The sequence below is a fragment of the Aythya ferina genome, assembly GCF_964211825.1.
Source record: "Aythya ferina genome assembly, chromosome: 13".
Taxonomy (NCBI): domain Eukaryota; kingdom Metazoa; phylum Chordata; class Aves; order Anseriformes; family Anatidae; genus Aythya; species Aythya ferina.
The window spans coordinates 8,844,510-8,916,598 of NC_140311.1; the positions used below are offsets into that span (position 1 = coordinate 8,844,510).

The window sequence follows — 72,089 nt, forward strand, 5'->3', positions numbered from 1 at the left end:
CTAAAAATAAATATTTTTTCCCAAAAAAGCAAAGACTCACAAACAGGGAAACGTTTATCTTTGTTGGTTTGTAGTAAAGTTGCACAGCCCCCTTCATAACATAATAGGTGAGGCAGACTGATGACTCCAGAGCTCCTTGCTGTTTATAACAGACAGCTCTCAAATTTCCAAACTAGGTAAGGAAATTTCATAGCCTTTGCAGAAGACACATTTGGTGCCTGGGAGGAGCAAGGAAAAGCAGCCCCTGGGACATGGCCAGACACACAACTGCAGGGTCCCATAGCCCCCACTCTCCCCAGATCCTGGCATCAGTGAGTAGCCAGTCCAGTTACAGCCTCTCACTGCACCAGGGACTGCCAGCCCAGAGACTGGGTTTGGGCTGCTCCTGCATGGCCTGGAGCATGGGCAAAACCAAACCCAAGCCAGCACTCCAGCAAACATACAACCCACCCAAAGGCAGGAGATGAGTGCTCTGCATCTGCCCAAAAGCCTCCTAGGCTGCCTTGTTCCAGCCACATGGCAGACACCAGGTCCTGCATGGGACCTTGGCCAACCTCTAAGGGCATCTCCAATTGCAAACATGAACCAGCTCTGCTGTTCACCTCCCATGATGATGGGCTTTCTGGCAGGGGAAAATCCACAATGGTTGTGATTAAGAAGCATCTTTTAAAGGCTTTATAAGTTAGCTGCAGATTTAGGTATTTGCAATTGGCAACTATGCTCTGGAGGCAGCACAGCCTTGGCTGAAGCTTTGAGGTTGCAGAGACATGGATTTTTCAGCTCCTATGTCACTTCACTGATACTTGGGCAAACATAGGGACAAGCAGTCATTTGAGCCTTTCTCTGATCAGCAGGCTTTGGGGATCTTCTTGCTGCAGAGGGACCCTTTCTGTCCACACACCATCAGTGCTCTAGGGCCCTTGGCACCAGCAGGAAGAAAGTTCTGCAAAGTAGACTTCAGGAAAACAGCTTCTTCCCTATGAAAACAATGGTTTTGACATGTAGGCATTTCTAACAGAACTTTGAGAAGTTTCTGAACATCTTTCATCTATGAGTATTCCTTTAAAAGTTTCCCCCCCGATTCCCATCCCTACAGGCATGGAGTAGAGGAGGCAAGCAGGGGGGCTGGATTACATCCAGGGTATGGTGCCTGACTGCACCACAGATCAGCAAAATATGTCCCTGAGCCAAAAAGAGAAATTCTGATGCTCTTGGGAGGTTTTATGTTTATTTTGTTTTAAATCAAGTAGCTGAAAGTTCCACTCATGAGAGCTCCAGGGTGCATAATAAAGATTACAAAACTGCTGTCATCTGAAGTTAACCACAAACTTAACAAATGCTCCCTCTTATTGCAGGAGTGGAGGGGCTTTTTACATAGGATGTTTCCCTTTTTTTCTTTTAAATTTGTTTTGCATGACTTGATAAATCCAAACAGCCTTCACTGGACAGAAATGCCAAGAATCTCATCTCTTCTAACTATAGGGCATTTACTTCTCTAGTAACACAAATTAGGTTTTTTTTGAGACTGTAATTAGGAGAGATAATATTGCACCAAATAGACTTCTGGTGGTGATCCAGAGTGAAAAGGAGAGGTCATGACCCACAAACCAAACAACAAACACCCTGTGATTAAGTGCCAAACTACTGATGTGCAGTTGCACAATTAAGGTTATATATATACACACGCACAGAAGCTCCCTGTTTAAGAAAGCTCTATGGCTGTAGGAATTTTTGAGCTAAATTACACTCATAGCAAAGTGTTCAAAAAGCATCTATACATTCAGTAACATGGCAGCATATCATAGGAACAGATGTGGCTTTGTCTCACCTATAATGATCTCATGTATAAAAAGCAATCATGATAGACTAGTTAATTACAGCTTTCCTATTCAGTAACAAAAATGATCCTACTCTGCTTTAATTTTAGTGTCAAAAAGAAGAAGCAGAGAATAAAAAGAAAACCAGGTAAGAAGTGTACAATTTTGCTAGAGTTTAATCAGTGGCTTTGCTAACCCCTGACTGGCATTCATAGGAATGAGGACATTTCATGCAAATGGGAAACCCAGCAATTATTTCCTTTCAGTAGTCAATACCCAGTTCATTCCACAGGGCCATTACCTGTCTTTCCATACACAATTGTGCAAATGTTATGTTTCATCTCCTCCTACACACAGCTAAATGATTGCAATCCTGTCTGCTCCCTTTGGCAGTGAAATGGATTTTGCTCCAAGCTGTTCAAGGGTACTTTGTGCCCTGTGTCTACAGCTACACATCTAAATAAGCAGATATTCAGAAGACATAGAAGTGGAATTAAATTTTTGCCTACCCTCCTGTCATCATGGGGGAGACTTAAAAGCTTCATAGCTTTTGCCCAAAACACTAGCTTGTGTGTTGATATTTATGAGAGCAACATAATGGTGAGATGCTTGTACCCCACAGCAGTGGGGAACACAGCTCAACCCAGACCGAAGCACAACTCAGCTGCCTTTTTGCCTGCAGTAGCCTTACCCACCTCTCCTTGTTTTAACTTTCAGCTGAGCTAACTCAGCACAGTTTTCAACTTGTGCTTACACTGTAATTGTCAGTGCAATTCAGGATACCATTATCTAGGGATATAGGAGACACTGCCCTCAAGCCTTAGGAGCATCACCTCAATATTTCACGCAAATATTTTGTTTGCCTCTACTCCATGTACATTTTATCTTTTGGGCTTCTTTTCAGTGAGTTGAAAGCAGAAGGGAGCAGTCCTGAATTTCATTTTTACTTCAAAAGAATGAGAGATTTCTGCAGCTCTGCATCAAGCAAGAGAGGCAGACCTTGTTGCAGTCAGAGCACAGCCCCAGACAGGTGGAACCTCAGCTGGATCTCAGCTCTGCTGCAGACACCCAGGGTATGCAGCAGCCCAGGCACAGGCAGCACCTACAGCCTGGCAGGGAGAGAGCAGCCTTGCACCGAGAACACTTATTTACTGCCTGTTACCATGGAGCCTGGGTGCAAGAGAAGCCCTTGGTACACTAGGGTGAAGGATGCCTGCTCTGACAAGGAGTGGTAATGATCATGATCTGTGCTAAGGGGATCTGGATGTCTCTGTGAGATCATACGGTGCTCTTTTTCAGCTGATTGACTGAAGGCTCAAAAGCATTTGGTTGTGGCATGAGTTGCCCCAGGAGTTCTGCCCTTAACTGCATTCTATCAGCAGCCACCAACACTGCCTAGAAATGGTTCTCTATAGGTGGGAGCATCAGGGTTTCATATTCTATCAACACATCAGTAACATTGTCTGAGATGAGCAGCAAATCTCTTGCAGATGATCATTACACAGAACCCTACAAAGAGGAAAGCTCACTTTTTGAAAGAAAGGGATGCTTTCTGGGAATGGTAGGACCACTACTGGGTCACCACCTGATGTTGAAAACCCTGCTGTATGTAAGACATAATTGCTTATTAATTAACTAAATTGTAGATAGATTTATAACAACTTTTATCAGGACTCTGAATTGCTATGTCCATTACTGGGTCACAATATAGGACCTAGATTTCTATGCTGGCTGCCATGAAGCAGATTTATTTCCATTAGAAATGCTACAGCTGTGAAACCAAGAAAGATTAGCCTGTACATGCTAGGGAGAGGAAAAACAGCCAAATGGATGTCTCTGGGTAATGCCAAGAATTCTCAGTTTGGCATGCACCAACTGAGGCTGCAAATCCAGAGCCAGATAAAATGTCATCTGTATTACTCAGCTTCTTACCATGGAATCATTTAACATATAAATTGTATTATATGCATAGCAAAGGGTTTCTCCTGATTGATCCAGTTTCACTCATGGCAAATAATTAACGAATGATAAATTCCCAGTTTGCAAAGTCAAACAGTTCCCAGAAGCAGCAGAAGAGGAGGGATGCCTCAGAGCAGACTGGTAATCCAGCAGATTATCTCCTAGAAGGAACTGAAAGCACTCCGTGGCTTTGGGGATGGAGCTGCATAGCTTTAACCATACTAGGTCTTGATTCTGCATAGCTAGAACAAGATTTACAGCAAATGGGGATCCCTGCTGAATTCATAACAAATGAGCATCTAGCTGTGAAGCAAACAAAGCAAGGACCCATGGCAGATGAGCAGAGGGAACACACAGCATTCCACTGTACCAAGAGCCAGAACACTCACAGCTAACACCCTTTTAGTTCCTATGAAGGAGTTGAACTAGCTTCTCCCAGCTGAGTCTCTCTCAAAGCATCAAGAACCTTCCTGACAAATCATCCTTTTCATCATAAAATTGCTTAATCAAAGTTTCCCATGCAGCTGGCTTGAGTGCATCTTTCCTATTGCATTAATGTATGCAAACGGATGGTGTTACTGATGCAAGTATGGGAACAAAAGGTCACAGAAGCAAGTTTAATTAGAGAGAAAGTCTGAACTTGAGCAAGAGTTAGCTAAACTGAGACATATTGATTAATAGATCTGCTTTTAATTATTACAAAACAACCACAAGTTTACTTTGATATTAAACAGAGTGTGATCTGAAGGACTGTCTATCTTATTCATCTCATATTTCTAACTGCTCAGGAGAATGGTTAAGTTAAAAACAACATATGAATAGCTATGAGTGAGCAGAGGTCTCAAACCTGACACAGGCAGAGTTCCCATCCTTGAGAGACCAAAGCAGATGTTGTTACACAGCATCATCCCATGGGCCACAGAGGCCACAGCCACCTGTGTAACAACTGGCCACTCAAAGAAGGTCAGAAATGGCAGAGTGTCTTAAATAATGCAACTCTAAGCACATGGGTGTTAGAAAAGCATATCACATGTCAACCTAGGAATTGAAAGGAAAAAGAAAAGAAGGAATACAAAAGAGCCATACAGACATCTCAAAGCAGTAGACATTCTGGGAAGGGAAACAAGATATACATTTTTTATTTTAACCTTAGTACCCATAACAGGATGCTCCCCGGGAGGCAGAGTCAGTTCTCCCATCCTTGAATAGAGAAGAGGTTCACAGGGCAGCTCTGGGATGGTGACCTGTCCAAGAGCAGGCTGCTTCTCTCTTCAACTGCACAGGGCATCCCTCAACTAAAGCAAAGATTTTTCAGGTAACTTTTTTAAATGTGTCTTACCCCAGGGTAAAATATCTCTTCCATGAAGGCTCACAAAACCCATTTTCCTCTATTTAAACCTTCTTTCTTTTCAAAGTACACTTTTTCTACCAAACGAAGAGAGATTGTCTGAATGTTAGCTCCATCACACATGTGACATGACAGGGATGCAGTTGCTAAGCAACTACCTTGGGGGTGGGGGATATTTTATAAAAATATTTGTAATCATCCAAGAAGATGCACCGGGGTGAGAGTCAATTCTGGTGCAATAAGAGAGGCAAAGAAATAAGTCCTACTTCCACACTTCAGTTGAGGTTTAATCAGAAAGAAACTGCTCCCAATAAGTTGTTTCAATATCCTAAACAATCTGATAAACAATAAAACAGAGTATAAATACAGAGTACCTAGAAAAGAGGTAAGACATTTAACCATCTAACTCCTGGACAAGAACAAAATAATCAGGGCAAATGCATGCAACGCAAAACAGGGGAGATAGTATCAGATGTGAAAAGCTAATTGAAATTATCCCAGTGTAGCTAAAATAATTAAGCTGAATCTTAGTTCTAATAGGAACTAATTCTCCTCTGAAGAAGCTTGCCCTCCAGCACCAGCTGGGCAGCATCTCTGTCACCCTGCCAGCCTCCACCACTGCATCAGGCCCACTCACTTCACTGGGAAAGGTCTTTATTGCTATGAGAATGGATACTGCCTTTCTGAGAGGGACTTTATGCCCCTGCTCACCTCTGCTACACACCACTGAAATTCCAAGGCTCTGGGTTTCTACAAATCATCTGGAGAAATAGTGCCCCCAGAAGCAGAGGCTAGCCCCCTTCAGGGTGGGTGCCAGGATGCAACAGGGAACAGCTGTGCTTTTAGGGGAGTTTTGCTTCAACAACTGCCTCAAGGGAAGGTTGTCCCCCCTCGCCAAAACCAGGGCACTTCAGGCTGACCCTGAAACTAATGGTATGGAACAAATACTGCAACACCACAGGTAGCAGCTCCTTCATACTGACCAAATAACCTCAAAGAGAGCTAGGACACTTCAAACCCCCCTCTGCACCCCCGAAGGAAAGGAGTTGCTGTTGTATCCCTCTCTTTTGACCCTTGTATTTCACTTACCTTTACATCTTCAGTCCCCTCTTACTTGCTCCTTCCCATCAGCAATAAGCATCCTTTCTCTCTGTGCCTCAGGCTCATATTTATTTGTTCCTTCCAGCAATTCTGAGTCCATCAGCTGCAGCATGTATTTTCCAGCTAATCTTCCTGAGCTGGAGGGGCAAACCCACCTGGTGCTCATCTCCTTGAGGCCCTTCCACTGTGCCTTGTTGTCACTTTTGGCCATGGCTTCTAGAAGTGCCAGAAGTCAATTGCCTGTAAGTTGCAATGTTTAAAAGTGATTGCACTTCAATCAGCAGCTAGCCCTGCAGACTTCAGGAGTTTTGATTTTGCCTTATAGGAAAAAGAAATGTTAAAAACATTCTAGGCATAATCTTGGCCAGTCAGGTACATTAGATTTTGTTATTAGTAGAAGAGATTATTTATTTATTTATTTATTTTAACAAGACTGAACAGAGTACTCAGCAATGTTGCAAGTAACATGTTGAAAGTACCCACTCCAGGGTTCACAAGAGTAATAGGAAGAAGCCTGACTGATGCATTGAGCTGGTACAGCAGAACAGAAAACTCTTCCCAGTCAAGGAGCTTTTGCAAGGAGAAATCACAATTTAAAGGACACTGTCAGAGCCACTGCACAGAGAGGAGAAGCTAGATCCATATTTAGTTATGTCCCTAAGCAACAGCTAACAAAGCACTTCCAGGTGAGTGAAACCAGAGATGAAGTGAGAGTGAGGGTAAAACTGGTATCCTCAATATGAGTGAGGAGAGGTGTTCTGGACAAGGAGGTGAGGGAGAAATCATGGGCTTCCTGTGCTGTTCCATCAAATACCAGTCATCTCCAGTGAAACTTCCTGATCACTGTTGCTCACTTTTCATGCTGTGGTAATTAAAATGCAGTCTGAATCCTTGTTAGCTTCCCTTGGCTAAGACATGAGAGCTAAAACCCACTCACAAGAACTCTTAAAGTTCAGTCACTGCTGTTTGTACAGCACTGTGTTGCAGAGCCAAGAACAAAGCATCTTGGTGTCAAGAAATCAAGGAGCCTGTCCAAAATCCCCCACGGTGGTAATCAGCCTGATCTCTAACTGAAAGGTATATAAAAATATGTGCAAATGGTATTTCTGCCCTCCCCCTTCAAATCAACAATTTTAAAAATAAAAAGTATGGCTTTTTTCTTTCTTGCATGTGACTTCAGCTTTTTGAGTTATCTCCATAACTACCAGGCAGAGCTGAGCTTTCTGCAAGGCTGAGCTTTCCCCCAGTTTCCAGCACCTATGCTGCCCTGTCCTAGGAAAAGCTAACTGGTTTACTTGCTATAATCTAGCCATTAAAGACATCCCAATATAAATATGTACAATACAGGGAACATTTCTGTTACACAAAGTTAACGTGGACAGAGAGATTTTCTGTCTTATTGTTAGATGTATGGATACAGGAGAACAGACAACTGCTGAAATTAATGATACCCAGCCCCTTACTTCCAGACTTTGGACTTTTTACAAATCAAAGATCTTCCATTAAAAATTTGAGATTACCTAAACTCGCAACTTCTCATCTTATATATCTTCTGTCTCTTCAGGTGTATTGTTACTGTATCCTGACTTGTTCTGGTTATGGACTCCTTCTGTCATGCCATGCTCCATGTCAAATCCCTCTCTGAAAACATGATACACCAAATGGCACAGTACTACACAGAACATCTGCCTAATAGACTCTCATTCCTTTCATCTTCTTTCACATCAAAACACAAAACATTACCAGACACTCTGGAAAGCCAGCATGGTCTCCACAGTGCCCCAAGATCAATCTACAGTTTTAATGTGCTTTTGTCAAAAAATGTTAATGCACATAATGGTAACATAATGAGGCAAGGCTTAACCCAGCTGCATGACAATTAAAGCAGATGATTATTATTTCACAGGATCTAGTCCTTTTGCAAAGAACTCACTTGTCTGTCTGTGTGCCAGATTTGATGTTACAGTTTTCTGTGATATGAAGTCTACCTTTCAATCAAAATATCTGTATCTTATATTAGAACTTGAGCCAACTTAATTTGCACTGATAATCGGCAGTTTTGAGAAAGTTTTAATGTGAACCAACTATTAGAAAGATCAGAAGATCCTGGAACAGCAACTGGAAGTGAAAAGCACTAGTGATGGACTGAGACAGTGCAGCAGATTGAGTGCTTGACAGACAGGGGATGCCACAGCACAGGGAGGTCAGTGTACAGAAGCTGGCTGGCACGTGCTCATCGGGTCTTTGTTCTGGCTGTGAAAAACTGTACTTGCCAGAACAGCAAAACTGGCCTAAGAAGACATCCCTTACGTGTCTGCCTGGGTATCCCCAAGGAGGCCACGTGTATTTCTGCTCTATCTACCACAGCCCCTCTTCAAATGGACCAGAGCTCACCAGTGCTTCCAGCCATCATGTCAGACACATTTCACTGGATATCCAACCAGCCATGAGAATGTCACTTACAGATAACCCATCAATTACTCATTTGCTAAAAAAATCAGTCAATTAAATGCATCCTGGGCTCCCTGGGTCAGTGAAGCACTCCTGGGTGGGTGGGAGCAGCAGACAGTTCTTCACATCTCTCATCTTTGTGCCCATGGGATCAGAAGCCTCATACTAGAATAGTTTTTATTCTCATCTGTTTGCTCTTCATATTTTATTTCAGATCTGGGACCAATTTAGTCTGTAAATGCATACTGTATGTTGATAAATTATTAGCCTTCTTACATTGCATGCCATTTGGTAAACCCATAGAGAGCTACTTACCATTCCCCACTGTGAATCAAAGGGCATTTGCTTAATAACTCCATATCCAGATGTGTTCAGTGAAGCACAGGGAAAGTGTCATTGTTTACCAGTCTGAGAGAATGTCCTAGATCCAAGAAGACACAAATCCTACCCAGAGCAGCTGCCAACTATGTGTGTTGCTCTTTGGAAAATTTAGTTTAATGAGTGCAACACAAACATCTCCCCCATGAGCCACGGCAGCAAGCACCAGTTGTACCCACTGCCTCACTCTGAGCGTTACACAAAGAGAGGCACCAGCTACCAATACAATGGGTGTATGGATTTTCCCCTAGGGAAGATTAGCAATAAATGTCTAGGACACAAACTCTCAGCTGGATTAACTCTCAGTAATTTCATTTTTGTAAGATCATTCCTCACAAAAGCTATGAGCAGTCTAAACACCTTCAGGTGTTTCTTCTGACTTTCTTACTTGGTTGAGTCTCCTTTAGGAGCTAGCCTGAACTCTTGTGCTGTCTATTCTTAAGTCCTTTTGTTCCTTATAAGGAACCTATTCTGCACTGAAATCTCTTTATTTATTTACCTCCTTACTTATTTAAAGCAAGAACAAAAAGCAAGAAGTAACATGGAAATGCGAAAACTTTCAGCTGTTTAAGATGGCCACAAATGGAAGTTCTGTCTAATTCAATAAAATGTACTTTAGGTTTGTCTTTTATGAGAGGCCCTGCATTTTCTCATAGCCTCAAAACTTAGATGTAAAATCTGAAAAGTGCAGCTTCTAAAATGGTTGAGTTATTAACTGCTGCGCTAAGAATATTTGCTAAATTACAGCATGGAAGTATTCTCCAGCTTATTATTTCCAACGACAGGCATCTTTTATTAAGAAACTTGACTTGGATAATCAAGAACCACCCACTGTGAAATGAATGAATTGTGTTTTCCAGAGAGTACAATGGCTTTCTTTACCAGTGCTATGCCTCAACAGAATGGTAATACTTCCTTGACTTGGCACATGTGGCTTTGGAAAAGACGTGTTTTTTTTTTTTTTTTTTTTTTTTTTTTTTTTTTTGGCAGATTAAATTGTTAAATTAAAGCAAAGTCTTAAGGAGTAATAAATAGCGAACAAACAGCAGACCTAATGGACCAACACTAAAAGCAGAGTCCCTCCTTACTGTTTCTTTAAAACACCAGCTGGAAGTTTTAACATTTCATTCAGAAGAAAATAAGTGAGCAAAAAAACATGAAAGAAGGGTGAACTCTTCTTTCTTTTAAAACATTATTTAACTCTAAAAAAGTAAAAGTTAGAAGCCAGTGAAAGGATTTACTGACAGCATCTCTGTCTCACCGTTGATAGGAATGAGCATGCTTTGCTGACACTTCTTCACAGTGAAGCTTTTGGGATCTGCCAGACAGATCTGCAGGATGAATTTGCTTCTTTGTACAGAATTTATCAGCACAGTGTTGGTCAGGTTAGGTAGCCCTGAGGTGTGCGAGGCTATGCACAGCTAAGCTTTATTTTAGGTTTCCTTCTAAGCTTGGATACACCTTCTTACAAAACACCATTAAGGAGTGCATCAATCAAGACCTAAAGGCCAGGAGGCCCTGTGCTAGTGGGGGGCTACTGTGCTCAAGACTGAGAGGGAGACTTCAACAAGGAAACCTGTCCAGAAAACTTAACTGCAAGACAATGAACAGCACATGAGCTCAAAAAAATCACCTCCTATGCAAAGGAAGAGGTCTGAGGAAGTTCTCAGGTTCCCCTGAAAGTGCTAGGAGGATGAACCTCCAAATCAGACAGTTTTACAAATGCAGTGGGGAAAAAGAAAAAAGAAAAAAAAAAGTAATTTTTTTCTTGCTAGCCACAGAAAGAAATAGATGCACAGATTTTCCAGGAAGCTTGAATCTCTTTGTGTCAGGATGGCTCTTGCACAATACCAAAGATCTGCACATATGTCAGCTCTTAACACTTCAGGGACTCCCAGTATATCTTGATTTTACCCTATTTGGTGAAAATTTATATCTTACAAGCTTTGGTTATAGAACAGCAGCAAGAAGGATGAAATTTTTAGAGGCTGCATGATGTAGAATCTTCAAGCCAGGCATCAAGAAACTTCTAAATAAAATATTTTTCCTTGCCATCTGTAAAAATGAGGCTGCTATGTCCATTCCCAGTGGGCTTTGCCACCTCCTGCAGCAGCAGGACATGCTCTGCCCTTCTGCAGCCTGTTCTGGCAGCAAAGTTTCCCCAGTACTGGCAGCTGTGCTGGGGCAGCACGGTCCTTGAGCTTCACAAGTCACACCAGTGGGTTCAGATTTGCATTTGGACTCAGAACAAAGAGAAATCTATTTTAAAGGGGTTTCTTGGCCAAACTACAAAGCTATTTCTTTTCTTCTTTTGTAAGAATGTGTCGTTCTTACAAAGAATAGTCAAAAAAAATATGAAGTTTACTTTGTTTGAATATCTAAGTTATTCACAAAGACACACCACCCTCTATAACAATACAATGAGCTACTCCAGAGAATGCTGAAATCAGTCAGTATTTTCATCTATGAAGCAAAACATACCCTCTCTTTTACACTTGAGTCTTTTCTCTACTTCCTTGGAGATTATAGCTGGAGGGGTACTCTCTTTGAATTTTACTGGATGTGATGACGTTCTACTTTTTAACGATTGAACCATTAAGTTTTGAATGGCAGATTTTTTCTTCTTTTTTTTTTTTTTTTTTTTTGTTTTGCTACTGACATAACATCGTTATGTTGTTTGTAGGAATTATGGTTTTTATCTTCCTGTCAACAGAATATGCATGCAAATAGACTTAGATTATTTATAGAGCAACATGAAATTAAACTGCTTGTATAATGACTTAAAACCGGTTATCGCTATCCTGCATAATATCTGTTTAAACACACCACTTGCAACAAGCTTTCCTAATCAAAGGAGGAAACAAAAACACAATGTCACTAATTTTATGCATGCCGTAATGTGCTGTTCAGCTCTCAGCATTGCATCCCTGTGCAGTGCAGAAAAATGATGCTGTTTTTACTGATATGTGCTCTTCAATTTCTTCAGTGCTCTTTGGAGAGTACTGTCAAATTTCAGATTTTAAGGCTCAGACACATTTGAAAAGCTGAAGGAAACATTCAGACACATTTTCCTGCACTTGCTATGTATTAGAAGCATCTCAGGTCTTTCCTTGCACAGATGCCTTTCCCTAAGTTCAGTGTCTCACAGTGGTGTGTCCAGGACCCCCTGTCAATGCACACCTGTGAGCCACGAACACCATGGGAACACGTGGTACGGAGCTGCAGCTGGGAGCCCATGCAGCCCACACCCTCTGCAACAGCACTTTGTCCCAGGCCAGGAGTATCTCAGCGATGATACAATGTTAGGTCCTGGGCTAATAAATTCAGCATATCCATGTTCCCTTTCTCTTCCCAGTTTTCATGGTAGACCACTAATGAAATAGTCACACCACAGACTGAGGATTTTTTAAAATGCCCACAACTCCTGTGTGCATGGGAAGGTGTGTGGACAAGGCAACCCACCAGGCTCTGGTACAGGCACCTTCTGGCCCATTAGACTTGCTGGTCTGTGGGGTTGGGGTGTACTGAAGGTTGATTCCTTCTTCACACAGACAAACTGCTTCTGTCCCCAGCATCTGCCCCACGAGCCAGCATGGTGTCTCTGCATTGCATTTGGCAGAACTTGGTTGGTTTGCAGCAGTTCAAGTGCCTGCTGGAGCCTGGCACTGGGCTGCTTTCCCCAGGAATGCCTCACATTTAGAACTGCCTTTCCTGGCTTTGCCTCATCTGCTCACATCGACTGAAAGCTATTAAAATCATTAAGTGCTTCAGAAATGGCTTTTGTCAGAAATACAGCTGCCTTCTGGCTGCCTTTCCTCTGGTCAGAGCTAAGCCACAGACTGCAAGGAGTCTCGCCCCAGCACCACAAAAGCCACCTCTACCCCTTTCTACACTTCCCTTCTTGCCTCTTGTGTCCATATACCTGTGACAGAGACAAGACAGTGTCCTTGCACCAGTGACAGAGATGCACTGAATGTCTGAAAGAAAGGTTACCCTTAGTGACAGCTCATACTGCATTTCCTTTGCTAGAAGTGGTGGCAAGCCACAAAAAAGCTGCAAATACGTGAATTATTTCCAAAACATAACAAAAGAAAACCAAGAAAGAAAGAAAGAAAGAAAGAAAGAAAGAAAGAAAGAAAGAAAGAAAGAAAGAAAGAAAGAAAGAGAAAGAAAAACTGAACCTACAGTCTGACTAGTTGCAATCTCTAAAGCCTCTTCAATGTTCAAGGGGTGAGGTCAAGCAGCATGCTGGGTGAGCAGGGTTTTTGGATGTGGGTGAGGAGCTCACAGCCCAGTGCAGCTCACACCGGTGGTGTAGTGGTGTGAGGAGAGGTTGCTCAGCACTCTCAGGGCAGATCTCATCACAATGAAGCATGTGAGAGCGTGACAGGAAATAAATTGGACCTTCAGTCAACCATTTAGAAGTGCTAGAAACTCCCCAGTGTAAGTTATTCAATTTGGTAAGAAAAAAAAAATAGAAGTGGATTAATTTTTTCCTGCCTCTCTGTCTATTTTTTCCTCTTGGACTCACTCTGCTGGTGATGGAGGAGCTGGTGCCATAAAAAGAGTTATTTTGGTGGCTCTGGTCCACACAGAAGCAGGAATTGGCCTCCGTTTATATGAGCTGCCATTTTTCCTGAACACTTTAATGATGCTGGTTTGAAAAGTTGCCATTTACTCACAGAGGAAAGTGCAAAGGGTCAAATTCTTCCTTTTTATTTCTGCTGTTCATCATAACTGTAGCCCTGTTTTATGTCACTCTGGCACTCAACAAATTGTGTCTGTCAAGGGATGAGTATTCCCTTTCAAATCTGGTGCTCTTGGCCAGTACAAACTAGGCAGGGCAGGCAGATGAGGAGAAGGAGCAGAGTCCTCCTGTCCTCTCAAGATCTTCAGCTTTCACAGCCCCATGTTGCTGCTGGAGGGAGTAAGAAACCATCCCTCATTTCAAAAACTTTAACTGAAAGGTAAGAGCCGTGAAAAATCAAATGAATCATCTCCACTCAAAGGAAAAAAAAAAAAATCCAAGGAAAGAAAAAAATGATACACTTATGGCTCCTACATGAACTCAATTTTATATCAACAAAGATCTATTTAAAATGGGAGCAAGTCCTACCTTCAGAGCCCACTCACTGCCCTCTGTTCTGAATCTTGCAGAGCAAATTTTGCTTTTTCATCATTTACCAGGCAGATTACAGATCTCCTGAACTTTTAAAGTGATTAATCAGCACAATACTGGCCAGTACCAAAGGCAGAAACTGTTCCAATGGCATTGCCTAGGCTGTCAGCCTCCCTCTGAAAGCCACCTGATGGGCTGCTTCAGTTTGCAATCCTCACGGATGCCCCAAAGGCATTTGTAATATTACCTGCCTCTTCCATGGTTGCATAACAGATTAACTATCTGTAATGGTATAAGATTTCATAAACAAGTGTAAAAGAAACCAAGGTCAAAACCCAAACCAAGATGTATAGATTGATAGCCCAGATGTTAATAATAATAATAATAATAACACACATTTTGGGAAAATCTTCAGGCTCTGAGGATAGATTTCACACATCCTGGAGATACCTGTGGATAGAGGCCTGTCTGAGAGGGCTTTCTTAAACAAAAATGTTACGTTTTTCTGAAGCTGTAAGGTACCTGGCTTGTACCCAGTGTACTACAACTACATAGGGCTGCTCTGAAACAACTTTTACAGACAAGGAATGCTGTGAGGTCTGAGCAGAGAATGCTGCTCCCCATAGCTGGAGGTGTTCTGGGTAGCAACACTGGCACAGAAACCAGAACCAGAAACAGCCCCTTGGCATGGCCAAGGAGCTTCACTCTTCTCGTGCAGTTACCCGAGGCTCTCAGCAATGAGAGACCTCTGCTTCCCTGAAACCATGGTAACCATGGTGATTCACTTTAGAAATAAAATACTGCTGCATTTCTGGCAGAGGAGATAGCAGCTTCTGCAAGGTGTGAGCATGCTGTCTTCCCATATCCTCAGTCAAACAGGGGCCACTTTCATTCTCTGTCCAACTACATAACATAAATTTATTTTAAGAACACCACAGAATTCAGCAGGAGAAGAAATATCTGTGTATATTTGAGCAGAACAGGGCAGATTCAACTGGTCCTGGCTGGCCCCACACAATGCCACAGAGGGGACATGCATGGCGCAGGCTGCACAGCACAAGAACTGGCCCCATCTCCTTTCCGAGCCTGGGGACTACAACATGCCTCCTCAGTAGCCTCTGCCAAACACGTCCAGGGAAATCCTGTGCTGCCCAACACCAAAACCCCAGGCAAAGAGTGCAAAACTCCTGCTGCTGAGATGCAGATTCTGGCTAGAAATACTTGTGTTTTCTTTGGAGCCAGCAGCTCTGCTCAGCTTTGCTCTGCCAAATGGAGGCTATGAAAATACTTCATGTCTTTTTCCACACCCAGAAACCAGATATTGTGGCCCGATGCATGTTGCTGGTAAATCACAGAAGAGCCCAGAGAGATTTGTTGAGAGGTGTAGGTAATCTGAGCAAGGAGGGACACTGCTATTTGCTGTGGAGGGAGGTAGATAAACAGCTGTTTGGCTGGACCCTCAGCTTCCTAGCTGGAGAGGGGAAAGGGGAAAAAATTGAAGTTGAACAGGAACTGGAAGCCCAATGGGGTAGAAACTTAGACCCCACTTTCTCCTTCCCACTTGACAGCTCTCACATTCTGACTGAACCATAACGTTAGTAAACAATATATTTTGTGTTCTCACTTTCACAGGTTTTTCACTGACATGTTGACATGCAATTTCTCATCCTTTTCTATTATGCATCCTGAGTACAGCATCGGGAGTCTTCCTGCAGTTAGAACTGACAGCCTGGAGTTTTCACTCCTCATAGCTAAGGCATTAATAAAGCTATTTTGCTCATGTTCATGAAGTTGAATCTAGCCTTAATGGCTTTTTCTGCTACAAGAAAGAAAGAAAAAAAAAAAATAAAACAGTATTCTGGAACTGCTTGAATCTTAAACGAGTAACACCATAGTAAGCCAAAGGGAGGAGAAAGTTTTTGCTAAAATGTACCCAGGCTTCAGAGCAGAACTTTAGAAAGAGACATTTTCAAAATGAGGAAATGCCGGGAGGGAGTTTTCTCTGCAGCAGGCTATTGTTGTAGAACCTGAAAATTGTACTTAAACACTGAATTGCTTCATTGTTAGAAGCACTTTAAACATAAAACCTACCAGAAACACGTTTCCTTGTTCTGGCTGTGGGAGGTAGTGGAGCTTTTAGATCAATTGTTATGCAAATCTGCCTCTAGTTTCAAGCTAGGTTAAAATCTGTTCTCCAGACAATTAAAATTGGAGTCACTAAAGTGGTTCTTGCACCAAGGTCAACTTTCTAAGGATGTCAGGCTGTGGGTTTTGCATTTTAAAATGTATGTAGGAGCCCCATTCCTCTCTCACAAGGGATTGAGGGGGAGGAAGGGGGTGTTACTGAAAGAAGGTTGGTGCCTATGCAGGAGAGGAGTGGCTTTGACCAGAGCTCGCCACCACCCCAGCAAAGCCAACCAGAAAATCCCACCTTGGACCAGGGGCTGCCAGCCTGCATGGGTACACCACCACTGGGAGCAGGGAAAAGGGCTGTGGGGATTTACAGCAGCAGATCTGGTGGGTGCATGGTACTGTTAAGTGCACACATAAGTGCACCCAACTCTGCTGCAGGCACCGATTTCTCCATGGTGGCTTCAAGCTGCACAGCCCTACAGTTCCCATGCTTTGCTCCCTGCCTGCATTACAAATACCATTTGCAACATTAAGCCATTCACCACACTGTCCTTTTTTGAAAGACCGCAGTCTAGAAAATTAAGCACTAAACAACCCATAGTTCAAAAATGCAGATTTTTTCAAGAAGATTAAGACCATTTACACAGACTCCTGTTTCCTACTCCCTCATCTCAGACCACAAACTGTTACCTGCACCTCCACCTCTCCGGAGTGAGCCTGATATTTCTGGAGGACCAGTGCTGTAAAACTACTCCTGGCTTTATGGAGCCAGGTAAATAGCATGCAGTTGATTTATACACATCAATTCATGACAGGCAGACAGGTTTTCCCTTAAGAAATGTGCTTTGTTGGCTGGAATGTGACTTGTTCCGTAAAATGCATATGTCATCAGCAGAGGTGCACGGTGTGTGTGATGAGCAGTGCATATCAGTGCCAAGCCCCCGGCCCACCATCAGACCCCACTTTCCAGCTCCCTGCTGAGATCATTCCCGTCCCTAGGGAGCTTGCCAGGGGAGCCCAGGCTGCACATACAGCTCAACTCACGCCCAGCAAATCCTGAGTGAGTGACAGTGACACCTGGCCAAGCAGCACAAGCTGGCGAGGACCCACTGCCCCAGGGGCGTGCGGATGAGCACCAGGAGAGCTGCATTGTCTGCAGCTGGGTGATTTGGGGTTGGTTTTCCAATAAGCAGAGCACTGCTGCCTGCTCTCGTATGAGAGAACAGAGTGAGGCCCCAGCTTCAGCTGCTCAGCATCCAGTGCGGGGACTTGGGAATGCTAATGGTGGGCTAACTGCTAGCACAGGACACAGCACACATTGCAGCAAGCACAGCAAGGCAGCGGGGGGCTAATGGAGGGTAATGGCTCTACAGTCAGAAATCATATCAGTTCAGCCCACACAGAGGTCTAGTTTCCAAGAGAGCCGTTATCTCAGCTCTGATGCATAGATGTCAGAGCTCCTATGCCCATTTTATTGGTTAAGTACATGTTTTTATTGCTGTTTATAGAAGTATTCCTGCATGCTGAGAAGCAAGGGAGCCTGTTGACTAGGAAGCACTGAACTTGCACCGACAGCTGCGTAAGAGCATCCAGACCCTGGCCAAGCCTCTGTGAGAAGGCTGGTCAGTGCACGTGAAGGGCTGCCTTAATTTCCAGGTCATGACCCCCTTAAACACAACTCAAACCACTTTTGCTTGCTGATGAAAACATTAACAGGGAGGAGGGTGTCAGAGGAAGAGGATGGCTTGTAGCCAGCCAGATGCTTTTAATTACAACCCTTAAACTTGGCTTGTCCTGAGGCCTCATCTCTAAAAGCAAAACAGAAATGGGTGCAGCCCATGATAGTCCACACTTGCACTTGTCCCCTCTCAAAGTACCCCTGCTCCCTGGGGTGCATCAGGCTGGTGTCTGCATTGCAGACACGTTGCACATGCTACATCCCCCACACCTGGCACAGCAAGGAAAGAGGCTGTGGGGAACCCTTACAATTTCCTTGGCAAAGGTGGGGATAAAATGGCCCTGGCAGCACCCACACGTTTCTGCTGAGCCTAGCACGTTGCACTGAGTGCAGCACAAGGGTCTAACAGAACATGCCACCCTGAATGCAGTCCCCTCTGCTGGGACTGTGTTGTCTGGAGTGAAGCCAGGGGACCAAGGGAAGTGGCTGCAGTCCCAACTGGTGCCAAGTAAACCCAAACAAGCCACATCACTGATCTCCCTGCCTCTAGGATGTGTAAAGTGGCACCAGCATCCTTTGAGAGCCATTGAGGCATGCAGGGTTAGATGCCCCAGTTTTGCAGAGGTGGTAGAAAAGCAGAGCTTCAGCTGTCTCTTCTCAGCACAAAACTTTCAGCTTTTTTGCACAGGGCTGAAAGTGAAATTCTCATCATTCAGCCATCAGATGAGACAGCCACACTATTTCGCTGTCTCAAGGGAAACCTGCTTTTGAAATAAAGGTAGGCTGCAGAGATTTTACTTTCTTTTATGTAAATATATGTGTAAAAGAAAAAAAAAAAAAAAAAAAAAAAGAAAAAAACTGAGAGATATTGCAAATTATTTTCCAGTCTGGTGCATTTCTTTGTGCACATAAAGTGGCTCTGGAAATGGGTGACAGACTCATATTTAGACACACTTTTGCCAGGACTTTTTATTATTATTATTTCTGTCTAATTGAACCAAAATGAAATACTGGGAATTGGGCTGCTCTGCTGAACCCTTTGTCTTAGTTCTTCCCAAAAGGAAGTCTGACCTGCCAATGTACATTTTGAGCTTCTCAAAAAAAAAGGTCAAGCTTCCCACCCCACGAATATTGCAGAGTGCTTTGTGTTGTGGGAAGCCCGGATGAACAGCAGCAGCTGCCCATGCTGGCAGAATGGGCAGAGAAAGGACATGACAGCAGAAGGGATGCACCACTCTGCTCTCCCCTAGGCTGGGCACCCTGTTCCCAGCCCTGTCACCCTGAGGACAGGTGGAGGGCCCAGCTATGGGACTGCAGCTCACACTTCTGGGTGTAGAGATGAAGCTGCCCTGCGATGCCCATAGCAGCTGGGCTCTCATTCTGGCTTTGGGGAGGATGGCACCTTCTGCTGCAGAGCATCCAGGTGCCAGGTCAGAGTTTGGCCTGGGGTAAAGGACACTGGGAGGGAAGCAGTGACCTCTGGGGAGCTGCCCACACAGTGCTGTCTGGACAGCAGCTTTCTGCTCCTCATCCTGTTCAGTTTCCTTCCCAGAGCCCATCTTGGCAGGACACCTGCATGCTCCCAGCAGCAGGAGACACTTGCACATCCAGCTGTCACCCATGGAAGTCCAGAGGCACCTGGACTTCACCTGAAATGAGCTCAAAATGCCTCCCTGGTGCATTCAGCAAAGTCACTAAGCAGTAAGGAGATAAAAACTCCTCAAACACTAAATATTAGCAGCTACAGAGAGGCTGTGGGAGTTGGCACATCAAATACTGCAGCTGCACAGTCGGCTTTTTGCCCATTTCTGCAGAGTTTCACAGTGCAGCACTTGGCAACCCACAGCATTCCCCTGCCAGTGCGTGGGCTCGTGCTACAGCGGCAGGCACCCAGCAGTCCTCAGCTTACAGCATCCCCTGCACCGCCCGCACAACAGCCCGCACAACAGCTCTGGGAGAAGAAAAAAGGAAACGAGTGGGAGAGCACGACATGCAATAGTTATACTTTTGCTTAACATTAAGGTTTGTTTGTCAAGTAAAATTGCCTCTCATGGGGCTTAGTGCACTGAAATGCTGGGGTATTTAACTTCCTACCTTTCAAGGCTTACTCCAGCTCCTTGGTACAATCTGAAACTGTATTTTGGAGACTGTTTTATCTGCCCTGGAACAGCATTATTTTAATGACATCTTTATAGCTCTGGTGGATGCCCTTGGTAAAGATTTTAGCCCTGCTGTTAGAAATTTGTTGCAGACCAATGCTTAGACAATGATAAAATAGCTAACAGGGAGCTAGGAGTTGTGTGCAATTCACAGTGCACCACGTGAGTGAGGTTTGCATTAATACAGTCCGTGGAAACAGAAACATGAACCATTGGGAATGACTGTAATTAGCATATGACTAATTCATTGGGTTGTTTGGGTTTCCATTTCATTTATAAGAAGTCTCTGGACCATACCTCATCCGCATATTACAAACTGACATGCAGATCCCTTGATTTTCTGGTCTAGCCTCACTGGCAGTTTCTGATAACTGTTCACGCTGCAGAGCATACATAAGCCATGAGTGAGCTCAGCTATTTCCTGCAAAATCATGTTCCAGACTGACCTTCTCCCCCTGGCAAGCCCTCACACACCAACAAATAGCAGTCCCTGACCACATAGCTCAAGGTTTGGACCCCTTCACCAAGGAAATGCAACACTACAGAGGAAAAATCAGATCTGAGCTTCAAGTTTCCATGTAGAAGGCTGCCTCCAAGCTCAGCCAAGGTGTGGAACCAGCCCGACCAACACGGAGCTGAGGTCTGTGTCTGGATCCTGCACAGAGCAGGGAATTGAAATGCTCTGGTCCTTTTAGAGCACTAAACCTTTCAGGAGCTACCTGCTCATCATATGACAGGCACAGTGGTTTTGTAATAAATCATACAGCATTAATGATCATCAAATGACTTAACCATGGAAAATTGCTCTAATGCTACCTCAGTGCATTAATAAATGATCCATTAATTATTTCAAATTACTGAGCATTGGTCTTGCTTCCCTGCTACGCTAGAACAACTTCATGACAAATACAAACAGGAGAATGGTGTTTAAACTAGCTCTGAAATCATGATAGGTGTGTGGATCCCAGAGAGCAGCAGGGCTCTCCTGTGGGTCAGCAGCAGCCAGAGATCAATTGACCAGTGAGTGAGTGGTACCCACCAAGCAAATATCAGAAAGAACAGGTGTTTTGAAAATAGTAGGAATTCAACTCCAAAAGAAAGCTGATGGGTAACTACATACACACAGGAAGGAGTTGAGATGGAATATTTTTTACTCCATATTGAAGACAATGTCCAATGCCTGGAAGCTGAAGCCGGGTACACTCAACCTTAAAAATCAGCAGCAGTTTCCCAGCTTGGTGGAAGATTAAACACTGAAAAAATGGGAAATTCTTTAAAATGAGATTTTTCTGAATAGCAAGATTTCATTTGCATCCAGGCAAAACATCCTTCACAAGTGCAGTATTGTGTGGGTCCTGCTGCATACCAGGAGACAAGCTGATCAAAGCAGATGGATGGAAGGAAACGAAGTGTCACTAGAAACGCCCTGAGCAGGTCAAAGAGAGAGACAAAACAAACAAGAGAGAGACAGAGATCTTCCGAGCTCAGACTTTCCCATCTTACACCCTCTCTCCAAGGCACTGGGATGCTCATCATGCAGAGCCTTGCATACAAGCTTGATATCACCTCATTGGTAGAAGAAAGTTCAGGTGTATTTAACTCTGCCCCACAGCAACTGGGCTCCTTGGGGAAGCTGACCTTTTAGAAATCAGAGGGATTTCCAAAAGCAGTGGATGACAGCTTTTAAACACAGCCAGAAGGAAATACAGCATTGATTTTAATAGAAGCAGAATTAGATTAGCTCCAGCTACCAGGCAAAACATTCCCAATAATTATTATAACACAAGCCTCTATGGCACCAGCCAACAGCCTGTTGTTAACCATTTCCATGTAGGAGTTCATTAAAATGACAAAAAAAAAAAAAAAATCCTGCAAGATAGAAAGCTTTCTTTCCTCCCAGGGCAGAGTGATAAACGAGGAGATGGGAGTTGAAAGGACTCACCCCCAGTCTGCCTGAGCATCATGACAAACCAGCATGCCTTCAGCTCTATCCCCTGCCTTGAAGAGGACCCAGACCCTCCTGCTGTCCTCAGGGACAGGCTGGGTAGATACAGGGCATGCTATTAAAAAGGGAAGAATATCTCCTACCTAATAACAACTCCCATCCCTTTTTAAAATGACTGTGGGATCAGGTGTGACTCTGAAGCAATATAGATGGGAGAAGGAAAAAAAAATTAAAAAAAATAAAAAACACTACCCTAAGGTGGTGAGGTTCAGCCAATTATACATTCAGGAAGCTGTGTTAATTAGAAGCTTTTCAAGAGAAGAGTTAAAGGACTCTGCAAACACAGATGGAAACCGATTTTAACAAGCAGTGATAAGCCCCGGTGTCGGAGAGGCATCAGAGCAGTACAATGTCCTCTGCTGGCATCTCCAGTTACTACAGGGACGGCTTCAGCCGAGGCTGTGCTACACCAGCAGCGACTTGTCACTGAGTGCAAGCCACCCATTAGTCCAATTGATTCTGGGTGGAATATTACTATATTAAAATGACTAATTTTGTAGCTGGAGCTGGTAAAGGATTATCCCCTACATATTCTTCAGTGCTCTTCATGAGAGCCCAAAAGCACCTGGGTCATCTGATTGCTCAGAAGTGACCCATCATCATTGGCTCAGGGAGGAGGGATTGATTTTTCCTTCTTCTTAATGACAATGTGTAATGCAGCAGCTTTATACAGTAGTCAACAGAGATTAATGTTATTCAAAAGGGTTTGACGATTATTCATACCTGAAGCAGGTTTTGTTGTTTGTTTTTTTTTTCCAGGCATAGGAAGATGAAGAACAGAACGGAAAAAGTCATAATCAATTTGCTTGTTTTTTAAATATGGTTATGAGGTTCTCCTTTTTTTGTTTAAGTCAGGTAAGTTCAGAACACGGATATGATTTTGTTTATAAGCATCAAAATGGGCTCCTTTAAGCGTTACATGTGCTGCCTTAAAAAGGGTACATGAAGGCCATTTAAGAATTAAAAAAAATAAATAAACCTAAGCAACTGACCAGAGATGTTTTAGTTCATCCCCAAGTGAACACTAACTTTGAGGAAATTCTTCAGGTTTATTGCACTAACCAAGAAAACCAGGTCACATAAAACAAATGAGCACATATTACCTGTGCAGGCAAAAAGCACCATCTCAGCAGAGACTTGCTTACTTGGTACTTGTCCTAGACTGTTATTTTCACTTTTCTGAGATGTGCTTCACAGGGAATACTACAGGGAGCAGACATCGCTTTTTGCAAATTGTACTGTACGGGTCCGTGAGTTGGAAACAAGGACTGTGAACACCAGCTTGTGACAGATGTAACATCCCTTTCACACACGTTCCTCATCCCAAATGGGTGTGCAACATGGAGAAAAGTGGTCCTAAATGGCCTCAGAAGGGAAAAAAAAAAAAAAAAAAAAGCCACCAAATGACCACAGACACAGGAGACAAAGTGCCAGAGTTCAGCTGCTGACCACTAACTCCCAAGCCCTGGGGATGATCCCATCCTTGCCAGCAATTTGTTCATGTAGTGACATACCAGCAGTAAGTGGACATGATTTTTGGCACAATAAATCTGTGAGACCTGAGCGGGAGCTTCCAGACTCTGCTGGAGCCCAAGTGTTACTCACACAGGGTACAAACCAGCAGCAGCAAAGAAAAGCCTTGGTGTGATGCTCAAGACACAGAACAAAAGCTGAGCTTGGTTACAACATTTACCACCTCCTGTGGTGGCCAGGGTGAGACAGATGGGTTTTGTCACTCTGCATCCTTTGGTACCCCACGCAGTGCACCCAGCTCAGCTCCATGGGCTTGTTTACAGGTGTTAGGGATTTATGAATGATGCACAGGGGTTCAGACCACAAGTGTGAACTGAGGTTTGTGTTAAAGTTTAATCACTTTATGAAAATAGAACTTTCAATAATTTATTAGGATCTCTCCCATTTGTTAAACAACATCCAAGAGCGCTTGGTGACACTTTAGATGAAGCTGTAAAGAGAAGTGTTTGTTTTAGATGTAATTGGACAGCTGTTTTATTATAAGTTAATGAACTATGGTGATTAAAAAGAATTCTGTTTTAGCGAACCATGTTTTAACAATTAATCCTGACTAAAATCACAACTAAGCAAGAGCTAGGGAGCTTTCATGACAATGACTGGAAGCAGAAGATGGAAAAGCAGACCCAGTGAAGTGCAACAGGACTAATGGTGCCTCCAGATAGGCTCCCTGTGCAGGGTGTGGGTTCCCAGGAGGGCAGCTGCCCCACAACCACCAAACCACTCCATGAGCCCACACTACCACTCCACACCACCATCAGCTTCTCTGGCACAAAGCCCCTTTGGGCCCAAGTCAGTCACGAGGGCCTGTTCACACCCCTCCAGCCCTTCTGTGCTCGTGCCCCTCCTTTCCCCCTGTCACAGGAAGGGAGAGGGAACAGCAATGGCAGTAGGCTCAGAGGTAGAGATATTTGACCTCTTTCTGGTTTCAAAAAAGACTTTTCAGACTTGTTTTGCCCCAGCTCTGTGTCATTTTTGACAGCACCACAAGAAGCTGATCCAGAGATGAGGAGTCCTGCACCCGTCCCTCTCACTCTTCCCAGTTTAGAGACATCTGCTTTTTAGCTGAACATGGTGACTAAGACCAGAGACCACAGAAAGCAGTCCTTGGAGTTTCCGTAACATTTTCACAGTTCGTACACAGCAGTTTTTAAGAAGCAAAGTCCTTGCTCTGCTGGAGTTGCAGGGAAAAAGTTCCAAAGCATAAAATGAAAACAGGTATGTATGCCATGTGTGCAAGTCACTTATCTCCTGCTGTTATTGTAAATCTGTTCCTGATCATTGTGGCTTCACAGCAGCTGCCTCCCGATCTTTTTCCACTTCAGCCCTCCATTTGGCCTTCTTTTGTTCATTCATCCTCAGCAGTGTGTGATCCCTTTTGGCAGCCTTTGAAAAGAAATGGTGAAAATCATTGCATGCACACATTTCCCACCACTAAATTTCCCTGTATTTGCACCACTTGCTTAGATATCACACTGTTCTTTTTGATATTTTGTAGTGAAAGACATTGCCTCCTCATTTTACTAAACTGTCATCATTTTCAGCTTCTAATTAGTGGAAAAGTTGCACTGCTTGATGTTTACAGGTGATCAAGCAGGACGGAAGAAGGGCACAGCACTTGCAGCTGGGACATGCTAGTCTAGCTGCTGACCCTCCCTCCCCACCAATGGGATGCGGAAAACAAGTCTCGTATCTTTTAGTGGCCATGGTGGCCCAATGGCTAGCTGCGCAGTGCTGTGGGAGCCCCACTCCCCTTGCTGCAGGGTAGGGCCAGGCTCTGCTGCTGTTGTCTGAGCTGCTCCACAACCTTTGGACTGGCCTCCTGGTGAAACACCATGATATGGGGCATTGCAGTGCACTGGCTTACGGTAAAATAGGTCAGAAGGAACACATTAACAAGCAAGTTGTGTTTCCGTGTCTCTCTCTCCTCAGGAGAATAGGGTGATAGAGGTCCCAAGCAAATATTGCTAATATGGACTTAACACCTATCTGTCACCCGGCTGCTTATTTAAAAAGAATATTACAAACAGCATACACAGACCATACGTTTAAGTGGATCAGTTCACCTCACTCAGAAGCAATACTCACTTCTTTGCCTGTGATTACCATGGCCAAACAGCCCAGCAAGGTCAGCGCGATCATGATATAGCAAACCTTTATCCTCACAGTGTTCCTTGCTGCATCGAGGACCTCAGACCTGTGGAGGACAGAACAGAGTTTCCATCCTGTAGCAGCATGTGGGAAATAAGATCATGGGGAGCTGGATAATGAATCCTCAAATCTTCCAGCAACTGCCTTTTTATGTACTATGAATTTAACCTTCTCTTTCTGCAAGTGCTTACGGGACTCAAGGGGAAAAAAAAAAAAAAAGCCTATGCAGGAAAGGTTTGGCCAACCCCCTTCTCCCACACACACACACACAGAGTCAGGTATTGCTACTCTCAGCTGTTGACAGCAACAACACAAACAAACTCTGCTCTTGTATCTTTTTTCACAACAGAATGAACAGCTAAAAATTACAAGGACAGAAAAGCAATTTCATCGTGATAATAGAATTACAAGAGGTCCACTCTTGGGAGCTGCAGGGCACAGTGTGGGGTGCTGCACAGTACCAGGAGACACTGGGGCCATGCCATGTTACTCACAGGGGAATAAAAGCACACGTATGACATTTTGGCTGAGAACAATAGAGAGCTTTCATGCAACAAAAAGGCACAGAAAGTGGTGATTGCATGTGTAGCCACATCCCCTTCCCAGATGCATGAAGTGCCCTGCAGCCCTGTCTCACCACCACGTAGACCTCTGCCAGGCAGCTGGCAACAGGCACACCAGTATCTACTGCAGCGAGAGGCTGAGACTGAGCTGGAGCGTACAACTGCACCAACCGTCCAGACTTGTCTTCCCAAAGGACTGCACGCAGCCATTTCTGAGAAATCTCCTCCACCTTCCATGAGTGACTCACAGGATTTATCTAACCATTCATATTTGCAAGAGTCTACAATGTGACAACCTGAGTCATTCATGAAATCCTGTCCAGCTGTGGATTTCTTTACTTAGCAAGGAGAAGGCCAAGTGGATGAGCCCCCAGTATGCCACAAGTCTGGAGACATTAGGTCTCTGAAATGAAATACAATCCTTTAGCAAAATTCCACGGGACGTGAGATATCATGGAGTGTAAAACCACAGACCAGACACCAGGAATTCTTCGCAGATGTTTGTCACCAGAGCTATGCATAGCCCTAACTTTCTTTTAAAATGTATGTAGTATTATTAATTGCTAATTTGTTAATTTTTGGACACCAGTAGCAGCAAGCCCCAAAACCATATCAGTCCACAAACACCCACCCTGTAAACACACTTCTGACTAATGCAGACTGCAGTCTCAATCTGTTTGTTCATATCCAAAAGCATCATTCAAGCAAAATTAATTTAACATCAGAAGGAAAAAGGTTTTACATATACTTACGTTATGTGCTTGGGAATGTCTTCCTCCTTTTTAAAGCGTCCTGCCCATACTAAGACCTTTTTATCAAAATTTGTAGGCCTTCTTTCATTCATGAATGCTTTGTAACCTTTAAGAAATTTTACAAAAGGCAACAGTGAGCTAAACTTAAGAAGAGGAAGAGAAGAAAAAAAAATATATAGTTACAGAGAAAAAGGATTCAAAGTTCAAAATAGCGTTTTTCTGTTCTGTGAGAGCCAAATGTGCCTTATAATATCAATGGGATTATGTAGCTGATATGAGATACTTGCTTATGTTTAGAGCTTATTCAATTTAAAAATATATATTTTCTTTATTTTAAGTGGGTTTTAAACTAAAAATTTCTCCAACATTCCTTATTAAGAGGCAGAAGGGATGTTGGGCTGAGGTCACCCCAAGCCCACAGTATGTTCTCACCCTGCTTGCATCTTGCTTTTAAATAGTGAGTTCAGCACACTGCCAGCAGCACTAATAAGTCCTCAACAGCATCTCCTTTGGAAAGTGCTGATAGAGAGATGAGGTCTGTTAAAATACAGCCTGGTGGGAGGCTGTTGTTCTCATGCAAGCTGGGTACCACGTTGCTGTAATCTAATGATGATACATTACACCCCAGCAGACTACCGCAGTGATGCCATTAGCATGCTGTCACTGTGAGAATGTTGAGAAAGAGACTCCAGTGCCTCTTGACAGAAACAAGCCCAGTGACAGGCCACAACGTGGCCAGTGGCAGGGAAACCCTGTGAAAATAGGGTAAGCAATGGTTAGCCCAAAACCTGTTTTATGCCTTGCATGTCCATATCATTGTCAGGCAGCTGGATCTGCTCATGCACCCAGGCAGGGTGCACACAAGGTTCTGGATTATGATGCCCTGTACTTGCAAATGTGAGACTGGTGTTTTTAGTAGTGCCCTGTGGGGGAGGCAGGCATGCCCCAGGGCATGCAGAAAGGGATGGACAAGGACATGAACATGGACAGTCTCAGTGTCCCCTACTCCCTGGTTGTTGTTGAATTACTGATGTTTGGCTAAAAGGAAATCGCTGCAGATACAGAAGAGGGCACAGAGCATCTCTTCCTGCCTGTGCTGAGTTGTAAAGTTACATTAAGTGTCTTGGCCCCAGGTGTGTTCACGTGTGCCAGGTCTTGTGAGTGGCTGAAAAATTCCAGGTGTGAATCTTGGTACTTCAATCCCCAGGTACATTTAATCTCCTGCTTCTCATATTTTTCTTATCCAGTGTCAGTGAGACCAGGAGAGAGACATCTGAAATATTAGTGAAAGCCTGAATCTGATTTGCAGTCAGCAGTAGGATGGATTGCTAAAAGGACAGGCTCCATCTCAGGGAAAACAAGGGCAAAGCCCTTTTCTAGATAGTCACATCCATTCCATGGAAACACCAGCAGCCCCACACAGCCTGGTCTTGCTAGGGTGAAGAATCTACAAAGGCATGGCCAAGGAGGTGATGGCATGGATTATAAAGAGAAACAGTGCCAGAGAGATTGGCCACTGCAGGAAGGGCTGCCTGGTACAGAGACGTCATCTGGAGGGGGCACCAAGCAGCTCCCTGATGGGAAGATCAGGCTAGAATGATGCCCAAGCATGGATCTGACCTTCCTTCTCACTAGAAGGAGCAATAAACCCATCCACTGCCTTTAAGTTACTGCACTGAGCCACTCCAATGTCCCTGTCTGCGATGGCATACCCCTTACCTCCAAGGTGTGCTGGGTGGGGAGGGATAGCACATGGCAGTGGCAGGCATCACCGTCCCTGAACGTATGGGGATGTGCACCCATCCTCCACCAGAAACCCAGCAGCAGGGTGTGAGAAGAAACTTTTACTTTCTTTTTTAATTAACAGATTCCGGGGCATGAGATGTCTGCTTGTTTGCCAACACAGGAGAAGGACTATTTAACACAAAAATCTTTATTCCCGAGTACTATGCTACTAGTTGGAACTTCTGATTCTCTCTGTGCCTCAGCAATGCTTATAACCCCAACGCAGCACTGAAATAGCACAGCCATAGATGGGAACGAGGGTCATTGTCTAGCTGTTTCCTGAAAAAGAACAAACACCTTCCCCTCCATTCCGCAGCACAGAACAGTGACCAAAGCATTTCTACCCACCTGGATTAGCTGTCTGCTGCACCACATCCTGCACGCCCTTGGCTTTGTCACCGATGGCCCTGGCAGGGCGCAGGAGCAGCGGAGCAGCGTGGGGGCTCCAGGTGCTCGGACGAGCCCCCCACCACCACAGCCTGGGGCTGCTGCCCAAAAGCCTCCCCAGCATCCTGGGCTGCTGCCTGCAAACAGCCAGGGCACCGGCTGGAGCCCAGAAGGTTGACCCAGAAGTTATTTACATAAGACTACCGCTTCCTGTGAGTGGGGAGTAGCACCCTTTTCCACATTGGCTGCCAAAATTTTCTAATTGCGTCATGATGACTATGTAAATTTATTGCCCTTGTTTGTCAAAGTGACTAACCTTCTGCATTGCACAGGCAGGGACGGCTGCTGTGGCAGCTCACACCCAGCGTGGGCTCTCCACCAGGCTCACCATCCTAGGGAACTGCTCTGGATATCAATGGGTATTTATTTTTTTTTTCCTCACTCTTTATTATGCTAGGACTAAAATAGGACAGTGTGCTATATTCTCCACAAAGATAGGCTTTGTAACTGTTAATTATCACAGTCAGTTAAGCTGTTAGAGTTCTTAATTGTTCTCAGCTAAGAAAATAATCTTGCAAATCAGTCCTGTTAAGCAGCCTCTGTGAAGAGGAAAGGCTTTTCTGCTGTCTCAGAATAAAGATGGTTTAGTGAAGGGAAACTAAAGGCAACACTTGTAGCTGTAAATGCATGTGGTGACCCCATCCTGGGATCATGACAGTCCCACATCTAAACAGCAAACTTTCCTAGAAAATAAATATATATCAGACATGGTTTAAATCGGTAAACTAAGAAATCATGTAAAAGACCTCAGGTGATGTAGTATTTGTCAGTGAGTACAATTGGTCATTGAAAAGTAGCACCAATCTTTGAAATATTTGTCCTCTTTCAATTCAGTCTCCACAAAGTCTGACTAGCACTGGGTGCTTTTTATAACATCAGCTGTGCTAGTCAGAAAATGAACCAAAAACAATGCCATTTTTTTCACTTTGACATTTCTCCTGTATTTTGCACAAATTCTCCCTGATGGGTCAGGAAATGAAAATGCAAAATACTTTTCTCATTTGTAGCAGTGAGGTATTTACTTTCCTTAAATGTATGAGGCTCCAAAGCTGATTTACAAGAAGAAAAAAATCCACTCAAGAGGGAAGAAGCTATTGCCAAAAGGAAAATGTTCAGAACTATTTAATAATACTATCAAGTGCAATATTGCAGATAACCAAAGTGTGTCTAACTCTGAGGGGAGGAACTGCAAGGGGATAGAGCTCAGGATGTTGGCAAGGATGTTCTTTTATGGCTGAGAGGATGAAAGATGCAAAACAGATGCATCTCCAGCTACCCAGCTCCTGGCCCCAAGGAAGAACTCCAGTGTTTATAGAGACATTTTAAATTTTTGAGAACACAAAGTTACTGATATTGAGGAAAGAAGAAACGCAGCAATGACAAACGGTCCTTTTCCTCTTTCATGAAAGCTCCACAATGCATCCGGACATTACACAATGTGTTTAGCTTAATTTGCGTGTAATTCAGTAAAGCAAATTAGATCCATTTCCAGATTAGGAACCCATACAGAAAATAAATGGTGGTTTGAGCTTCCAGCTGCAAACTAGATCTGCAAACAAGCAGAAATCAGTGGCTGTGATTATGCTGGAAGAAGCAGAAGAGAAACCTAGTAAAGTCACAGTGTCCTGATCAGGATTGCAATGGGGGGAGATGGGGTGTGCAGAAGAGAAACCTGCATTTATAGCATAAATTTTACAGGGCTCGGCATATCTAAGCATCCCCACAGACCCTGTTTTCACCTCACAGAAGAGCTGCTGAGTGGAAAATGAGCCTTGTCCACTCAGACATCCCTCACTGCCTGGGCAGGTGGGCTGGAGGTGACAGGGTGAGCTACTGTGATTTCCACCTTAACAGATACGTTGAAAGTGTTTATTGCAAAAGTGACTGTCTTTACCTCATGTCCCAGTCTGGGTTTAAAAAGAAAAAATATATATATCATTTTTATTTTCTCTCTCAGCTTCTCAAATGCAGAGAAAATCACAGGGTTTCCAGGCCTCCAGTGCTTATCCACCTAGGGGTTGCCAATTGTTTCCTTTAAAAAGCACACCAGCTAACAGCTGTATTAATCATGTCTGCTGCGAGCAAAACAGCACTTCAGGATTTATTATGCCAGAATTTAGAAGTGCAAAGACACACAGGTCCTCATGAAACCACAAGAGGCAGTTATTTGCTCCTGAATTTTACTCATTTCTCTGGCACTGGGAATGATTATCGCTGGGATGAGTTTTGCTCTGCAGTGCAAGACAGCTAATAAAAAGCTATACACACCACTGCATTAGGAAATCAAACTTTCCCTCGTGCACCATGAATCTTTCTCTGACCTAGAGTATCTTGAGTCTCTTCCAGACAAGAGATGCAGGGTGCTCTTGAACCAAGGCTCCTATATGCAGCCTGGTGTTCTTAACCTTCCTCAGAGAGGTGTTTTATGCCCAGCAAGTGAATGTCCCCCCACCCAGGTTACAAAACATCCCTATAAGGCTCTTCTTTTTTTTTTTTTTCCACTCCCATCATCCAGACATAGCTGGATACCCATCAGTGTCTCATTATCAGAACACAACCATTATTTCATGATTGTTAAGCTCACAGACATGGAGTTTACTATATAGCAGTAACATCTTGTTCAGACATGCAAAATTAGCAAGACCAGGCTTAAGGCACCATCTTGTCCTCTGCCAACGTCCTTCTGCCAGGAGGAGACCAAGGCCCCAGCTCCTCAACAAGCCCTGTACAGTACAGATAAGACACAGCAAGTATCTGTAAAGACATCCCCCAACCTTTCTCTGACCCTCGCTGCAAGAGGAGAGCACGGGTCTTAAGGTTTTTGAGTTACAAAGGAGCAGGCTAGTTCAGACAAAACAGAAGATGGTTTGCAGCTGCAGTGACAGTCATGACATTTCTCTTTTCTCTGCAAGATTGATATATAGCTATAGACTTTGCTGCACACTGGTGCTTGTGCTGAAGATGGAAAACTACACACAACTTCACAAGACTCCTTCCTGATTCTTCAACACCCTCAACATCCTTTCTGCCTTCTCAGACTCTGCTCTTGCAAGCAGGATTAGCAGTCAATCATCCTCCCCTCCCTAAATGTACACAAAAGCCTTTATAGAACCAGAATCAAAAAGCCACAATATAAAATACATTACTCTTTGATTTCTGACTGCTTTTATAGTGTCATTCCCATCACCTTAATCCTGATTATTGCCAAATTATTGCAGCAATGAATAATTTGGACCCAGGTTGTCTTCACTTAAACTTCTTTATCTGCTTTCAACAATCACAGGAATGAAAGTTTATTCCTCCAAAAAGCCCAGGCAGGACTACCTCTTTACATCTCCTGGTTAATTTTCATAAGACTGCACAACATTTTTAGTCATATTCACAAAAGAATTCACAGGAGTATTTAACTGAAAAAAATATTACTGCATTGTTTTCACATGCACTGTCCTCATAAATATATGGCTTACCATCAGGTTCTGCTTAGCATACCACACAAAGTTTTCACGTACTAGGATGGTGATGCGGAGCAGAAGGTAATCTTATCATAAAATTCTTTACCTTCCCCCCATCTAATTAAATGTGCTACAGAGCTCTGCTTTTGTTCGTAGCACATATAAACAACTCTAGATGAGCTTGTGCCTTGTAAAATTATAAGTGAGACAAGACAACTCAATGTTCTCCAGGAATAAAATTTAACACAGCAAGAGCAATGAATTGCTTTGAATATCTCACTCACCTGCAGAGCCCAAGCACCCATCCCTCCTCTTCAGGGATCAGTACTCCACATGCCTCTGTTCTCTCCTCCTATCTCCTCCAAACTGAATCCTGAGAAACTTAAAGCTCCATATCTTTTTCTTACCAAGGCCAAGTCAAATTAAAGGAACAATCATGGCATCTTACAGCAAACCTTGGTTTAGAGGGTTTGTAGCACCAAAACCAATCATCAGCATGAGGCTCTAATCACTTCAGGAAGCTTGGGTTCATTTTTTATAATCTTGAGTGCTATCAATAAAACTAAACATCTAATAAAAGAGAGTAGTGATGGTGAAGGACACCCCCCCTCCCTGTTTGCTATGACAGGAGCAGTCATTTTCCTCAGGTGAAAAGGATTTGAGCTGGTCTCTATCTCTGTCATTAACACAAGACAGAGCATGATTTGGCCTCCTCCCTGAGCTGTTGTATTTAATAGTTTTATGTAATCAGCCCTGAGTGTGTCGGGTCTGAGCAGAAATGTCTGACATTACAATCTATAAATAGTTCATATGTAAGAAGATACACCTTCTCTGCTGTCAAGGATGTCTGTTCTCAGGGCTCTCAAACCACAGCTAGCAGGGCTGATGTTTTGCTGGTTAAAGTGTGTTCACTTCTGGAACCATATGAGAATGCAGCTCTCCCTCTCCTGCTGGTAATGAAAGCACCTATGAACACGGATGTTGCAGAAGCCAAGAAGATCAATAAGCTACAATCTCTTTGTTCCCTTCTATCAGCTCTAGGTTTTTATCTAAGGAGTAATAGGATATATGTCAGTTGCTATGATGCAATATAGTATTTATTGGTCACAGAAAAACACAGTTATGAATTGTCTTAATAGCAGTCAAATTAGGTAGAGCTCGTGGGCTGGACCTAGAGTCACTATCCTCTGCAAACAAGGATAAAAATGGGACATGGGAGGGGTCTAGAATGCACTTGGTACAAAGTGCAGGGTTTATAACAGGTGGGGTCAGAAGGACAAAGCCAGTGAAGGCAAAACAAAGCTATTACTCCAACAAAGCCCCAGTATGACCTTTTCCCAGGGTTTGGGGTGGTCATATAGAGGCAATGAAACGGCATATGGCCTCCAGCACAAAGGTGAATGGGACACTCAGCAGCCACCTACCAATGGGCTGAAATGTGTGGTGGCTGCCTAGGACTGCCTTCATCATGGAGAGGCTGATGAGGAGCCATATGCAAGTAGCAAAGAGCCCGGGATTCATGGAAAATCCTGTCAGGTGTTCAAGATATTGTGATGAAATTGCAAGTTTTAAAACCAAGGAAATTAATGTACAGTGAGCTTTGCACCAGGTCACTTATTTCTGGAATACTGCACAATTGTGCTCTGTAGCATAAATGTGCAAAACCCTACAAGGAAAAAAAAAACATCAAAATACTAACAATTTACATTTTGACTCACAGTGTAGAAAACCATTTAATTTAAACCTTTTCCACACCTGTTTCCCCAGCTGAAGCTGAGAAACACACTGACACGGAGACTGGTTGCTCACTTGTCACTTAATGATTTTCTTTCCTGAGAAAAATGGCATTGTCTTCAAAAATAGATGCATTAAGAAATTTTTCAGTCCATTAGTTGATAGTTTGGGGAAAAAAGAAACCTAATTTAAACAGATTGAACAATTATGTGTGGAAATGTCTTTTCCCCACACTTGTTTTAATATACAGATGACTTTCATTTTTTCAGCTCCTGCAGAGAAGTCACGTTACTACCAATCAGGCCAATAAACCTGTCTGTATTGTTATCAGCCCCTGCACTATTGGGTTCAAATTTCACCTTTTAGTGACTGGTTGAGTATATGTGAAATCAATACAGCAGGAAATGTGCAAATGTATCCTGGGTAACACAGGGGAGGCACTGTCCCAGGGACAGGTTTGTCCCAGCAATGCACACCTTGGTAGTTCATAAAAGGGCTAGGTGCCACCTGAAATTTATGACCCATGTCTTGACAAGTCCTCTAAAGAGACCACAGAACTCTTCCAAACACTCCTAGGTGAGACGTGACCAGCCTGTAGGATGAACTTGAGGGCTTATGTTGTAGAAATGGGGTAAAGAGTACACATCTCTTTGGGGCTAAGGATGTGAATTTCTGGATGCAGTATTTTAACTTAGGATGACTCCAGGCTGCCAAGTAGATGCCTCTGAAAAAGCAGATGAAATTTCAAGATGTACAAGCAAAGTCATTCTAGAAGAGAGAAAACACACTTAGAATACTTATATGAGGTATCTTGAATAATATGCACTGCCCTGGCTACTCAAGAAAGGGGGGAAAAAGAAATTAAATAATGGAGGAGGGGGTGTAATATGTATTTGTCTTAGCTAACAAAATACAAATGGAGGGGGATCGTGGTAGATATCTCTGAGAGAAACTCAACAACAGAGAAGAGGGACAGTTAGGTAGGCTAAATCACAGCAATGGCACCTGATCAAAAAGATGGAAGCTGTTGCTGGTGGTTGCAAAAGGCCACACATTCCTTGTGCTGCTCTGTGTATCTTGCAGCAAAGAGGCAGAGGCTGTCTCCATCCCAAATGAAGCACATGTGGTAATGGGCAGCTTTATGGCTCACCAGACTCCTGCAGCGCTGTTAGGAAGTTTAACTTTGGACCATAACTGCACAGTCATTAGTGTTTACAAAACAAGTTTCCAGGGAAACAAAATTACACACTGAAGAAATAATAAGAGGCAATGTAATCAGATGTGAGAGGGAGATCATTTCATTACCTGAACCAGGCCTCATTATTCACCGTTTCCCTGGCAAAAGCTGATAAATGCAGGTTAATGAATCTTAGTGCTCTAGATGAGCAAGGGGAGCACTGGCTCAGTCCTGCCGCATGCTAAGCAGGACCAGAGAATCTAACTTTCAACCAGAGGTGCAAGAGATAAAATACCAATTTATCCCCTTGCAGAACTGCAGTGAGACAGGAGAGGGGTTTTACCCACTGCTCGCTTGGTTTAACAGAGCAACCATATCTGTGGGAATGCTGCAGTTCATACCTGACCCCAACTCTAAATGTCCCAAGATTAACGTGGGATCTGCCACATTATATGTACACCAGTGATAGATGCAAGGGCCAGAGCTGACTATTTAGGGAAAGACTTCTATGTCCAACAGTATCATCTGGAGACTTCCCAGATTGTCCCAACAGTCACTAGCCAGTTCTGTACAGGCTGGGGGTGCAGAAGGAGCACCTATTAAACCTGTGAGACAATGCCAATAGACAGGCAGGGTCTGCAGAAATAACTCAGACTGACAAAAGCACAGATCACACTATATATCTGTTAGCATTTACAGAGCTCCAGAGGATTATGGCTCTCAGAGTACATAGGGATGCTATTCTGTCTGGGGCTGTGTCAGTTTTTTTAAGGAGATTAGCCCTGTCAAATCTCTGAGAGAGGGGGTAGAAAGACCCATTTTGATGATTCACAGTTTACTAATATTTCTTTTCACCTGTGTCTTTTCCGCTAAACTCCCCTTCCTTTTTATTTTATTTTGTAAATCCTGGATTTAATCAAAGCCTGAATCTCCAAAATTGAATGTGCAATTGTCCGACATCTGAATGTCTAGAGCATCACTCCAGCACAAGCAGAGAGGTCTCATTTGGCAGCACCAAGCTGACTCTCTGGAGACTTGGGACAAGGGTCTATGATCGGCCAGAGGGTTTGGATTCCTGTTGCATGATTTCAGGCCTCCCACAGCAGTGTGACTGGCTCCCACCCAGCTGCAGTGTGGAGCTGCCCATGGGGCTTTATGCAGAACCCAGCCTCGCAGGCAGGTGCTGGGAGCAAGGATGGACTGCCTGCCCCATAAGCTCCACACTGTGACATCCAGGCTATTGTGTCCCTGCCCAAGGGGAGCAGGCTGGTCAAAGATTACCAGAAACATTTTGACATGCAGAAACACTCATGAAAACATTTTAAAGGATTTTGTTGGAGAAAACTCAAATTAATTCTGTATCTAATTACTATTGAACTCCTTAGCTGGAAAGCATCTGAACATTTCTCCCAAATTGATTTTCATGGAAACATCAATCCAAAATGATTATTTCCAAGATCTTGAAGGGAGTAGAGCACTCAGGACCACCCAGGCTCAAACCCTCCAGATGAACCCAGGATCCTTCCAGCGATCACACTCCTCCTCTCTTCTCCCAGGTCACAGGCTCCAGGGTCTAGCCAATGCCTCAGCAATCAAAGTCTCTCATTACAGCCTTTCTGCCTGGCGCATTAATTTGATCTGTCATTTCACAGCCCAGTAGCTCTATCTGAACAGGTGGAATATGGCAGATTCCTCTCATTACTTTAGTCTTTGTCAAACAACCAATATTAATTTGCAGTGTTCTACATATTTCTAGATTTTCCCCTAGGCATTCATCTTTCTCTGATCAACAGCCATATCAAATACACCACTGTATTTCTAGCTTCCACATTGCTGTCTGCCTTTCCAATCTGTCCTATAAATATGACCAGTGTTTGGCCTTTTTGGCTCCTATTTGGTGTTTGCTTATTTGTTTCCCTCTTTGCTTTCAAAATACTTGAAAATTATTCAAAGTAAAACATATATTCATGGCTGCAAGCTGCCTTGCAGGCTTTCTTTTTGTGACTGCAAGAGGGGACCTACCTTTTCAGAGCACCAAAGTGGGTAGATCTTCACTGCACACCATCATCACAATTGCATCCAGCTCCTACCACAACTGTAGCACTCTGCCAGTCACAGCAGGGCCAGCAGACCTGGCCAAGCCAGTGAAGCCAGATAACCTCTCAGCTCCCTAAGTGTGGTGCAATTGAAGAGCTGTGCTGCTCCCCCCCAGTTTGGCTTACTGTGGAACTCTCACTCATGGCTCAAGCTGGACACAGGTGGGCTGCAAAAGACCATTTCTAAACTGTCCCTAACTAAGACTCCCTAAAAAAAGCAGTCCCCTGGAATCTGACATGAGATACCCAGTCAAGTGCCCAGCTGAGCAAACCACTGCCCCTAATTTCCTGCCTGGCACAGTCTGCACCCTGCCTTGTACAATACCACTGCAATCACAAAACCATGCATCCAGGCCCTTCTGTTCAGTGCATGCAAAGCTGCACCCAGGTGAGCACACTGCCTGAGCACTCCTGCAGGTGAGGAGGCAGTCCATTCCTTCAGTCCACCCTGGGCTCCCACAAACAGAAGTGCAGCTCAGTGCTTGTGCACAAACTTCCTATCAGTAGCACTATTTGTACCCAGCTGCTTTTTTCTGCTGTCATCTAAATTCTGGCAGCAATAAAAATGAGTGATTGGTGCCCTGCTTGCTCACGCGCCTGTTCTCCATCCACCCCAGGCCATCTGGTCGCACTTGCAGATGACATCCTTGGAAGCAAAGGGAAATGGCACAAAGCAGCATTCCCAGTAAGTGAGGGAAAGGATTAGCAGCTCCCTTCTTTCCACCAGGTCTGACCACCTTCCCCACACACAGCCTTCCATGCAGGAAGTTGTTCTCACCAAATATGAAGCTGTGGCCTCACAGACACTTCTGTGAGGTACAGGCTGGATGGAAAATTTTCCCCGCTGGTTTGAAAACTCTTCTGAGCAGCTCTGTAGGTAGGCAGATATCTCAAAGCTATCTTCCCATTTCATGGCTAGAAGACAGAAGCAAAATTTTAGGGTGTCCCCATTTTTGAGTGACTGCAGCCAGGTGCCTGGTTATTTCAGCTGCCAAGCCCTGCCTGTCCCACGAGACACAGATGAACCGGCAGAGAACACAACGAATAAGGAAATGCCAACTGTTGTACTCACAAAAAAGCAGCAATTGCCTGTGCAGGAATAACAAGGAAAAACAGACTTAGTGGCTAGCTGGAGTGCTGTGGGAGCAGTATGGGATCACAGGTTCAGAGATGCCCCAGCTCTCCCACATCAGCTCAGTTGCAGTCACTGGCTCATTTATGCAGGGATTTCTGGATAAACCATTAAAATATTGCTGACTTTCTCCTGTTTGAATGACTTGCTTTCCCTGCCTAGTGTCATTTGCATGCCATTTTTATTTCAGCCCAATGCAGAGAGGTACATACAGTAACAAAACTTCTGCCATTATAATTGGCAGTAAGAGCAAGGTAGCAGTGACTGCTGGGTGGACTGGGTCTTCTTTTGCCATTGATGCTGCTCTGTGTCCTTAGGCAAGTTACTTTAGTTACTTTGGTGCACTGTTGGACAATCGCCCCTCTCTGGCTGTTGTCTCCACCAGCCATTACCTTCCACAGAGACTCCTCAGTACTGGAGCAGGGGAGCTCACCACCTTCCTTTTCTGTCTTTTTTTTTTTTTTTTTCCTGGCTCTAAAATTGTTAGAAACCATAAACTGTCATTACCTAGCCTCTTTCAATCCTTTCTTGATTTCTTGGAAACGATTTTTCTTAGATTATTTTCTCCCATAATTTTCCTTAGATGACTCTTGTCTCTGCTCTCCAGCCCTGATTTTTGCAAAGCAAAATCTTAATTCCATCAGTTGCTTGCTGAGCAGAGCCTATTTCAACACTCCAGCTGTCTTCTTTCCCTTTCTCCAAACCTCTTCAATTCTGCTTTGGCTCTTGAGCTGGACTCTATTCAAGAAGCCCAGACAGACTTCACCCCACACTGACTCCGTGCTTCACTGAGGTCAGTTATACTTTCATAATTGGCTGAGTTGTCACGCACTGATAAAACAGTTCAGGAAAGTTAACTTTAGCTGGTTTTATTGGAGGAGAAAATCTTCCTTTAACAGCTGTGACCATGCTATCTATTGTCCTCACTGTGATGGAGCAGGGTCAGCCCAGGTAAGGCTACCATTCCCCACAGCAATTCCTTCAGTGAGAGATCCAGTTTAACAAGCTGCTGTCTCTTGCACAATAGCCTCTCAGTTCTACATCATGTCCTGCTGCCTGGCCAGAGGTTGCTGTCTTTGATTCATCTGATTATGGTAACTCTAGCCTTCAGGGGATATACTAAATCATCCCATGAGTTTAAAATAAAATAAAATAAAATAAAATAAAATAAAATAAAATAAAATAAAATAAAATAAAATAAAAAAAAAATATGCCAGCACTGTTAGTGTGTGTGTGTGTTTGTTCATTTTTTAAACAAATCATTACACCAATCTACTTTAGAGTAAAGTCTTTACTCGTGGTATGGAACTAAGCTTAAAAGTATTCCCAACCATATGCCAGGACCAGAACTTGACTTTTTTTTTCTTTTTCTTTTTTAACTTTTTCTTTTTTTTCTTTTTTTTTCTTTTTTTCTTTTTTAACTTTTAACTTTTTTAACTTTTTTAACTGTAAAAGGTCCTACCAGCATATTTACGTCATAGATCAAGTTGGGAAAGATTTTTGTCATCCTTCAGATAGTTTTAAAGCAATGACTATTTCCTCATTCCAAATGAAGAAAGGTCAAAACACCAACACGCCCCCTCACCTCCCTTCCAAAATATTTCAAATTGGGCAAATTATTTTAAGTTTCAAGAGTGTAAAACTTCATTATTTGTCTTTTTCAGTACTTAATAGCCTGTATTTACTAATGTTTCAAAACAAAAGGATTTGGACTAAAAGGCAAAATCACTGAAATCACTGAAACTGTGTTTTTCCAACAAGGTAAAAAGACAATTTCTCTGAGGCCAGCAGCCATTAATTTGTTTCAAGACTACTTTCAATTTAAACATTTTGGAATTTTCTGCCTGACCAGACATTGTGGAGCATTCCCAACATGCTTGAAAGGTGACTCTCAAGAACTATATGATTTTGCTGTCAGCAGATAGGCTGTGCAAGCAGTAGATTTCTCCTTGATCCTGTGGCTACTCGGAAAGTCAGCTCTGCTCATATTGGTACCTCTCACTTCTCATTCATCCATCTCCAAACAGCTGCACTACAACTATGTGAGGGATGTACCATCCCTCAGAGCTCAGCTGCGGTACCATGGTGCCCACATCAAATACAAACATACTCATGGATATGAAGCCAAACAATGACACAAAACCCTGCCACAGTCCCACAAAATGAGGGAAAAAATAGATTTAAAGCTGAAACAAGAAAAGGAAGACTTCAATTTAAAACATGTACATTGCTTTTGGGCTTTAGGACACCTCACCAAGGCCACGTCATCTACAGGTACAGAGAATGAGAACAGCGTGACTCTAGGGACTTGAAAGGGAAGAACACAAAACATCCTAAAACTGAGCTGTGCAGCCATTTCCTAGAACTACCCGTCTGCTGGGATGGCCTGCAGCCAGCTCCTTTCTGCAGAGAGGCCAGACTGGCTTTGGCAGGGCAGATGTATTGGTACCATAACAGTCGGTCAAGCAGAGGTTAGATGGAGCACTGAGTTGTCTTTTTCCACCCAACTGGAACATTTAAATTAAAAAAAAAAAAAAAAAAAAAAAAAAACAAAACAAAACAACAAAAAAAAAAAAACACTTTTGGTATTGCCTGACTGATTCATAGCTCAGAGGCTGCTCGAGGCTGCCCAACAGCTACCAGCAGGGCAGGACCGAGTGCCAAATGACTCAGTTTTCCGGCGGCTGCTTCGTAATGCAGGTCCCGGAGGCCTCGGGTGGAGCAAGCAGGGCCGGGGGCTGCTCTGGGTGCGGGGAGGTCCCCGCCCGCCCCCGCTGCCGCGGGTGCCGGCAGCGGAGCCGCAAGCACGAGCCCAGGCTGCTCTCTGCTGGTTACTGCAGCGCCACGCAGCCCCGGCTGGAAAGCGGGCGGGGGGGCCAAGGGGTGATCCGGGAGAAATGCATAGATTGTTATTAAATTTGGCTTCTGACCCGCGAGCCGTCTCTGAAATGGAAATAACTGGCGTGTGTGGGTGTGTTGTATTTGCTTTCATAAGCTAGGCCCCACGCTAACTTACGTGTTTATACAAATAATACAAGTACCATTTGTAATACCTCTTTTTAAATGTTTCCACGTTATAGATGAGGCTTTTTGGGGTTTTTGGAACTGCTCGTGTCTAAGTTCTCATTCCTGCCTGAAAACATACTTCTGTTTTGAACCAATCCAAAATGAACATATTTCTTTTCCAGTTCTACTTTTCTTTTTTTCAAGAGTTTTCCTCTCATTCCTGTTTAGTTTGATTCAAAACAGAACCATTTTAGCCTCTTTCCTTAAGGAAAAAAAAAAAGACAAAAACATATATCCCACCACACAAGAAAAAACACAGACATTTAGATCACTTGCCCAGCACAGAGCAACCTCCCTTTACCAGGAACACTACATTGGTCAGCACTGCAGATTTTTCAGCACAACACACACTAGGATGTTTGCCAGAAGACTGCATGGATGAGGAAGATGCCCAGGTGTGCTGCCTCCATGCTAAGGGACAGCAATTCTTTGCATAACCGTCAGGGGCTATTGAACAACCCCAGGTGCCAGGACAGAGTTGCGATAGGTAAGGAATATGAATGCTGACACCTAAATATTCATTAACACTGCTCAGCAGTTGCCAGCTTTCAGCAACATAAGGAGTAAATCAGCTTACCTAAAGAGAACAGAATAATTGGGTGCTTTGCAAAGATGGAACTTGCTCATGCACCCATATACACATACAGAGGGATCCCCCAGCTCTGCTACAGGCGAGGAAGGCAAACCTCATATTCATAAATGTGCTGATTTTCTTACCTTCAAAGAGAGAGAAAGCACCTATCTGGGTCCCCAGCCCTTAAGAATTTGTTTTCTGTTGCTCTTCTGGGAGGCTTAGATGGTACAAGATCGTGAAAATAGCTCCTAGAAGCTTGTAAGGGAAGTCTAGAGCAGAAACCACATCAAACTAGCCCTGTTAAAGGGGCCCTGTGTGCAGCAGCAGGGTTTCTCCACAGAGCAGTTGATGGGCACCAGGTATTAGTCTTCAGCATTTCTTGCCAAAGCTCTTCTGGACTCTTTTTGGACCTTTTTCAGCCTGCCTGCTTCGCCACCGCCTTTGGAGCTCTCTCATTAGCTACTTAACTAACTTCTCTCTCCTTCCCAAAGACTGTTCCTTCCCAGGTACAAGCTGTTGCCCACCACAGCCCAGTTGTGGCTCTGATGGTTATTGGGGAACAAGCACCACAACTTTGCAGCACAGCCTCCCTGCCGCTCCCAACCTCTCCATGCATCAGAGCCAACAACAGCACTGTTTTCTCCTGATTCATGGCTAGACACTGACCCCAAAGCAGTTGGAATGCGGGAATATTTCACTGCCTCCTGTCACAGACTCTAATCCCATAGTCCTTTTTATAAACCCTCACACAATTACTACCTTTTCTGAGTCAGCTCCAGAACATTCCATTCTAACTTCCCTAAGAAAATGATTCTTGAGGTTGAACCTTTCAATCTGGATCTCCCAAAAGCTTAGGATCATGGAACAGTTGGTGGTACTTCCCACCCGACAAAGTGCTCTCCACAGCTCCATGTAAAAGGCTGAAATCTCATTTTCCGGGTCAAAAAAAAAACTCCAAACAAACTAACAAAACACATTAAAAACAGAAAATTGCATTTTATTTGCAATACAGTGTTGATTTGTCACAAAAATATCAATATAAAACATACAGCAAGGTATGCAGCTTGGGCATCAAGCCATTATCCACACTCCTTCAATGTCCAGAAACAGTGACAAAGCCCTGAGAGGAAGGGACAGCTAGAAACCCTGTTGCATTGTTCCCAAGGAACATTATCACAGTGAGAGAGACATTCCTCAGCACACAAAATGTATGCATTCATTCCATAGATCTTTTCTTCCCTTTATTGGGAGTTCACTTCTATTTGGGAGCACAGACTTACACTTCTACCTAGGAACTGGGGGGTTACGTTAAGAGAACCTAACTTTTCAGTAATCTCGTGATTTCAGCAAATTTTGGACTACTGGTATTACAAGGCAATTCTAACCTTCACTTAGGGTAAAGTTCTGCTTCTCTTGGCTCTACTGGAAGACTAATAACACTGTCCGAACATTTTAAATGCTCTCTGGTCTCCTTTGCAAGGAAAAATCACAGCCTGAATGAAACATGCAGAGAACAATAAAAAAAGCCTTTATGAGTGTAGAGAGAGCAGACACAGCAGAAATCAAAAGTTACTATTTCAGTCTGCAGAGCCTAATTACGGATTATTGGAAACAAAGAATTTTTGAGTTATAGACAGATGAATGCTGGGAATGAAGCATGACAACACACAAAAAAAATGACTATTTGTAGATCCCAGGGGAAATAATGACGAAGAAGCCTGCTTTTCACCATATCATAGCCTTACTTCCAGTGATGAAAGTTTTTTGCCACTCAGCATTAAGATGCATAGATGAAATGAACACATGCTGTAGAAAATATCAAATTCTGAGCAGCCTCACAGCATTGAGCAAGGCTTAGAGAAAAATTACTCATTTTCCCTAAGCTACAGAGCCAAGCAGCAGCACACCCCTGCAGCTCACCTCCAACTGTGGAGCACTGTGGAGGGCAAAACACAGCAGAAGGTAGCAACTACACACTGCCTGTAGCACACAGGTGCATGCAAGCACAGCACCTCATCTTAAATTTCACATGGCTGGGGAGCACCAGAATGTGTTTTTCTTCTCCTCCATACCAGTATGCACAGTCCAGCTGGATACTGGTTGGATGCAGTTAAGCATGTCCAGTCCATCAGCCTGGGGAGGCTGCAGAGCATTTTTCTGCCCTCTCAACCAAGCTGTCTGGGGAGGTGTGTTCCTCCTCAAACATACTTCTCTAAAAATAAATAGTATGGCTTGCTTTCATCTGAGGGTTGAACTTTGAAGGGCAGAAGGTTAATTTTGTTGTTGTTATTTTGCATTGTCACTTTCTAATTGTTAAAGAAAAAACACATCTATGTTAAAAATTTGTCATCCAAATGGCCATCTCATTCACGAAAGTATGTGAAAGCAGACACAGTAGGAATCTCATGTTCCTTTTCCTTTTGGGGATTTACAACATGGCTGTATCTTTCACCTCGGTGACATTCCAGATACGGACCCCAGTTTGCAGTAGGCCTGCAGCAGCTCACAATACGCTGGAAAACAAAAAACAAGACACTTAATGTCCTACCTTAGTCTGTACTATTCTTAAAATTAAATAAAGCTGTAATTCTAAATATGCCCTGCAACTCAACAAATAGCAGACAAATTATCTTTATTTTTTTTTAAAAAAAAAAAAAAAAAAAAAAAGCATTCCAAATGTCTTTGTGTTCAGTGGGTTCAGCCACAGATATCATATAAGCAAGGAAAGATGCGAAAATGGGACTCCCTGGAAAAGCTTGGTAAGAAGAGCATATCTCAGTTCCTACATTTGTTCATTTCAGTGAGGAATAGGAAGTAAAACTCCAGGAAAAAAAAAAAATATATATATATATATATGTATGTATGTGTGTATATATATATATATTTAAGGTTTAAAGGTAGATGGAATAACACCAGAAGCCATGAAAAACACTGTTGAATGCGTGGGCACACTCCCAGAGAATTAAATTTTATCTTCACATCAGATCACAGTAGCGTACATTTGCCTCCAATTAAACTACCAAAGATGAGCTTTAATCTAAAAATGCAGTTGATGACACCTTGAGGAACATGCTCCTGAAAAGAGGGCACAGACATTCCTTAAAATTCCAAGGAAAGTGAGATTTGATACTCTGATGGATTTTTTGTGCCCTTACCTGACAAATGTTTCCTTCAGCTTTACATATTTTTACAACAGCAACGATGGGAATCCAGATGACACAGAAGATAATCATACACCAGCCAACAGCAGTTCCCCAGACTGGATATAAAACTGAGCCATAAGTGGGAGTTGAAAACGTGACCAAAGACCAAACCAAAATTGCCTATTAAAATGAGAGAGAGAGAGAAGAGTTTCACATAATTAACTTGCGCTGTATTTCCAAGCTAGTTAAAAAAAGGACTATCTACAACTACTGCACAGTTCTCTTTTACTTTTTGGACATGTGATTTGTTCATGCAGCCCAACACTTCAATTACATCTACATTTAAACAGAATGAGATTTCTGAGTTCTGTTGCAATGTTATGCTGGAGAATATATGTGTCTGCAAATCTCTTGGATTTGTGATATTAATAAATTCTGTAAGACAAACATAATCCAACCATCTACAACTACAATTAGAAATGCAGGAGTAATGAAAAACTGAGATGCATGTGACAGCACAGACAAAAATCTTAGACAGGGGAACAGCTGGACGTCCAAAGAGTAAATCCATGCCAGGGATCTGTCCAGAACACGAAATTTCTCTCAAACTGGAGAGTCTAGGTTTTCAATTCATCATTGCAGACTGAGAGAATATGAAGTCAGCTGCTAGGACAGACAATCTTGTTGCTCAGTATTACTCCTTGAAATGTGGATTCATCTCACTAGCTACTGATCTAAGGTCTAGTTTCTCCTGGAAAGGACACAGAGAGGAGTGATATGTATAGGAAATCACAGGTAGCATATAGATTGGTCTACTGACTCCATCATACCTTATCTCTACATACGGTGCCCAGACATTCATCTCATATCTGCATGGAAACTCATTCTATATCAAATTAATAAATTCTGTCACACTAACGTAATTCAGTCATCTGCACTCACCACTAACAGCACAGGAGTAAGGAAAAACCAGCACATTCTCCACCACATCCAAAAGAAACAACTCTTCTTTCCAATCATCATCTCAATGTCTTCGATAAATCTGTTTCCTCCTGTTGAAAAACAATTAAACGGTGTATTGTAAAGCTGGTATGTATCTTGCAAGTGTGTTTACTTAAAAATAATAGAAGAAAGGTCTCCAGTTCTGTGATAACAAGATGAAAGACTTTAACCGTTAAGAAGTTATAAATCTTTTATTGCAGAATAAACATTTAATATAGATTGTGCCTGTGATTGTATAATCCAATCATGTCTTTTCAATGCAAAAATATTTACCGTAAATGTAGATGATGCCTATTATCTCCAGGACAGCAGCAATAAGTATTCCCCATCCAGCACAGAAATGATCTATTAAGTTAACCCAGTAAATTCCTGCCTGTAGAACAAACAAGAAAGAGACAAAAATTTACCTGGTACCCATAATTTCTTTATGCAAATAAAATAAGTTGTGCCATTCAAATCTTTTTAACTAGTTACCAGTCCAAGTTTTCTAAATTCCTGATTCTTTGGGTTAAGTACACATCCGTGAACATTATTTTATTTAAATTTCTCTATGTAAAATTGAAAAGCACATCTGATGAAATACCATAGATCTGCATATTAACAAGATATGCATACGTGTAAAGAATATATAAACAGCTGATAACAAGATTCAAATTTGGAACTTGACAGTACCAAAGCATCAGCTTCACAGGAATACAAGAAAGAATATAGGATTAAATGTTGGCAAATATTGCTTCACCAGCTTGAATATTGAGCAACAGGAATAGCTACGCCAGTTAATAACTCTGATAGGTTTGTATTTTCCTACACACACAAGTGTCCCAGATTGGTTAAACACAGCTTTAAACACCTGAATACAGTAGTAGGATCACAAAGCAGGGAACAAGCTTTATACACTTCACACTCCTTCATATTAAGTCCTTTGCAAATTTCTGTCTCATTTTATAACCTGTTTTTTGCTTGACTACACAACTGCTTATTCACCACAACCATCTTCATTACATTCTCAGACTAATTGCATGCATGAATCTGTATTTCTAATGTAAACATTGCAATGAACCTTTCCATCCTTAAGAGCAACTGCCTCAAGAAAAAGTAGAGTGTACAGAAAATTCCATATTTTTCAGAAGTAATCGTGAGCTAGTTGTTTTTTATGACTTGAGCAGGCTATTACTCAAATGCTGTCCTGTCTGTTAGTCGGTTATAAACACAAAGATCCCATCCACATCTAGCAACAGTTCCCACAGTGCTGCAGATATACTGTATATATATGCTTGAGATTACACAGATAATCTCCTAAACTGAAGAGCGAAAAGTCAGGTTGATGCCTCACAGGCTATCTATAGGCCTTCTATTTAAAAGCATATCTCAGTTTAGTAACCACAGAAAGCCTTAGGTTCTTCAAAGGTTCCCCATGAGAATTTCTGCTTTGCATGTCCAGCACATTGTCAAAATTCATGATTCTCTCAGATCCATAAAAATAGGGGCATTCAAGGAAGCCCTTGTCACACTGTGAAGGGATGATTTGACTTATCACTTGCAGCATAACTAAAGCCATTGCCAAAGAAAGTTTAATGCCTCACCTGAGTAACACAGATAAGACCAAGAAAGAAGAGCAATATGCACACACCCAGGGTTATAGGGATTCTCAACTTTTTCATCATTTGGGGGTATATATCTTGTATGGTGGTTGTAAGTGTTTCTGCAAGGGAAGGATAAGTGTGGGTTTTGAACAGAAGCAGCACAATTACAAAATGACTTTTCATTTGAAAAGCAATGGGTTATTTAGAGCTTCACTCACCTATGGTGGCAAATTGAGAGTCAAGGCCCAAGAGCAAAAGCATGAAGAAAAATAAAAAGGACCAAAGAGGAGAAACTGGTAACTTGGAGAGAGCCTCTGGGTAGGCTACAAATGCCAGATCAAAACCTGCAAAGAAGTGGAATGAAGGATGTTATTGTTATGCCTTGGTCGAAGTAGGTCCCTGTACTGACAGTGTAATGATCAACTTACCTGAATCTACAACTTCTGAGACAGGTCTCTCCAACACAAATGCCATATGTCCCAAGACGGAGAAAATTGCAAACCCAGCAAACACACTGGTGAGGCAGTTTGTTACACAAACAAAAATAGCATCTGAGTAGCAGTTGTTGTGGAACTTATTGTACGAAGACAAAGCAACAAGCCCACCCCATGCCACAGACAGGGAGTAGAATATCTGAGTGGCTGCATCTTTCCAAACCTACCAGAAACAAGAACATGAGAGTTACTGTACTACTTATAAAACATATCACAAATATTCAAGTCTTCCCTCCATGGAAGCTCCAGCATTTTTCTACACTTAGTCAAAGTATCTAATTTTATTTCATATGAATTTCAGAGTAGGTGGGATATAACCTGCTGGTGACCCTGCAGTCTCCAGCAAAAATAATATCGTCTGTGATCTCAGGAAGGTCACATCCCAAGTATGTTGCCAAATATATAAGCCTTATTGGATTAACCGTGAAGAAGAGATTCAATTCATTCACATATGTAGGTTGTTGAGATAGGAGCCTTGTCACAGTGCCAATGAATAAGGAAAACCAGGACAGGGTATCAGAAATGAGAGTTTCCATGTTCTCACCCACTTGTGTTCCTCACACCACGACCCAGACAAACCACTTCTGTGAGAAACCAAGCCTCTGCTGCAGCCCTGCAGCTAGTGCCAAATGCTTTCAAAAAATACCACAAATTAAGTGCACTGAATATTTGTTTTTCTTCAAACAGATCTAATGCTGTCCTAAACTAGAACAGAAAAAAATCCAGGCTCCCTTTGCATGAAGTGCCTTTCCCTGTCCATCTAATTTTTTGAGCTAATTTGCTGTGCAAGGCACAGCACGAATTTCCAGCTCAGGTGATTCTTCATTTTTCTGATAAAGGCCCTTGAAATCTTTAGCAACATGGGCTAACAAGTAAGCAGTGCTCACTCCCACGGAAAGAACTTTCTCAGCAGGCTTTGCTAGGATGAAACCCATGCCTCCAGAGAACTACTTGGAGGCAATATGGTAGAAATTGCTACTCTCTGGTGTGGTAGGGAGGGAGCAAAGAGTAGCTACTTTTTAGATCAAGTGTAGCTGGAACGGGAATTTGAACTTCTTATAGAGCTGGAAAAATCAGAACCCTGCTGTGGATAAGGAACCAGGGCAGGAAGTGAAGAATCATTTGGCTGGATTAAAAAAATAAAATAAATAAATAATTTGCTCCATAAATGACAAGCCCATATAACCACAGAAGTTTGTCATGCCTCCAGACCTCACACTATGTCTCACCTCTGCCTCCATCAGCTTGGTGATGTTGGACTGTTTCCCAATGTAGTATTCAATGCCATCCAGAGCACCCTCCAGGGTGGCACCTCGTACCAGTAAGATGAGCAGGATGACATAGGGGAAGAGTGCAGTAAAGTAGACAACCTACAGAAAGAAGGGTGGGGAGGCACATTAGCAGTGAGGGGATACACAGCCCTCTGTGCATGAGGAATAATGAGCGTTTAGGCTAAGAGCTACTGGTACAAACAAAGAACAGATCATTAGGGAAGTGAGGCCGAAGGTGAACACACATGTCAAACACTAATCATCTGGCTTAGCCAGTTCTGGAACTTCATTCCAGCAGAAAGCCCAAGCCACATATCCACTTCTCAGATACCACTTGATCAGTTTCAGAAAGGTTTTCTGACATGATTTACTGCAGTAGCAAGGCCTGAACTCAACTACCCCAGCTGCCTCTTGCTAGGCAGTGTTTCTAGCAAATGAGAGCTTGGAAACAGTCTAAATTAGGTTATCAGGATGGAATTATCTCCTGTTGAGACTGAAAAAGAAAACCATGCTGGAAGCTTTTCTTTTTACTGGAAACAAAGATTTTAAGCTCTCCCAGACACCGATCTTTTTTGTTGTTTGTCTATTCAACTTCTAGCGTGATGGGATCCAGGCCAGCAGCAGGGCCCAGCAGTGCTATTAAGATGCAGGTTATGTTCAACAATACTATTGTTTCTCTAATCTTGGTTTCAGCATTACACAGCCAGATAATTGACACAATATTTCTGATTACATAAAGCCATAGCACTACACCATCATACGATGGGTCGTCATTTTTGAAGTCCTCCTTCACATATATTTGCCCACAATGGCAAATTCTCTCCACACTTTATCTTTTCCCAATTCCTTCCCAACTAGATTGTTCTGATTCTTAACTTATTTCTCAAAGAGCCTTACCTTAATACAACAACAGAACTGCCAGGTAGAAGAGCCATTTGCTGAGAACCCAAGGAATGTGAGTGTAAGAAGAGCATTGTGCCAGAAAAAAAAACAAGACTGGGTAAACACAGGTATTCCAGAGGTTATCCAGTACCAAGAGCGAGGGTAGAAAGCTTGGAATAGAAAAGGAGAACAGAGGGAGATATTAGAATGAACAACAGCAAACAGGTAGTGAGGAATCACAGCAGGCAGGTAAAAAAATGAAATTCAGCCTTCCTGAAATCTGGAGAACTCACTCACCTACTCCCAGGAAAACCCAGGCAGCCAGGGGAGCTCAGCAGAACTAGAGTTTGAAAACCAACATTTGTGGGGACCTGACCCCTAAAGTCTGCTTGAAATCTTGAATATAAACAAGATTTCACAACCAAGTAGGAAACTGTACCTGCATATCTGTTTGCAGGACTTGACCTGTATTGTCCAAACATCTTAGCTAGTCTGTAGGTGCAAATTATTGGGTGTTACCAGGGCAGGCGGGTGTGTGCAGTCACATGCACATATCCATCACAACAGGCCAAGCAACTGCCAGAACTCAGCCTGGATCGTTTGCGTGACAGCACGAACTCTGAATACGTGGCCCTGGTGGAGCCAGGAGAGCACTGCTTTAAGTAACTGCTGTGCAATCAGCACCTTACTCATATTTTATGTAACAGTTATGAAGCCAAGGAGCAGCAACAACTTCTAATTCAGAGACCAACAGAGGGTAGTGGGTTAGGATTGCATCCTGCCTTGTGCTAGCCTCCCTTGTGTCCAACTGACACTAGAAGTGCTGCTGGGCAGGATCAGGCAAGAAGTCTGCTGTCTGCTTTCCCTAAATTACCTTTCCAGAAGATTTTATTCCTTTAAACAATGCAGCTGCAACAATCATCCAAGACAGGAGGAGGCAGAGGGCCAGGTACCACACGATGTTACCAGTCTCGTCCAGCCCACTTGAGCGCTGAAGAGCCACTTTACTGAAAGCACAAAATACTGCAATGAGAACAGAGTGACAGCAGAACACACTCCCCTTTGGCCCCTTCCTAAAGGAAAATGTGCTGCTTTCTGCATATATTACAAGACCCTGCAGACATTTTCATGAGTGTGCAGTTGTAACTTCATGGAGTTGAAAAATAAAATATTCAACTGCATGTTTTTCACTTTTAATTTCCACCAGCCCTCAGTTCTCCATATGTCTTCCATCATGACTACCACAGCCTTTCAAGTTAACTGTAAAATTCTATTGGCAGAAGAAGAGCCTCTGAGAAGAATCAGTTCCCAGACAAATAAAAATCATGTGGCTAAAGAAATGGAGATTTCACATTAGGCCCAGGTTGTTCAGAAGGTGAATATATTTTACACAATAATTCCTTAAGAACGATATATATATATATATATATATACACACACACACGTATAGATATATATATATATATATATATATATCAGGACTCAAGAGAAGTGGAATTCTTTAGCTGGATTATTTTTCTGTTTGCTACAGGTTGACTCTTTTGCTTCCATATATGTAATTTTAAGTGCCCAGCCTCACCAATGAAAATTTAAGTTCTGTCTGCACAGATTTACATGCCCACACTCCTTGACTAGTTTATGTCTTACTTACTTCCAGTACTGCTCACTGGGAAATTGCACTGGTTTATAGTTTATGGTGTCATTGATACACGTGAGATTGTTGCTTGTGATGAATGAGTAGTTTGCATGAATGATTTCTCCATTTAAGGTTGCATTGCAGTCACTTACTAAAAGGAAAAGTGAAAAAGGGACTATTAACAGTGATAAAAAAAAAATAAATGCCAGCCTACTATACTAAGTATGCTTTCTCAAGTTATAGCTTCAGTTTTTCTACTAAAGTAACAACATTTAGAAATAAATTTGAACTACTACTTGCAGCTGTGACTTCATTACTCTGAATGTAAATCTAAACACCAGAAACCTGGTGTGCTCAGCTACCCCTTTCACTTTTTGTAGAGTACTTGCAAAAGGCAGAACTGAGGATAGTTAAGATCTGAGCCTTAGTTATACTACAAAAACCTTTGTCCCAAACCAAGCTTACATGCTGTTTAACCTCTAGCAGCTTGACATTATTATAGTAGATGACTTCTAAAGAACTTTAAACATTTTCACTACTGTCATTGCTTTGTGTTATAATTATTTTTGTTTTGTTGTTTGTCAGTCTGTTTTTGGGGGGGGGGGGGTGCTAGAACATAGAACAAACATGATCTGCTCTCAGTATTGAAGAGCAGCACTGTATCAGCACTTATTGTGAAAGTCTGATTGAAGAATACTTGAGAACAACACCTTCAGTTGTGTTTTGTATTGCTCCAGCACTTTGAAATTTCAGATTAAAACATGTTTGTTCTACTCATAAGCAGGAATCTTTTTTGTTGTTGTTGTTAAATAAAACATCTTAACTTCATTTTATGAAACCTATGAATCTTATGAGATGTTAGTAAATACGCAGTTAAGAGAGTTACAATTAGATTAGCATTTTAAACAATATAATCCATCATGATCCTGTCCTTGTTATTTTAATAATCTCAGAGGTAATTGTATTACATGGCAATACATTTCCAACTGGGCTAATAATTATCTCACCAGCTTCACCTTTTGCCTTAAACTGGTCTGACACGGAAATTGGTAAGGTAAATGTTTGGCACTACATGGACTGCCAAATATCAAAAACAATAGCATGGAGATATGCTCTAAACATAGAATAAATTGCAAAACCAATGCCTTGTTAGTGCTTTGGATTACCATAGCCACAGGAGAGGCATGAAAGTACCCCCAAAAAAAAGAATAAAAAAGTATAAGAAAGAGTAAGAATAAGAAAAGTAAGAATACTTTTGTTTCACATAAGGGAGGTATTTACTTTGCCATGAAGCCCAATGAAATGGGAAAGCAGTATTTCTTCTAGTATGTACAATCCCCAGAAACATTAGTGCTTAAAAGAGGAAAAAAAAAAGGCAACTAGAAAGTCCACCCCAGCTCTCTGTAGATTTCCTAAGTACCCAAAGCTGGTAAAAGGGAAGCAGACAAGCTTCAGGCTTGTGTGTTTAGAGACAAAATCCAGGAACAACTGTTTCAAGCCATCTTGCTCCTGTAATTTCTCCCAGAAAACAGCATGAAGTACAATTTTGCAAAAGAGTAATATTAAGATATATTTGTTAAGTTGAGTACTTAGGCGTGTTTTGCTGCAGAACTCATCTGCCCATGAAAAGCAATCTGACCATGGTAGCACTTTTTGAAATGAGGCAAATAAGTAGTAGAGTGCATAAGCAATGATAACGTTGTAGTAGATCGCCACAAACGTTGAGATGATGACCATCGTGACGCCCACTCCTAAGAAAGAGAAAAAACATTTGTCTTAATTACTCTAAACTTGGGTTGAAAAATTGAACAGCCTTCAGCTGGATTTTAAAAAGTTACTTGGGAAAAAAATTACTTTTAATAATTGCAAACCATGAAGAGGTAAAACCATAAAATGAGAGGTATGACCAACTCAGAGGTGGTTTTCAAACAGAGTTTGAATAAGACAAACAGAATAACTGGAACAGTTGTTAAGTCCAAGTCTAAAGGAGAAATTCAATATTTTTGTTCTCTCCTAGTTCAGTGGGAAGCTTTGATTGCTTAGTGCTTAGTAAAATAAACGATACAAAAACTAGGACTGATCAAGATATTTTATAGATCCTTGTGTAATTATTAATTTTGCCAGTGAATGAGAAACAACACAGCTATCTCTGCCAATAATACTGTTATCCTCCTTTGTTAAAATTAACATTGTCCTGAAAGTTTGGGAAAATCTGCTAAACAGGTCTTAATTGTTTTAGAGTGTATATTTAAATTTATATCTTCACAGATACGTAAAGCATTAGCTATGTCTATAGACTTTTTCTTTGAAGATAAGTCACTATTCTTCTCAAAAATGATTGTTTGTGCTGCAGAATGGAGACTGGCAAAAGGAATAAGTATTTAGCCAACCAGCTAGATTGTAATACCTTTTGTTTCTGTAGAGAAGGTGGCAGGTAAATTTCTTATTTTATCAGAAAAAAACTTCCTTGTTCCTACATTAATTTCCCTGACAGATAAAGAGGACAAACAAGACCAATTACATAGTCCTTTACACCCATCATTTCAAGTCCAGGATGAATATAATTGAGTAAAGCATGCAGTCATTTGCTTCCAAACGCATGCCTTCATATCAAATTCGAACTCTCACAGAGATATGCAAACTACTACTACAGAATATCATTTCTCTTATCACAAGAGGCACCTCACCTTATAAATCTGAGGTCTAACCTATTTTATCATAACAACAGATGAATCCCAATGCAGTGACGTGGATGAATGCACAAACAGTGGTGCATAAAACAATCAACCTTGTTTTCCTGTACCAGTTCCAGTAGCCAAACACAGAATTAGCAAATCAGCTTGAAATTGCCTTGTGAGGTATTTAGGATATATACGTAAAGGAACAGCAGTAAAGTTAAGTTCCGAAAAATGATTTGCAATCTCTTACATACAGGGCTAAGTATTTTACTGGGGTTTTCCCTCACACAGCAAGCTCTGTAACTTTCCTCTCTCTGGACAGCTGCAGATAGCCTGACAGGCTGCATGACACCAAGGCAATCACAGATAAATCCTCTCATAATTAACAACTTCATGGAAAATCATTAACCCACATTTATTTATTAATTCACTAGTAAGAAAGATATATATCTGAGAATGTAACACTAACCTTGTAATGGTAGGAATATTCTCCACACACACACACACACACAAAAAAAAAAAAAAAAAGACTTCTTATAGTTAATAGATGTGGATTAATGATTAGTCCATGGAATTGTTTATTAATAAAATGAGAAATAACTATAAGAAATTTTAACAATACCAACCTTGAAACAATGGTAATATTCTCCAGACAGAAATTGGCCCTAGACTGGCAAACTGCCCCAGGGAACATTCCATGAAAAATAAAGGCAAGCCAGCTAATGCCAACATCAGTGTATATGGGATTAGAAAAGCACCTGAAGGAAGAACAGAAAAAACACACACACGTAAAACAATGAATATTTCAGTAGTCATCACAGTTGTAGTACATTTTATACTCCCACTTTTCCCTACTCCCTGCCTCAAATAACCCACCGATTTTGTCTGTTTTGTTTTTTGAAGAATATAGATGTATGAACTCTTCTGTAAGACTAAATAGTACCTATGATGAAGGGACACATTACCAGAAGAACAAATGATTTGCATGGTATTATTTCTCTTATAGAATTAAAAGCAGTTTACAGGAGCTATTGAAGACCCTGTTCTCATAGAAACAGGAGCACTGCTCAGCTGTAGGCTCCATTGGCTTTGTCTGCTTTCTATTTCATCTTCTGGCTTTTAACTTAAAGAGGAACAGAACCATCTCTTCATGTACTTAACTGTGAGTTGCAGCTGCACTGTTAGAGTAGCTACTGGATGTCAAAGCATGAAAATTATTTTATACGGTTGGCTAACTCCTATGTCAAACAGGATCTCAGCATGGCTTTTGTGTGAGTCCATCTTAAAGTGCACATTAACCTGATATCTTTCACAGAACCCTGTTCTGTGAAAGGGATTGGCACTGCTTTTGTGTATGTGCAAAAGATAGGGAAAGTGAGAGTTCAGCTTTCCTAAACATGACCTGATATCCACACATGTAAGTGAACTGAAGTTCATCCTCTTTGCTATCAAACATAAAAGCAATCAAGGGCCCAGTACTACAAGGAACTGCAAATACCTGCTGTAACTTAAGGATGTAAATGCCCCTTCTGAATTAGCTGGGGCAAAGAAGGATACAAGAAATAGCACAGATATGCTCCAAATGCTAAGCTTTCTGCTGCAGCAGATACAAAGGCACCCAGTCTATGGAATAATGTAATGGCTTGTTTTGTTTTCACAATTTTCTTCAACAACTGTAACTAACAACTGGGCCAATAACTCAAACCAACAAAGTTTCTGTACCAAGAATCCCATCTTGTGTTTCACATGCAGCTGAAAGCACTGTGCTGCATTCAGAAACTAGAATTGACTTAAAATGACTGTTAGGCAGAGTAAATAAATATATACAGGTAAGTTTTCTACAGTTACTTTTCTACACTCTCTTTAATTAAGGGCGATTGCCTGGCAGGTAGACAAAGCCCTGGGATCATAGGTGGGGAATCCAGAGCCTCCATTTGGCTTTGCCACTAGTTTATCATGTTAGCAGGTAAAGGTTCTCTCTGCCTCATATTTCTCAAGTATCTGATGGGGATAGTTATCAAGCTCGGATTAATTACTCCAGCTTAGTTTGCGTGCTGGACACAACAAAGGTTGAGAGAGAATTCAATTACTCTCCACAGACATATCAGAAGGTTAACACTGAGGAGGGAGAATGGCTATTTAGGTTAACAGAGGATATTGACACATTGACGGAAAGGTGCAAGCCTGTCACAAGTAAATCATTAGAGCTCTGGAATACTCAGATGGAAGTTTGCAGGTAAAACTAAGTATTTCCCTCCTCAGATGGTACCCAAAGAACACGGAGATGCTTCTTCCTCCTCTTGCTTTTCCTATCAGTGGGCATTATGCCATTTCCCAAGGAGATGCTCACATCCAGCTTTGACAAAACACACCCAGCCTCAGGGCTTGCCTTCATCGCTCTCAGAGATAGCAAGGAGTGCCCACCCAAAATGGCCATTCAATACAGTTACCTCCACCATTCTGGTAGGTGAGATAGGGAAAACGCCAGACGTTGCCCAGGCCCACAGCGTAGCCCACCATGGAGAGCAGGTAGTCAGCTTTGTTCGACCAGTTGCCACGTTCCAAGTTCTCATCGCTGTCACTGGCATGGGCATCTTTTTCACTTGACAAACTGAAGTCCTTGGAAGAGAAGAAGAAGGATGACTCAGGATCACTCACCCCTCATGTGAGCAGGGCTGTCATATCCTCACTTATCTGTCTGCCACAGCACCTGGGCATCACTGAGCAGGGCAGCTACATAGGGAAGGCAGAGCCAGGCAGGTTGCCAGTCCAACTGGTCCCTGGCCAGACAGCATTAGAGAGTGTTGTCCCAGAGAGCCCAAAGAATCTTCAGGGACAGTCGCTCCCTACTCCTACCTCAGCCCCTGTGGGGGCACCACCTCCAGGGGACACCCCCCCTACTGTGCCCCAGTACATGCTGAGGTGCACCCCTACCTGTCCAGGTGTTGACCCCAGCTCATCCCCCTTTGCTTACATGTCTGAGTCCCCTTATATTCTTGTACCTGCCTGAAGATGCTTTAATGCCTGTCAAGATGCAACCATACCTCACCTGTCCAGCACTTCCATAGCTGCCCAGGTACACATACCCTTCCAGCCCAAGTGCCCCACACCCACATGGGATACTTTCATACCCTGCCTGCTTAGGTTCACCCATACCCGTCCTCCCACACCTGCCCAGGTGCTCTCATACCTGCCCAGATGTTTCTGTATCTCACCTGCCCTTCTGCTTTCATACCTGCTCGAATTCCCCCACCTGCCCCGTGCCTCCCCCATCCCCACCTTCTTCTTCTTCCCGCAAGAGAGGAAGCCCGGCAGGTTGAGCATCCCCATCGCTGCCGCTGCCGTTGACCGCTCCGCTCTGCCCGCGCCGCCTGGCTCCCGGCCCTTTATCGGAGCCGCCTCCCGCCCGCCGCCCGCCCCCCTGCCGGGAACCGCGGCCTCGGGGCTGCCCCGCGGTCCGGGCGGGGCCACCGGCGAAGCGGCGCCTCCCGCTCCTGGGGCGCTGCTCAAGGCATCCCCTCGCCACCCGCCGCAGTCCGTGCCCACTTCCCCTCCGCACACCAACCGCGCGCCCACATCCTCGGGAACACCCACCTGCCTAAGCCTGCCCCAGTCTCCTGCCCACTTCCCCTCCTAACTACCCCCTGCCCTTCCCAGCCTTGCCCCAGACCCACTTCCCTCATCGCACACCTTCTTCCTTCTCTGCCCGTATCTTGCTTCCACCTACAGAGCTGCCAACTCCCCCCGACGCACACATGCCTAAGCGCTGCACACCTGCCAGAACAAGCGACCCCATGCTCATCCCCTGCCTCTCACTGCAGGGCTGCTGCCCAGCCACCTCACCTATGTTCATGCCATACCAGCAGACCCCTGCTCAAGAGTTACCCCTCTTTCATATCCATTTCCCACACATCTCTGCCTCCTATGGCTTCTCTCTCTTCTCCGTCCTGGAGTCTAAGCAAAAGAAACACATGAAAGCAAAGGGCACAAGGGGGTTAAGCAAGATGGAGATTTCAGTTTCTAAACACACCTTCCATGCACAGGACAGGCACAGAAAGGACAGGTCATAAAAGCAAAGCCAGCCTCCAGAGGAGGAATTTAACAAGCATGACAACTTTAATGACAACTTTTCTGAAGACCTCCCCTGCTTCACCCACCCAACTGGCATTCACCAGGCATGCCCTAAGGATACAGAGGAATACATTGACCAAAGAATACCAGGTGTTCATGGGCGAGGGGATGCAGGTTGACTAGCTGCTTAAATGCATCTTCAGCTGCTCTTTTCTAAGACTCTCAGATCCACACTCTGAGAACCATTCACTGTTGGTCCTCAGTTAGTGAGATTTCTTGTTGAAGAAAGCACTACCATGGCTCAGTCTAGCCATGAGGAAGAGCTGTATCAGGAGTGAGAAGTGTGGAAGAGAATTCCTTTGAATTGTAGGAAGGTCAAATCAGATTTTTACTTAAAAAAATAAAATAAAATAAAAAACACCCTGTGCAGCAGGTTCTGTAGAAGACTTCTATTTTAGCCACTAGATGGATGCTAGAATACTATATCTTTTGAACAAAAAGTAAGCACAAATCTAGTGTGCTGGCATGATAGTCTGGAAATTAAAAACAAATGAATCAAGAAATGTTCTTGACAGGTTGCCCATGAATTGTGTATTCAAACAGTCAAGCCACAAAATGCCAAGCTTCAAACCAGTTCTCAACAAAACAACACAGAATTTACATACCCTGAGGACAAACCAAGAAATCAAGCAAGATCCTTCCAAAGCCAATTTGATTTAAACAAACTAAAATAACCTTTCTGGCAATCCTGATTTGAGTTAGGAGTATGGGATATATAAAATGAGATAGCATGACTTTGGTTTGGATTCTGGTATCTGTGGATCACTAACTCCCCAGGTAGAAAAGAAAATGTTCCTGTAAGCAATGCTGGGCCTGACAAAAGCACTGAGCTCTCTTCCAAACTCATGATTCAGAACTGGTTATCAGCTTGTTTAGAAACAAAATGAGATGAAAAACAACCTGTTAGCCACAGCCTCTCCCTCCTTATTAGGATTAAGTGCATGTTGTAATGTTGCAGAGTCATCATCTGTGGTATTTTCTCTGTGTAACTCAAGATGACTAAAAGTAAAACTATACTGCAGGTATCGCTCCTGGGATGCATTCAGTTTCTAACCATATGAATGTTTATTTCTAATACATTTTTATATTTAAAGGGAGAAATAAAAATCACAGAACAGTCAACATTCCAGGGGTGATCAGTGGAGAGATGAGCATAGTTAAAGGGGAGAATTGTGCCTGAAGCAGAGCTTTATTTTCCCTGTGTGTTAGATATGCAGCTGAATAGCACAGTAGTTTGATCTGCATTTACTAGAGGTTGAAACCATCAAGCTTGAGCCCTGAAGGCTGCTTCCTTACAGCTAGCATAGCCACCCCCACCCACCAAGCACCCTGTGAGCCACTTATCATTGGAATGCCTCAACTAGAAATACAGAGATAACAGCCTGGCTTTGGCAAAGATGAGATATCTCATCTCCTGCCCAGCAGCGTATCAGGTACCTAAGTCACCTTTTACCTTGGAAAATCACTCCTGAATTATTAGGAAGTCAACTTATTGAGAATTCTGTTAATCTAACTTAAAATAAATATATATATATATTGTTAATAACCTTGATGTGCTGACAATACAGCAAACAATCCTGGCAGTTCCTAGGGAGTAGAGAGATCCCCCATGTTTTCCATTCAGTTGCACCAGTGATTGTATCACACGTTGGACATGGCCTCTAGCTACCACATCACAGCTCTGACAGTGAAGTAGATGTGTTTGGTATGCTTATTTAAGAACAAGATGATTAAACTCTGTTTCTTAATTAATATCTTCCATGATAGCAATGCTTACTAGCATTGGCTCCTGGCACACACATTCAAAACTGACTCAGTAGACAAAACCAATGCTAGGGAATTCACCATTCCTATTGCCAATGAGCAGACGCTAAAGACCAGAAAACCCACTCTGAACAGGAGCAGTGGTTTTAGAATAGCAATAATCCTTGCACTGAAGCACTAAAGGGAAGCTACTGATATGTGTACTAGACAGGCAGTCCTCTCTAGGATAAAGTGATCCAGAGAGGAACAAGAGTGAATGCTGCAAGAAAACCTGAAAATTCACCAACAAATGCAGTCCAAAGATGGGACTTAGCTGTACACATCTCCTACAGTGTTAACAGTGATACCAAGGAGCACACTGTCCCAGGGGATACAGTTGCTGTTGAGAAGGAATAAATACAGTGATTGGCCATTAGGCCTTGGTCCATGCAATTACTGTATAGAGATGGCAAGACTGCAGGCATCTATAGTCCTGGAAAAATGGTCATGAATCTTGAAGTAAGTTTCCTCCTATGCAGAAAAGATCAAGCAGATGCATGTGTGTGGGAAACTTAGAAATCTCTGTAGAGTTGCTTCATATCTTTTAACATGTTTGTAGCCAGGCTGTATTACTCATCCTTTTGGTATTTGCATGTGCATTGGAGATGGTGAATTTATCGCCAACAAGCCAAAGAACCTATATATCTGTTGCTTTAATAAACTGCACTGCTCATTAATCTAGCTGTGGAAGTTCTCACTGAATGCAACCAAACTCTTTTAGGTATGGCCATGGTAGTGTAGTTCATGGAATGCAACTAGATTGAGGGTGTATTACGTTTTTTGTGCATCCATAATCGTGATAGTTCAGTACACTGAACACAACCGGACTTATAATGATTATTTGGGTATCACTCACACTTACTTTAAGCTTTAAAGCAACGATATGAAAGTGTCCACCTGTGGGATGTGGTGGTGAGGCACTGGAATAGGTTGCTCAGAGAAGCTGTTCCCATGCCTGGGGAACATATATGTATATATTTATATTTATTTATATAAAGTGCATATCACATATTGATAAACACTCTTTGGAACCCATGCCTGGAGGTGTTCAAGGACCTAAATGGCCTTTAAAGTCACTTTCAACCCAAGCCATTCTAAGACTCTGTGAAATGCGAATCATGTAGTTCAAAATGTCTGCCCTAGCTGAGAGTTCAAAATAAGCAAGAGACCAAATGCAGGAACAATTGCCAGTATTCTGCAAAGCTAACAGGCAAATACATCAATGGTACACAAAGGTGCTATGTGAAAAACTGGCAGTCTGGTCCAGCTGCCTACAAGCTAACACATTTTATCTGTAGAAATTAACTTTTGGTATACCTGCAAATTCAGTTACAAGGCATTCACCCCATGGAATACAGTGTGGTGTCATGAACCTGCTTTACACCTAGGAAAAACAAGGTATGTGCCAACATGCATTAGATGGTCATGACAAGGATGCTGGTACCTTCCCACAAAGCCAAAAATTTGAGTGATGGACTGCATATCTGTATTTGCTGGCTGACAGAAACAGCTTCCTCATGCTTCTTTTATTCCAGCATTATTGCAGCAGCTTCTCCACAGCTTCAGACAAACATTAGGTAACCAGATGGCAGTAACATATGCAACAAGATTACAAATAAATAAATAAATAAAAATAAGTTGATCTTCAGGATCTGAGGAAGATGTCACATCTAAACCATATAACCATCTCTCACCAGCACATAATTACTGTAATCCAGACCTCCACAGCCACATGGTAATCTAGATGAGAAGAGAAAGAAAGACAGAAAGGACTACTATAAACTGACAGACAAGGTAAAACAGATTTAGGCAGTTGGCTCCTGCAGTAACAGGTATAATCTATTCCTACAGAGATGAACAAAATTAAACCCTACAATTCTTATTTAAACTAATACTTTTTGTTTAAGAAAGTATCACCCTTGTTAAAAGACCAAGAGATGGTGATCTTAGTGGTCAACTGGACTGCAGATGATCTGGAAGAACCTCTACCGCTAAATTAAAAAAAAATCAAAAAGTCAATCAATGGTCAAGTAACCAACAAAACCAAGACAGTGTTCTCCATCAGGTGAGAAATGTATTATTTCACTGTGTGCCAGATGTAAGCAAACTGGGATTATACCTGGAAGGAATGTACATCAACAATTGCACAGAAGACAAGACACAGAGATGATGTTAGTATTAATGAGGGCACAGGCCTCATTCAAGAGATGAAACCCATTGTTTTTCTGAAGTACCCATCTGCAGCTGCAGAGAGGTACTTGCAGAAGCAGGCTGTCGGGGATTGTAACAGAACACAAAGAGAGTGGAAAATAATTATTTAAGAGTCCTCTGGCCAATACTTGCTTGCCTAATCCTAATGGCCTCCATCCAACATTTTGTGTGAGTCAGACAACTGAAACAGAGCAGCATATTCTGCTTCCATCCCTGTTGATCCCTTCAGGGTGAGGGGTTAGATTTTGTTCATGGGAATGGGAGATGTTCTTCTATATATCCTTCTTCCTGGATCTGTTTTGTTTGTTTGTGTGTTTGTTGTCTTTCTTTATGGCTTTGTGCCTTTTTTTTTTTTTTTTTTTTAAACCACAGCTGGAAGTTTTTGATTGGTTGGTTAGTTTTTGCCTCTACTGTTCAATAGGTCATTAGGAAGCTAACTTCTACTCAGTTTGGATCTCACAGCCAAAAGCTCATTTTCATTTAAAATCTGGTATGGAAGTTCTAAGAATATTTGATTCATAAACTTAAAAAGGCGGTATTGAAAGTTTTCAATAATATCAAAATAATTGTATTCACTAATATAATATTAAATATTGATAAAGAACCTAGACTAAGAAATTAGAGGAAATAAAATGGAGATTAGAAACAAAAAATGAAAACTGAAATTAAGTAATCTGTTTTAACGTTGAATCATTTGAGGATTTTTCCATCAAGATTTGTAGCAAAATTGACATAATTTTGTGAAATATTTTTATTTTGTGGGAGTGGCATTGTCTTAAGAGAAATTTCAACAATATTTTTAAAGAGACTTATACTCTATTCTGCATTATGTAATCATATTAAAGATCAGTATTGACCCAATTGCAAAGATTGCTCCTTGATCAGATTTTTCCTCAATCTTAACACTTCTGGATTCATCTCAGAGGTGAGAAGTACAGCAAGGTCACTTCTGCTGAACTATTTCCCTCTGTCTGCTATCATACCCCAAACAGCAGCTGAAAGTCAACTCTTCTATCTCCTTATAACAAAGAGGCTGGAAAAGTGCCATAAATGCAAAATGTATAGCCCTTCTAAGTCACACTACTAGGAGAATCTCTTTTTTTTTATTTTGAAGGTGGAGGCTTGAAACTATATGGAAAGCAAATTTGCCTTCAGGTATTTTTAGCAGGGTGCAACCTACAATTAGCAAAATATACACTAATAAAGGTAGTGATTGTGATGTTCTACACATGCATGTGGGAAAAAAAAAATATATAAGGCAGAAAAACTCTCAAATATAGCGGCAAAACTGAAAGACTGTACTAAGGATCTTTTATTAAACAGATTCAGGAAAAGGACTTCATCCTCCCAGCTACTCAAAAGGGAGTAGCAAGTCTCATCCCCTGAATTAATCAAGGTGTTTTCAAGACTATTTGAACGACTGTCAGTTTTTTATCTACAGTAGTTAGTCTACACATTAGAAGTCACAGTACCTGACACCTTATTGATTTGGCACATATTACTAAAGTTGTCACATGTGAATATGATACTTCTGAAACATGGAACCCCAACTAGATTAAGTTACAAAACAATCAAAAAAAAAAAAAAAAAAAAAAAAAAAAAAAGACTAGGGTGTTCAAGGTAGGATTAAATAGAGGTTATGTGTTTATATCAACTACATAAACCTCTGAAAAATGACAGCAAAAATACTGACTTGCTTTAGAGTCACTTCAGTGCAGAGATCAGCTGCATTTGCAGACCAGGACTGTTAATTTCCCCAGTTCTGCCGCTAGATATATGTCCCAGAGCATCTTATCTTTCCATAGACGAATGAGCCTGGTGCCAAACTAGCATCTAGTTCTGTCTGAGATCTACCAGGCCAGCCCCTGCCTGCCCCTTCCCTGCCCATCCTGTAGGCATGCTCCAAACACATGCAGCTTGTCTTTGATTAACTGAAACACTTTGTAATGCAAAACCTTGGGTGAGTATCATTAAAGTCATAACAACAGATATAACTAACAGAGGGAAGAAACAAAGTACAGGAGAACAAAAACCTGGGAGGGTGCCATAATCAGAACTTAATGATTAGGGAGTGCATAGGTGTCAGAATATAATGACTTACCTCTTGGGAAACATTCCAGAGGCGTGACCAGTAGAAACTAGGGAGTCATTTTTAATTGAGTAAAATAAAGCCTATGAATGAGAACAATACTAGTTTTCAAATATGCTGAACCAAATACATCACTCTCATGAACAGTTTTATTTTCAATTTTTTACTGAAATACCAGTATCAAGTGCTGATATTTCAGCAAAGCCAGATGGTTATACACAAACAGCTTTTCACAGAAGATGACATAAATCCATATTCTTGAGAAACATCTACCTAACAGTAAGGCTTTGAGGTATAGGCTTTGACTAACATAAAGCAAAAAGAAAAGTTTTCAACTCTGTCCACCATTCATTCATGTAATTTTGCATAGTAAAATACAGTACTGTTATGTGATCTCTAAGGGAATTATCCTTGGAATTATTTTCCTTCACAATAGAAGCCAGTCTGTTAGCCATAAAAATTTCCTAAAAATTTAGGAAGGAAAATGCCTCCACCAATGCTTTCCTTTGTGTGGTATCTATTTCTGCAGATTATAAATACTCTCAGAAATGGTTCATCAAATCAGTGGAACTTCTCATGTAGGCAAAAGCAACCTCACGTTAAGTAATAACACCATAAAATCACATGTTAAAACAACACAATTCTAAATATAAAAGGAAAAGAAGACAGGATTTACACATTAACATCCATTGCAATATACAATGTATGATACTTCCCCAAACAAAGTTATAGGGACACTATAACAACAATTACTTAACTAAATGCTTTTATTATTATTATTATTATGTACAGAAAGGTGAATGACAGAGTACATGACAGAGTACAGTCCCGATGTGATATCTAAGTGTGGGTGTGCATCTAAAAGGAATTTCTCAGGATACAATTTCCTATTAATCATGCAGTGTAAAATCTATCTTTCCTTGCAGTTTGACTCATTTACACCTCATTTCAGTGTCCATAACGTGTGTGGGATCAGAGCTTCAGATGGAACAAACAGAGCTTTATGTCTTCCTCTATGTAAGGGTAATTTAAAAATTGATCATTAATGTGCAGAATATAAAATTTTATGTTTAGCTGTTGTAGTTTGAGGAACTAGATTAATCCCAGGCCACTCTTGCAGTACAGATTTTTCAAGATAGTAGTTCATTTAAAGCCATTCCAGCAAAAGACATGAGCCATTCTAGGAAAAGACACCAACCAGCACTCTTTCCAGATATGTTTGTTATGCTGTCAGCAAACATCCAGTTTTGGGAAGACATGGCAGTCTTATTTATACAAGATTTTGTGTATCGGAGGCAGTCTCATAAGGTATAACTTAGTTACATGAAAATTTGCTTTCAGTTCTGGAATGAGAGCTGTTTTTTTTTGTTTGTTTGTTTTGTTTTTGCGTGTGTGTGGGGTGGGGGGGATTGTTTGATTGTTTGTTTTTTTTTGCTTGTGTGTTTGTGAAACAGGCTGCCCAGAGACGTTGTGGAGTCTCCTTCTCTGGAAACATTCAAAACCCACCTGGACACGTTCCTGTGTAACCTGATCAAGGTAAACACCTTGCTCTGGCAGGGGGATTGGACTAGATGATCTTTCAAGGTCCCTTCCAATCCCTAACATTCTGTGATTCTGTGTTTTGTTGTTCGGCTTTTTGCTGTTGCTGTTTGTTTTGTTTTGTTTTGTTTTGTTTTCCCCAGAATATGAGCTTTCATGTTGGAGTGTAATTCCAAAGAGAATGAATTGTTCAGCATGTAATTTGGTCACTTCTAGTCTGATACACATGTATGGAACTAAAGCAAGACATTACCTGAATCTTCTTAGAATGTAAGTCATGGTTTCCTTCTTTACCAAGACACTGAAGAAAGGCCCCAGGTACCTGTGCAGCATAATATGACACTAATACTAAACTAGACAATGGTATTAGAAGGGTCAACACATGAATCCTTCTAGCAAGGGACTGGTTTTCTCTTTCATATGTTTCACTGCTTCTCATTTCTTGTCTCTTTGCTCCTATATAGTGTTGCTTTACAGGCTAAATTACACAGTTTTGTGTCCAAACTTGTTTAACTAGTATCCTTTCTTGGAAGAATGGGGGCAGGAGAGAAGAGGAAACACTGTAGGTAGAGTGTGAGAGATGATGTGGGTTTCATTTACCCATTTGCTTAACTGATGGGAAGACAGTCGTGTTTTTCATTTACATTCAAATGACGTGCACTTGGGGCTTAATCTTGTGCGTCAGTAACTGGCTGAGATGCTAAACTAGATGCTTCAATTTATTAACTTCAGGAAGTTTACAAAGATGTTGATGGCGTTGTGAAACATTTTCCTGTCACTGACTAAAGGACTATTGATTATACCAGTTCAATCAAAAATTCTGATAAATTTATTTTATTGTGTCCTAATAAATTAGGCTTTTCAGGTTTCATTGGCTCACTTAGCAAAGAATATGCTTCCTCTGTGGGTATGCATTGGTTGTTAAAGCAGATGTGGATGAGAGAAAACTGAATCCTAGAGTAGGGTTCAATCTGTCACATTGGCATACGGATTTACCACTATGCGGGTAGGTGTTTATATAAATATTTAGAACCTGTTCTTCCTTGTGTGCCTAAATCAAGGCCAGATAACAAATCCAGTAGTTTGAATATTTCAAGCAATATATGCAATGACATACACATGTGCTTTAGTCCTTTCACTTAGAAAGATAAAGATTGTAAACACAAGAATGCTATCGCCACGTGGCACTCTGAACAAGGTCAGGTGTTTCAAAGGCACACTAAGGTCACAAACAATAAAATATACTGCAAATAGATAACTTGGTATCTTTGCTCCAAGATATTATGGATATTTACCAGCTTGGCACTTGTATCTTCCTTACAAAAAGAAACTATCAAACATTGTTATTACAGACTCAGAGCAAGAAGAAGGAAAAATAAATTATAGACTTCTTAGAGGGCTTATAATGGATACTCTGAAAGGGTTTATCCGAATCATTTTATTTAATACGAAAGGTTACTGCAGTGTCTGAAGACCTAAATCAGGAGTCTTGGGAAGGATAGGTCTGGGTGCCACTGTGTACAGTAGTGTCATCCCATTTTCTCCTTAAAATTATCAAACCTCAAAATGATCAAACCTCAGCTTAGCCCATTGTTTTCACCCTGTTATTCCAAGTAGAGCACTGTTCCAAAACATTCAAAGGTGAAGACACCTCTGAAGATCTAACATACATTTTAGCAATTGCTGTTGTGCTTAATTAGCTTTCTTTTCCTTCTTTGTTATCCCCAGCCCATGTCTTTCCTCTAGTCTTTCCTTTCACCCTGTCTGTTGAGACCTATCATACCTTCTGTCAGTCTTTGATATTCCTAAGATAAATAAACCAAATTCTTAAGAGTCACATCTCAGTTCCTCTGGTAATTCTGGCATCCCATCTCTGCACCTCCTCCAGTCTGAATTAGGCTTCTTTGAACGTGGGTAAGCACAGGCAGAGACAAAGAGAGGGGAGGACAAGTATGCAGCCTTTGAGGACAATCTAAGCATCATGTTTACATGAGAGCCCAAACAGATGAGGCACATTCTCCAGCCATTTGAAAAGCTGTTGATCTCAGCAGGGTGATAAAGCAGAGCCAGCAAGTCTAAAGTTTTGTCACCTTAATATATTTATTTATTAAGGAGATCCTTTGGTTAATGTTTGAAGGTAGTTTCCCAGAGGAGACAAAACAAACTAAATTATATTTGCAGAAGATTAAGTCATATTAGTTAGTTTTGTAGTAAGAAGAGTCTAGGAGGAAGTCACTGGAGATGGGAAACTTTTGTGTAAAAACCAGCAAATTCATTAGAAGTACAAAAGAATTCTAAAATGCAGCATAGAGCTTGAGCATTCCTCATCTCCCTTCCCCTCCCCCCCCCCCCCCAAAAAAAGCTAAAACATATAAACCTTTTTGAAATTTTTGATATTTTTCTTTTCAAAACATTTTTAAATTGTTATCACCTGCTTTTTTTTTTTTTTTTTTTCCTTTCAATTTATCCTGAGCATTTGTATTACTCCAGCCACAGAACTAAGAAATATATTGTTTAAGATCACAGAATTACTTGAACTGGAAGGTACCTCTAGTCCAGCCTCCTGCCTCTGAGGAGAATGGACTCTCCTCCCCAGGGAACAGAACATGATAAAATAATACTGAGATACTTTTTCATGAGATGTTATTGAAATCCTTGGCTTTCTGCATTTTTAAAATGCTGTGCTAAGGAGAAATTCAGTCAGATGACAATTTTATGAGGCACGGGACATATCTAGAGCTAGCAAGGTGGTTACAGAAAGGGACAAATTTTCTGGATTTATACAGGTCATCGCATCAACCCTTTCTCATCAAAATCAGAGTCTTATCTGGTGTAAAACTGTAAATAATGTTACGAAGATACAACTGTTAGTTCATTTTGATTCCAAGACCTAGAAGAAAGAATAGGTCTTCTTCCCAGACTACCCCACTCACCACCTGAAAAATCCCTTAGCAAGACAAGGACTCAAATATTTCTCATGCAATTTCTGTTCCTTGAAAGACAAAAGATTATTATTACTTCTTCTTCTCCTCTCCTCTCCTCTCCTCTCCTCTCCTCTCCTCTCCTCTCCTCTCCTCTCCTCTCCTCCTCACCGTTGTGATATCTGATTTATATGCAGTCCTCCAGGACAGTTATTGTTCTGTTGGGCACAATGTGGTTCAATTCTTCTAACCACCTCATTAGAGTCTAAACTATTGCTTAAACTCAGAGGAAGAGATGTAACTACTGAGAAAGCCTTCATGTACTATGTTAGCTTAACCTGTGCCTTTCCCACATGCTGGAATGCATTTCTGAGGCACTGCTGGCTGAACCTGTACATGTATCTGTATTCAGCTTCATTAGGTGATTCTGAAACTACTGACAGCTGGAAGTTGATATGAAATGATGTAGGAATTAAATCCATTCCTTTCTTTGCTGAGTGACTAATCAGCTACTGACTAATCCCAGAGAGGTCCTTGGCCAGATGAACCTTTATTAGAATCATAGAATAACCCAAGCTGGGAGGGACCCATGAGGATCATCAAGTCCAATTCCTGACTCCACACAGGTCTACCTAAAAATTCAGACCATGTGACGGAGAGCATAGTCCAAATGCTTCTTAAACTACAACAGGCTTGGTGCCATGACTACGTCCCTGGGGAGGCTGTTCCAGTGTACAACAACCCTCGCAGTGAAGAACCTCTTCCTGATATCCAGCCTGAACCGTCCCTGTCACAGCTTTACTCCATTCCCTCGGGCCCTGTTACACTAATTTTTGTATGAAGATCATATAAAACATTACTCTGTGTTACTGGAACACTCATTCATTTACTGCCATTTACTTACAGATGATATGACTGGACCTTTGAGAATAGAAATGCTTTTCTTCACATAGGGAAGAAATAAATCAGAAAACTGCAAATCCTTTCACAATGCACACCCTGTGTATGTTTCTTCAATGTTCCTTTTTGCCAGAATTCCTGCTGATTCAAGGTCTCTAAATGCAGGATTGTGTAGTCTGATCCAAACGGAAAACAAAAGGATGCAAGTAAATGAAGTGAACATCTACAGTTGCAATACCATTATACCACTGGAGAGGATGGAGATACAGGTTGTAGTGATAACTCAGATGTTGCTTATCTATCCCTTCTGCTGAAACTGATTTTTCCTTTGAGAACTAGCCAAGAGAAATAGGTTATTCTGGTCTCAGACTGAAACAAGCCAGTCGGATATATCCCATCTTAATATTGTTACAACAAACATTTCTACAGAAAGTCCTGAGATCAAATTTAATGAATACTAGTAGCAATACAAGTAAGATTCCTGAAAAAAGAGAGATTCAGAAAAATGCTCAGTGATTAAAAATCAATACCAAATCAAAAGCCTTTTGGAGATGAGAGAAACAAACAGTAGTGTAATAGAAAAATAGGATTCTAAAACTATAAAATCATTTAAAGTTATGGGAAAAACAAACAAAGAAACAAACAAAAAACACTACAAGGCTTTGACATCCATAGAGAAGCAATTAAATGGAAACAGGCAGATAAAAGGTACAAATTTTTCTGAAGCCTGGAGATGGAGCTTGGATATAGTATAGAACTTCACAAGCTCAGCTGGAGGAAAGCATCATACAGGTCATCTCTTCATGTACATGAAATGCAAATTCTTGCCAGATTAATGCCAGGAAAATATAATATATTCTGGAAAAAAAATCCTCCTACTTTTTTTTTTTATTATTTTTTTCTACTGAGATTGCATTTTAGAGGATATTGGAAGCTGAAGACTTGACAGAGCCATGAAAATTTGAAGTCACAGCAACTATTAGCTCCAGATACACCTTTGTTTGTATCCCATGCGTAGGCAATATGGCAGGTCTTTCACATAAACAACAGTCTGGTGATGATGCTGTGACCCCACAATAATGAAACAATAAAGCTCCATGATATCATCCAAACAGTTGCAGTTGTCCCTCTGCAGCTGTTTATGAGTCAATCTCCTGTATCTTCGCTGGATTTAAATATATTTCAAAAGCTCTTTTGTG

The 72,089-nt window shown here is 42.1% G+C and overlaps 2 protein-coding genes and 1 long non-coding RNA gene across 3 annotated transcripts; 1 reads left to right on the forward strand and 2 right to left on the reverse strand.

Moving 5' to 3' along the window:
- Positions 1 to 23,995: 23,995 nt before the first annotated feature.
- LOC311443846 (protein FAM162B-like) lies at positions 23,996 to 29,601 on the reverse strand. The gene is made up of 4 exons (XM_084534395.1): positions 29,278 to 29,601; positions 27,145 to 27,250; positions 25,767 to 25,875; positions 23,996 to 25,064 (listed from the first exon to the last, which is right to left on the reverse strand). Exons 1-4 carry the CDS (start codon positions 29,438 to 29,440, stop codon positions 24,957 to 24,959), a joined length of 486 nt encoding a protein of 161 aa, XP_084390521.1. The 5' UTR covers positions 29,441 to 29,601; the 3' UTR covers positions 23,996 to 24,956.
- A 15-nt stretch (positions 29,602 to 29,616) lies between these two features.
- On the forward strand, positions 29,617 to 37,716 carry LOC311443848. Its single transcript, XR_014697543.1, has 2 exons — positions 29,617 to 29,735; positions 36,662 to 37,716. It is a non-coding gene; the product is annotated as an uncharacterized lncRNA (long non-coding RNA).
- Positions 37,717 to 43,579: 5,863 nt separating this feature from the next.
- On the reverse strand, positions 43,580 to 58,686 carry SLC6A14 (solute carrier family 6 member 14). The gene is made up of 14 exons (XM_084534396.1): positions 58,576 to 58,686; positions 57,747 to 57,915; positions 55,923 to 56,054; positions 54,208 to 54,369; positions 52,634 to 52,769; positions 51,857 to 51,989; positions 50,059 to 50,199; positions 48,764 to 48,992; positions 48,554 to 48,679; positions 48,336 to 48,454; positions 47,026 to 47,125; positions 46,693 to 46,802; positions 45,763 to 45,930; positions 43,580 to 45,120 (listed from the first exon to the last, which is right to left on the reverse strand). Exons 1-14 carry the CDS (start codon positions 58,624 to 58,626, stop codon positions 44,971 to 44,973), a joined length of 1,926 nt encoding a protein of 641 aa, XP_084390522.1. The 5' UTR covers positions 58,627 to 58,686; the 3' UTR covers positions 43,580 to 44,970.
- Positions 58,687 to 72,089: the final 13,403 nt, after the last annotated feature.

Coding starts and splice junctions, on each gene's coding strand:
- LOC311443846 (XM_084534395.1), bottom strand. CDS start 29,440: ATGCTGGGGAGGCTTTTGGGCAGCAGCCCCAGGCTGTGGTGGTGGGGG. Junction 27,251..29,277: donor GCAGCAGACAGCTAATCCAG/GTGGGTAGAAAT, acceptor AATTTCTTAAAG/GTTACAAAGCATTCATGAAT. Junction 25,065..25,766: donor TGGTAATCACAGGCAAAGAA/GTGAGTATTGCT, acceptor TTCTTTTCAAAG/GCTGCCAAAAGGGATCACAC.
- SLC6A14 (XM_084534396.1), bottom strand. CDS start 58,626: ATGGGGATGCTCAACCTGCCGGGCTTCCTCTCTTGCGGGAAGAAGAAG. Junction 54,370..55,922: donor AATATTACCATTGTTTCAAG/GTTGGTATTGTT, acceptor TCTCTTTCTTAG/GAGTGGGCGTCACGATGGTC. Junction 48,993..50,058: donor CCAAGCTGATGGAGGCAGAG/GTGAGACATAGT, acceptor TGTTTCTGGTAG/GTTTGGAAAGATGCAGCCAC.